At 30.1% G+C, this 61,204-nt stretch overlaps 4 protein-coding genes across 4 annotated transcripts in view; 2 read left to right on the top strand and 2 right to left on the bottom strand.

Annotated features, from left to right (window-relative positions):
* Positions 1 to 6,502: 6,502 nt before the first annotated feature.
* On the top strand, positions 6,503 to 19,325 carry LOC108557384 (mast/stem cell growth factor receptor-related protein Kit-like). Its single transcript, XM_017913878.1, has 13 exons — positions 6,503 to 6,615; positions 10,110 to 10,274; positions 13,817 to 13,952; positions 14,138 to 14,211; positions 14,263 to 14,380; positions 15,062 to 15,197; positions 15,248 to 15,568; positions 15,625 to 15,679; positions 15,732 to 15,876; positions 16,742 to 16,964; positions 17,031 to 17,110; positions 17,168 to 17,321; positions 18,778 to 19,325. The coding sequence occupies exons 2-13, from the start codon at positions 10,224 to 10,226 to the stop codon at positions 19,238 to 19,240; spliced, it is 1,956 nt and encodes a 651-aa protein (XP_017769367.1). The 5' UTR covers positions 6,503 to 6,615; positions 10,110 to 10,223; the 3' UTR covers positions 19,241 to 19,325.
* Positions 19,326 to 19,381: 56 nt separating this feature from the next.
* On the bottom strand, positions 19,382 to 20,315 carry LOC108557385 (tRNA (guanine-N(7)-)-methyltransferase). The gene is made up of 3 exons (XM_017913879.1): positions 20,179 to 20,315; positions 19,613 to 20,117; positions 19,382 to 19,550 (listed from the first exon to the last, which is right to left on the bottom strand). Exons 1-3 carry the CDS (start codon positions 20,280 to 20,282, stop codon positions 19,431 to 19,433), a joined length of 729 nt encoding a protein of 242 aa, XP_017769368.1. The 5' UTR covers positions 20,283 to 20,315; the 3' UTR covers positions 19,382 to 19,430.
* Positions 20,316 to 20,541: 226 nt separating this feature from the next.
* LOC108557372 (protoheme IX farnesyltransferase, mitochondrial) lies at positions 20,542 to 22,231 on the top strand. The gene is made up of 6 exons (XM_017913860.1): positions 20,542 to 20,819; positions 20,875 to 21,043; positions 21,102 to 21,297; positions 21,435 to 21,610; positions 21,664 to 21,978; positions 22,029 to 22,231. The coding sequence occupies exons 1-6, from the start codon at positions 20,745 to 20,747 to the stop codon at positions 22,229 to 22,231; spliced, it is 1,134 nt and encodes a 377-aa protein (XP_017769349.1). The 5' UTR covers positions 20,542 to 20,744.
* Positions 22,232 to 58,342: 36,111 nt separating this feature from the next.
* Positions 58,343 to 61,204, bottom strand: part of LOC108557381 (homeobox protein goosecoid) — a 16,655-nt gene continuing 13,793 nt past the window's right edge. The window contains exon 3 of the mRNA XM_017913874.1: positions 58,343 to 58,570. Coding sequence (XP_017769363.1) covers positions 58,388 to 58,570 — 183 coding nt within the window. The 3' untranslated portion in view covers positions 58,343 to 58,387. The remainder of the gene's footprint in view (positions 58,571 to 61,204) is intronic.

Genomic DNA, 61,204 nt, shown 5'->3' on the forward strand with positions numbered 1-61,204 from the left:
TTTTGGTGTTTTTTCTGTCTCTGGCCGCGTCAGCGTACGAAAAGTCAGGTTTTATCCTTGGGTATTCCTTCGGTTGGGGCTGCTGAGGTTGAGACGGCGCACTGGTCGGTGGTAATTTCTTCTCCGTCAGTCTCGGTAATTTCTTACTCTGCATCTCTTTGTATACTGTGCAGCCCTTGTAGTTGGCAGGGTGTTTGCCGCTGCACAGTACACATGTTGCTTCACTTGATTTGTCTTTCCTACAATCCGCGGTGAGGTGGTTCTGGCCGCACTTCACGCAGCGCGGTCTCAGAGTGCAGTAGCCCTTAGTGTGTCCGTACCTCTGGCATCTCGAACACTGTGGGATGTCGTATCTGCGGTGCGGCGTCTCGATCACCACTTTCATGCTTTGCATGGTACATGATATTATGGACGTCCTTGTTATTTGCGTTTGGCGCTAAGTCGACGAAGAACAGCGGCAACGGTTCCTTAGTATGACGGCTTCTTACATTAATAATACTTTTTACCTCGTTTATCTCCTTTTTCAGCGATTCCACGTCCACTTTCAGGTGAATATTTTTGATGACCACCCTGTAGGATCGTTGCTGCTTAGGCTGGTAAGTATGAAACTCAGTGCCCTGGCTCTCTAATAATTTCATGATGGCCGTGTAGTTCTCGGAGGTACTCGGGAGGATTTTAACGGAGTCCCTACCGACCATCTCGAGGACGTGACCATTGGCTGCTTTCGCGTTAACTGCAGCTCTCAGCTCATTTATATTAGTTATCTCCAGCAAGATAAACGGCGGCGGCTTTGATACAAAAACTTAACATTTGAATATATTCAAATAAAAATAAATATACCAATATTAAAATATTTTTTTTTTGGTTTATTTTTGTGTTAGTTCAACTTTATATTTATATTTCTTCTGTGACTATAAAACATATTTTATCCTAAATCAAATTTATTCTAGTTTTGCGTTAGTGCTCAATGTGATTTAGTCCATCAACATTTTTCAAGTTAATAACTTGCTGTTATACTAAACATTCATATATTAAAGCAAATTGAATAATCAGCTAAATAATAACAAATATTATGGCCAAAATGAATGTTGAAAAATATTAAGAATTTATGGTCACGTCTTTAGAAAATATAAACAAAACAGAAAGTTAAGAAAGTTAAGTTACGAATGACATAGATAGTAATTAGAGAGAAACTCTAATTAAGTATACGAACATTACATAAATTTTATTTGACGGCTTAATTCCATCAGATACTTGATTATTTACGTCTTAAAATAAAGAAACTTACAACAGTGTCGATTTTTGCATGGGGGATTATTACTTGTTGTTAAGTTTACAAATATAATTATAATGTAATAGAACTATTTGTTAGAAGAAAGAGACTTGACATCACTCTTTCATAAAAATATAATTCCTGTGCATCTTGTCCATATTAAGAACACAAAAATTAGAAAGTGAATCATAGATTACTTAAAATTTTATTTAACGACTGGATTCCATCATATACTTGATTATTTACATCTAAATGTAAAACAACTTACAAAAATATCGACACTTTGTTGAAAGATTAATATTTATTTAATCAAATCCACATATTACTGTGTATTATTGAATACGAAAATTGCAAATAGGAAGTAATATATAGAATATATATATTTTTTAGAATCATTTCTTTCTTGTACTAAAAAATTCTTGTTCTTGAGAAAATATTGAATTTTTGTCTCAAATTATAAATTGAAACTGAACTGAACATTAACATTGTCAAAATAATCGTTATTTGTCAAATTGTTAACATGACATTTAAGAAAAAAACTATTACATTCGTTTCAAGTTTTATTTTTATTAGCACCTTGGAGCGTTGTTTACTGTGTTGTCAATATACAACGTGATGTTCTTGCCCAATTTTTGTCATCTTTGCGTAAAAGGAGGGTTACTTTTCTCTGGTTGTTTCTGATTTCTTGTAGCTTTCCACAAGGAATAATCTGTTGCTTTGGTGGGCGTCTTCAATTTAGATGCTGCTCTGTTTAACTTTGTTTTATCTTCTGGCAGTTTGTTATTTTGCTATAGCATTGGCATCGTTTCCATTGTAAGTTCCCCCAGGTGTTTCTGAATGCCTCTATCTTGACAATTTGGTAATGCAGCCTTCTGATATTATATATTTATATGTTGTTATGTTTTCACGCTAAATCTACAAATAATATCAACAATGGTTCTTTCTCTTGATTCACGACATTTTTAATATCAACGGTATGTCCTAAGCTTTCTATAATATCGTCCGAGTTATGTATGAGATTTTGTGTGGTTGTATTTTTGTTCCCGCATGGGAGCAAAATTTAGTATTGTAAAGAATTCTTTCGCATTTTCCACGTGGTTCATGAAAATTGGAGGGGTTTTTCCTGCATTTTAGGTACTTTGTTTATATTTAGTTGGTCGTGTCTTTTAGCAGCTGGTGAATATTTTATCGGTGTGTTTTTGTGTCAATTCAAACAAATTCAGCTTTTCACATTTAGTCCAGAGAAAACACTGAGTGGTACATATGTGTACCTGGAGTTTTGTCTAAAGACAAAATAAAGTCCTTAGGAGTTTTCAAAACTTATCGAATGTTCAGATTTTTGTAATATTTTATTGTTTATTTCTTCTGGGAGTCTGTTATTTTGCCATAGCATTGGCATCGTTGCCATTGTAAGTTCCCCCAGGTGTTTCTGAGTGCTTCTATCTTGATAATGCAGCCTTCTGATATTATTTATTTACATGTTGTTATGTTTACGCGCTAAATCTACAAAGAATATCAACAATTGTTCTTTCTCTCGATTCACAACATTTTTAATAACAATAATATCAATAACGGTATGTCCCCAGCTTTCTATAATATCGTCCGAATTATGTTTGAGATTTTTAATTATTTTCTTCTTTAAGTCCTTTCTATCCACGACTTTTATCGATAAACGCTTAATCTTCAAAATGTAAGTGTCAAAACAAATACAAACTTTGCTGGTATTTGTATACAGTATTTAAAATTCAAACAAATTCAACTTTTCACATTTAGTCCAAACTTCCAGTTTCCTCAGAGCAGCAAACTTCTTCCCCGACGTTTGGCCTTGGCTCCTCTAGAGCACCAACACAGTCCTTTTGGAGCACATAACTATAATCTGCTCTACTGGAGACCTGAACCGTCTTCCTTTGCGATTCGATCTCTCTCAATTCTGGAGTCCTCCTAGCGTTCAGGAGCGTAGTTAACTGTGTTGTCAAACTTACAACGTTACAATAATGTCGCGAGATATTGCGACGGCTCTCGAAAGGAAAAATAGTCGCACGATTCTGAATTTGAATTTATAAAAAGTGGCTGAAAGTAACATTTTTCAATTTGAATGTATTAAATTTGAAATTTAAAGGCTTTCACAGACAAGTCATCAATCCTATTGCCAAATACGACAGTACGCAGTTTCCTTTAACGGAGGAAGAAAATGTTGACTTAATTCTTTCTCAAAATCAATTGCATCCTTCTCTCTAATAAAATTATTATCTGTATTCTATGTTAGATAAAATAAAGAATTTGAAGAATTTATTTATTTTTATTGATATATATTTAATTTTGTTGTAATTTTTATTTTGGTGTGCCGCGAAATAAATTCTCCTTGTCTAGTGTGCCGTGAGGGAAAAAAGTTTGACAGACACTGCTTTAGATTAAGAAGTTTTGAAGTTAAGAAGACTATAAATTTTGGTTAAGTTTTTAAAAATTACCAAAAAATAATGTTTAGTTTATTGTTAATATCATTTATTATTCAATAACATTTTTTTTGTTTTTTATTATTTACAACAAGTAATCTATTACAATACAAAGAAAAATAATAAGCTTTAATTCTTGCTAAGGATAATGGAAATAAACAATATTGCAGATTGGTCCAATGACCAAACTACACTGAGAAAATATAAACAAATAATAAACAAAGTACATCACATTACATCAGATACGAGGAAGAAGATCGTGCGGTTGGAATCGTTTCAGTCTACGTAGATTGCCATCTGTGTTGTTCAGCTCTACAGCAAGTTGATTCGAATGATCCTCCAGCCGAAGACGATATCTGGTGCTGGCTTTTGAAATCTCTTCTTTAAAGAACGCGATATCAGTGGACTGGTGGATAGGGTCATTGGTAGTGAACCAGGGAGAACAGGTCAACTACCTCAACGTCTTTGACAAAAATCTCTTGATTCTGTCTATGCTAGAGTTGCATGCAGATCCCCATAGTTGAATACCGTAGGTCCAAATCGGTTTTATGACTGTCTTGTACACGGAGAGTTTGCGCGGACACGGTCTATCCACCCTTCATGATGAAAGACCAGGCCGTCCCCTGATTCACATCCGTAGGAGACTCCCGGTCATCCACATTGAACATTAGAACATAAACATGATACCCCGAAAAGCAGATGCGTGTTTCAACATTAAATTTGTCTATAAATCGTCTTTTCAAGCGCTGCAGCAACTCTGCGTGATTCTCTGCATTCTTTGGCGAGTTTATTCATGTTTAATATGTGGTCATATATTATTATTGCCCTGTGAATTCTTTTGTCCTGAACGTAGATATTTCTATTATCATTGATTTTAATCGGATTAGGTCAAGCAGAAATTGATACAAATGATCTGCTTGTTTTTATAAAATGTTTACTTCCTTCCTAAATTTATTTTTTTGTCAATTCACGTCTTCTTTCTATGTCGATTTCACTTTTCGAACTCTTACAATAGTCGTGATTTATAAATCATAGAAATATTTTTTTTTGTATCTTCACAACCTGCATTTGGCAATGAGTAAAATATTTGTTGGTCATAGATAGAAAAAAAAAGAAAACAAAAACAGAAAAACAAAATAACAAGCGTGGGGCGGAACGATTTCCCATCGGAAATCTATATAAATTTAACTAAAAACATAATTCTATGACAATAAAAACCCAACTAAAAATTGATTTTGACGACACTATGAAACTTAAATAAAAATATTCACTCTAATGGGCAATAAAACTAACTTTTAGTTTCTAAAGGGGAGGTCGAGAGTGTTGTGTCTCTTTAGTCTGTGGGGGGTGTCACTATTGTCTAGGAGGGATAACGAGAGACTGTTGGGGTGGTTTTCCAGTCTGTTCTGGTAACGGGCACTGAACTTGAGGATTTCACTCTTAACAGTGTTCATGTGGTGGTCGTTGTAATTGGCAGGGTGTTTGCTGCTGCACATTAACACATGTCGCTTCCGTTATCTTTAAATATTCCACGTCCACCAACGGGGTGAGAACCGAGTATTTTCTGTGTAAACAATTTATTACATTTTATTCCCTTTGGCAAATTACTTTTTGTACAGATTTATCTGCGATAAATCAACTTCATTCAGATATAAATAAAATCTAAATCAAGTCAATACGTAATAACATGTCTTTATTCAGATCATATACTTGATTTCAATTCGCTAAAGTATAAATAATTAAACCTCTTCAGTCTTCGACGATGATCTGCAGTATGTATCAGCTCCGTATCCAGTTGGTTTGGGTGATTCTCTAGCCAATGATGGTATCTTGTGCTGGCCTTTGCTATTTCTTCCTTGATAAAACTGATGTTAGCTTGCTTGTGGATGTCATCGTTTGTGAAGAACCATTGAGCACTGGTAATGTTCCTCAGCGTTTTGGACTGGAATCTCTGTATTATATCAATACTCTTGTTACAGGCAGATCCCCAAAGCTGAATGCCGTAGGTCCATATCGGTTCTATAATAGCTTTATACAGGAGCACTTTGTTTTCTGTTGATATGCAACAATCTCTTCCTAATAGCCAGTCCAGCTTCCTAGCCCTCAGATTGAGACATTTTCTCTTGGTTGCTATATGCGTTTTTTAAGTAAGACGTCGATCTAGATTCTAGATGTATGCCAAGGTACTTGGCCTCATTTGCCTGGATCCGTTTAAAAGGACTGGAGGACAGGTCTGTCGACGCATAGTAAACTTAGCGTCGTTGTCTATAATTCTTCACTTTTTTAGCCAATTTTCAATGTTAATAAGGCTGGCTTGAATATTTGTTCGTGAAGAGAATTATTTATAAGCAGATGTTCGAGAACCGAGTTATTTAATATTAAAAGAAAACTCCTATAATAAACTTTTACTAAAATATATTTCGAATAATGATTATTATTCCTTTCTTCTTTTTTTTCATGGAAACTAATTTAATTAAATGGAGCAATCACGAAGCTACGTCCATTAGTGGATTTGAGTAATTCTGTGGTGTTGGTATCAGGACTTCGCTAATTATTCATCCTTCTGTTTGTTTCTCTCCTCCTATTTTTTTTTACTTCTCCTCCCATTTTCTTCGATCTTTCCATTATTTTTTTTCTGTCATTTCTGCATACCTTCGAATCCTCTCTGCGCGCAAGTTCTTATCCATAATCACCGATAGATAACGATAAGGGGCACCGGCGTATTCCGATTTTGAGTCCAGTTTCTCCGCGCCGAACGCGTAAACTATCACCGCCAAAAAAGAAAAGAAAAAAACGTTTCTATTTTTACACAAATTTTCGGAACGCGAAAATTTCTCCAAATGTTTCCAACATTTCCATCGATTCTCGTGCTTGTGATCAAATAATTATGTAAGAGACAACGCTGCTGTGCGTTATATATCTACCTTTTATCTCGTAAGTAATATTGTGTGCAATTGTAATATTGTAATATATATTATATACAATTTATTTAAAGTTTATTATGTATGTTATGTAGTTATTTGGATTCTTGTAGAGAGATTAGATTAGAATCATTGTATTCTATTGATACTGGACATCTGACATATGCCAAATTTATCAACACTAAAACTATTATATGTAGAAAATTATTTGATACAATGGCACATTTTTACACTTTAGCTCATGAGCATGAGCTCATTTTGATATAAAATATAGTCATATTTAAAAATAATAAATTAACAATTATTTTGCTTACATAAATATAATCAATTAATAACAAATATCTTTATTAACTAACATAAACAAAGTTAATAACACTATCACATCCTTTTTCGTTTATTATTTTTTGTTTCATTAAATTCTAATATATTGTATATTGGAATATTTAAATGTTCTTAAATTTCTTTATGTTAAATTTCAAGAATATTTAGTTTGTGAACCGATTTGTTTGAGAACCGAGGTTCAATAGTATATTAAAAGGAAACATGTCTTATGAAAATTCATTTTACATATTTATATTATACATTTCCTAACAAATATCTTCTATTCTGTGCGTAGATATGCACATAAATTGACTTATTATTTAATAACAAATATCTTTATTAACTAACAACAATAAGTATTTTATAAACATTAACGAAACTAAACTAACTTATATCATTTTAAATATTTAATTGCAAAATTAATTAAAAAAAAATATTACAAACTTCTCGATTTAAAGAATCCAACTAACGGTTATTGCAACATTGCTTAGTTAGAATAGTAGTTAAGCAGTAATTTATGTGACATTATTAGTTAAGTACATTTTTTTACATTTAAAATAACTTTATTTATAAAAAAATAATACAGAGGGAGAATGTTGTTATTTGGTGGCGTATATGAGGGCATATCGCTCATTTAGCGAGAACAAAAATATGTTCATGTATAATCAAGAAAACAAAAAAAAGCTTAGATACTAGAGGGGATTACACTTATATACTAAAAGAATGAGAAAATCAGCAATGGAAAAAAATGAATACAAAATGATAAACAATGAGAAGCACTCAACTAGTTGGCAAGGTTTGGTTGGGGGATCCACATCTCTTCTTTGAAACCTAAACGATTTCTTCCATTCACCCGCGCAACGAAGGATCAATCGTCCAAAACAGTTATAGGTGGATTCCTGAAATCGAGTCAAAATTATGTTTTGATATATTGATTAAAATTATTGCATTTCGGCAACAAATCATATTTGTCATATGACAAATAATTGAAGTGTACTATCTTCAAATAAGTTTTGAAGTATTTAGAATCTATTTATTAAAGGATCTTCAATTTTTATAAAAAAAAAAATAAAATAAATTGTACAGTTTCATTATCTATTATTTGTATTTAAGTTATTTAGAGTCTTGTAGAGAGATTAGATTAGAATAGTTGCGTTTTGATGAAATTGCGTATTTAATGTATACGGAATAGAAAATGATGATTGATTATTTTCTATTAATATAACATTCCTGTTTTAAAAATTGAATATTCTTTATTATGAAAATTTTAAGAATTGTATATGGATATTATCTTACATATTAATTCATTAATAGTTAATGTATCAAATAAATAATATCTTTTTACAGTAAAGTCTCATAAAATCTTATAATCAACAATTCTTTCCTTTTCTTTTTTTTAGGTTCACAGTTTGTTTAAAAAAAATGACAGCTGTCAATTTTTTTGACATTATTGTCAACTTGTGTATTCTTGCTGAGTATTTAACGTTTGTAAATAATTATTATTTATATTCTTGTAATCGAGTCAACCATTAATATAAAATGTGGTAAAATGCAAGTGATCAATATTTGTGTATATGCACTAATCATTCATTGTTTTGACAACTCGATGAAACATTAGATTAGTTCAGATAAACAATTTCTAAAAAATATGACAACTCTCAAATTTAGTACTCTGCATTTTTGACATTATTGTCCACTTGTGGTGTAATCTTGCTTAGTATTTAACGTTTAGAAATTGTCGTTACTTAGATTTTTGTAGCGACATACACATAACACATATTTACATATATCCTCTGATCATCCATTGTTTTGGCAACTCGATTCTGTTCAGGTTAACATATTTTTTTATATAATGACAGCTGTCAAACTAAGTATGCTGCCACTTTTTTATAGTATTGTCAACTTGACATGTATACACTTATATCCTCAATTTTAACATTTCCTAAGTTTATAATTTCCTCCATTATTAACATATTACATACCAATCATTAAAATTATAAGATGTGATTGAATGAGTATATATTGGGGAATTCATAATTGATCTCCGAAAATATATTTTTAAACAGCAAAATCAATAGAATAACTAATAAACAACTGTTGGACAATATTCGACTTTATTCAATCACTTCTTCATTGGAGCCAAATTTCTGTCCCGTAAGCATTCTTATATTGAATGATCTCTGAAAGCATACTTTTGTATAGTAGAATTACCTGCTTATTATGCATTGTGTAGAAGATCTTCTAATTGTTAACTTTATCAAACAATTACAAGGATTTTTATAAATATGTACTGAATATAAATATTATATGTTTTGTGAAACAAAAAATCAAATTTATATTTTTTTCACTTTCACCGTTTTAACTATCATCGGAATCCATGAAAAACAACATATTACCAATTGTCACACAGTGCGTAATCACTTGAAGTTGGTACACCTGATTCAAATACTTGCATAGTTTTTCAAATGCAATTACTCTCACTTGTCATCCGAATTTATGTCATATTTATAATTATATGATAAAACTACAATAGTATTATTTTAGGAATATTATCTGATGCGATAATAAATTAAATTCATATCTACATATTATTATTTTTTTTATATTTATTATCATTGCATAATTACGATGAATGATTCATAGATGCGAATTGATTAACTATTATCACTATATTTAGTTTTAAAAAAATCGAAAATATTCGGTTTTCATACGATCTATACTTTTAGTCATCCGAACAAAACCGTTTATAAGCTGAAACATGCGTGCATAAATACGTGTACAAGACAGTAACCAAAATACCTTAGTTTAAATTTGGTTGCAGCAAATAAAACACGTATAACATACGTGAAATTTCTATTTATAAAATGTAAAATTGTATTGTTTTCAAAAAATATTTTATACGTATAACATACGTGAAATTTCTATTTATAAAAAAAGTAAAATTGTATTGTTTTCAAAAAATATTTTTTCTTTTTAATCTACTTTGTAAGTTATAGTTTAAAATTTAGTGTAATAGATTAAGTTGTATATTTATAAATATTTTTTTGCCTAAACTAAACACGTAACGTAATCGTGCGTTTTATCGATGAATTATTGATTTTAAATCAATCATAAATAAATGTGTTTTTTTCTTTATCGCAGGTTTGCTCACCTTTGGAATTGCGTACAACTTTGGATTATCTATCTATGAACGAGGACAAAATTCAAAAATTAAAAACAAAACTGGACAAGAAGTGACTCAAAGACACATGCAAAATGACTTGGAAATTGGCAATTATTTTTCAACTCTTCATTTCATTCTCACAGGTAAATAATTTAATATATTTTATTATATACATCAGTGTTTCTCAAAGTAAGCCTTGTTTATTGCTATCATTAAAAATGTAAATGTAATATAAGTGCAATGATTTTAGTCCTTTTGCATGATTAAGTCCTTAATCATCCTTTTAAAGATGACCATGACTGTCGATGATCAATTTGAAGTATGTACTTGACAACTTGTAAAAGTGCATGTATAACTTCGATATGCACAATCATATTCCAGTACTTTATCGTATTACTTGTGTAATTACAAATCATTTCTACGTGCTTACTTGACATATGTATACGGCTTTGACTATTGAAACTTGTCATCAAGTACTTTTGAATTGCATAATTGCAAGTACTTTACCGATTTATTATCAGATGTATTTTTTCCTAATTCATAAACATATAAGATGAATTACAAGTAGTTTCCCAAGTTGTGCATCTACTAATTAGTCAAAGATACAATTCAATAAATGATTTAGTTGACAAGTTGTCAATAATACTTGACAACTTGTACAAGTAATGATAGTTCATATAGCAACACCCGTGACACTTGTGCATCTACAAGTAATTTTACAAGCTTTATATATTCTGCATTATCTTTCCTAATACTTGACATTTACTTTCGACTAACAACTAACCAATATGTGAACATTCACAAAACTTGTAATTGCAATTGACAACTTGCACAAGTATTCATATAGTTTTTAACAATTAAATAATATTTATCTTCTATTACATTTTTTAATCTACAAATAATTTTCCAAGTTTTACACATACTTTTACTAACTTTTTTGATGGATCGCGAAATGGCAGCTGTCACCTTGAGTCAAAGCAAGGGACTTTTGAAATTGGATCGCAGCACAATCACAAACAAATGTGTTGTGCAACAATTTTAACATTTCTGCAAGTAAATTTTACTGCATACTTCAAAATTGAACAAAAAAATGAATGTTTTGTAAAATATAAACTGAATTATCGAAAATTATTTGTAGTTATTTTCTTAACACTTTTAATTATAGTAAAATTATCAAAACTCCATACGTTTACATCTAAACTAATATTGAATTTTGTAGTACAACTCTATTTATACAACTTATCAGTTTCATCAAAATAAATATATATATATGTAGTTTGCTTGAGCAGCTTTACAAACATTTTCTCGATTCACGGCTGTAATAGTAATATCTATATTTATTAGGGTATTCCCACAAAAAAAATTATATGCAAATATACGCAGATTGTGTGAAAATATGCGACATTTAAACTTTTTATTATATCAAATCATTTTCATGTTTTACTCTCTTAAAATAACAAATATAATGTTTCAGTTAAAATATAAATGTTCAGGTGAAAAGACTGCGGTCAATAGTCCTTTGTATGAATTTGAACAATAAAATATGTTGTGATGAAAGTCACTTTAAATTTCAGTGAAAATTTGAGACATTGAAACTTATTACTATCATATCATTTTCATACTGCTATAGTTAATTTTATTTTTCGAGATTTTACATGTTTTGTCTCCAATCAATTAGAAAACTCTTACATTCATAAACTAAGAAAAATATTGCGTATTCTCCAAACTTATAGTAAAATCTTACTCTCATAAACAAATATGATTCAATTGAAAATATCAATAAAAAAATACATTTATATCTTCAATTGTTGATGCAAATTGCAATAAATTTTCTGTCTTTTAAACTGAAATAATAAAAACTATTTGTCTGTCTCCATTTCCTTATATTCGGTTATTATTTAATTTGTTATTCGAAATATATTAGTTATTATTTATTATTTTTCTATAAAATGATCATGTATACAAATATTTTCATAAATCTTTATAGATTTTAAAATATTTTAATTAATTACATGCTGTCTCGAAGAATATGTAGATAAAAATTAAAAAAATGTTAAAGTCTAACGATATTTTATGTCAAATTTCAAGAAGATCGGTAATAAAAGTTAGGAGAAAAAAATAATAGGTCTTCCACGGTATGGAGCGCAGAAGCTGAAAATCCGCCCAGTTAAAGCAATACAGCAAAAATCAGCAACAAAAGTGATGATGTCGATTTATTTTACCAGGACAAAGGTGGTAGCTGCTATCTCACTAGAAACTTGTCAGAGGGTAACTACTAAGTAATAGACAGAAACTTGCTTACCACAACTTTTCAAATTTTGTTGTGTTACATCACAATCATGTGCCCACTCACACTACTGAAATAACCAACAACTTTCTTACGCTCTCTGGCCGACGTAGCGCCTTGTGAATTCTGGCTGTTTCCAAAAATAAAAAATAAAAATGAAGTAAAAAGTTTTCAGTTTCAATCATTAAAAGTTGAAAAGCTCCAAAAAGCCGATTTTGAGGAATGTATCTTTCAAAACACTGAGTAAAGAAATGTATTGAATTAAATGGAAATTTTGTAGAGAAATTACAAAAGGATGAAAATTAAATATATTAAAATAAAATTGTTATTATTTTTTTTTGTTTTTCCAGCCAACTTAGCGAATTTTTATTAGACCCCACGTTTATGTACCTCCACAAAAGACTACTGGTACATATATGTACCATGTACCCCCATTTCGCACTTACATGCAATAAATTATTTTTTAATAAATTAAGCATTTCAAGAAGGTATTCAGTGGATGGTACAAAAAATGCCTAATTACCATGCACTGAATGCCGTCTCGAAATGGGTAAAGTCCGTGTTTTTTTTTTTGTTCATTTCGACTTATTCTCTCTCATTATTATTACAATCTCAAGTCTACCGATAAAAAAAATCGTGTACATTTTATCAGTGAGAGCGTAATATAACAAAAGGACAAGTGATAATAAATACACAATGAATACAGGACCGTGCTTAGGAATTAATCAGCAGCAATAACTGTTTTTTTTTATATTATGGTCTTATTCTATAAAACCTCGAATAATGCGGCTTCGATCAATCCGGATTCATTATAGTACGGTTTGAAAATTTCAAAAGAGCAAAAGAGCAAAATACAGATACAGAAATGTATATTTTTAAACATTCTTTTATTCAAACAAGTCTCCTTTTTAAGTCCGGAATATTGGTTAAAACATTTATCCACACTATGCGAGGTAATACTGTATGTATTAGAATAAAAGAAATTATTGTAAAGAATCAAATTGAAGACTTCTATTCTAGAAGAACAATAGGATAACAAATTTAGAAAGGAAATTTCCTATCAAATTTTCCTGAAGTCTGTCCTGACCGCTTACGTCACAATTGATGGACAAACAAAATCGAATTTCACGGATCCGGAAAAGTCAAGTGCCATCGTCTTTCTCTGCAAATTAGTTCCCCCCTCTCCTATCCTCTACTTGCTCTCTCACTCTTGACGTATGTTTGTTCATTCTCAAATTGCTCATTCATTATTATTTTAATGCTTTATCACCTTTATTATAATAACAACATTTGCATTGCGCTATCAAATCTACATCTAATTCTGATTTAGTATGCCATTCATATGATTGATTCGTATTAATTCGAATACAATTCATACAATTATCTTCCTGTTTTTAGCAAGATAGCTCGACCACTTCCGGAGATGACATCAGTTCTCTATACAATGGAACAACGAATATTTGCAACCTATCTGCACTTCCGTTCCTCAGAAATGATGTAATCCATCTGAACATTAGCTGGGATTTGTATCAAGGTTTTTTATCTATATATGATAGATTTCTATATTTCTCGCTCAACAATTTCAGACAAAACCCGGAATTATTACTATTATTAGGTAGTAATATCCAAATCTTTAATTGAGTTGGTAGAACTACACTTGTTACTTCAATTTTTAAAATTATTTTTCTTTTGATGGTAAAGCTATGTCCTTAATTATAGATGAAACAAAGGCATGTCGCATCGATGTCTTTTATGGAGGACTACCGGAACCTTTCCACATCGAAGTCAATATGGTAAGTATTGAAATCATGGAGGATTCTCTCGTTACATAGAGTTTTTGGTAGCATGAAGAAAATTATGTAATACTTCCGGATACCAACACCATTTTCAAATTCAAACCGGGTCGAAGGTACCACATAGAATTTGGCTGCACCGACTGTGAACTGGATTACGTAATACCAGGTAATGTTAACAAGCAGAATGTAATACAACTTAACTTAAACGTAATACATTGTATCGACATCTTTTCAAAATCAATGTTTTATACAAATTCTAGCATGCTCATGTCACAATATGAATTCATTATTAAAATTTTATAAGCTGACAATAAATGTCAACTTTGACACCGTGCTCAATGGTACAAATTATTAGTATTATGGTAGAACCTTATATAAGCTGACAGATAGTGTAACATTTTGATTGACACTTTGATTGATAGTAGTATTTTTATCAGCATCATACTTCAACTCTTAGCATGAACTTCCCAGCAACGTGATCTTTCACATGACACTTTCTTTTCTATAATTATTACTATTATCATGCCTTAATTAATCTTCCCATAAATTTATAACCAACTTTATGTTAATTTGACACTTTGATAGTCAATGTATAATTGGTATTGTTAGGTTATAACTGATATGGTAACTTTGGCATAAGTTGTCAACTTTGACAAGTACTGACAACAAACGTCATCATTATTTTGACACCTTGAATGAATATTGAAGATATTCTAATAATCTATGTCATCTATACTTTGACAAATTCTCCATAGTTCATAGGTCTAGTATACAATATTATTTCCTATAAGTTTACAAGATACTACTAGTCTAAAATTCGTTACTGACATAGATCTAACAATTTCAGATTGCGTCGGAAAAGTATGCAATTGTCAAAAGATGAAGAGTGAAGCCAAGCTCGATATGAAGCAGACTTCGAGCGGACAGTTCCAGTTGAACTGGCTGCACTTCGGCCCTTACAAGCTGAGCAACGTAACATTTAGGTACAATAAAATCTGCTTCTGAAGGTTTAGTGGTAGACAGATCGTTTCAGGCACATCCACAACGACACGAGCACCACGCCGATCTCAATACCATACAATCCAGATCCACCAGAGAACGGCTCTTATGTGGTGGACGTCAAGTACGAGCCGGGTAATGAGATCGAAATAGAAGGCATATTCATAAACGATAAGTTCTGTCCAACATTCGCACTATCAAAGATAGTACCGGAAACGAAGACATGGATGGGGTACACACAGATGGCAATTCTTTGCGCGATAGTCTTCGCAGCAATCGCAGTAGCAATTTGCTATATCTCTGTGAGCCGCAGTACGAAATCTAACATTTTATTCAACAAAGTCCCAAAGCAAACGTAAGTTTAGGATAATTAAGATTGTAGATTTAGTTGTTTAATTGTTTTTCTTACAGCGGACGAAGGGCGGAAACTAGGAACGTCCTTTACGTTTCGCAAATCGAGATTCAGGTAAATATCCTTTTAAAATAAAAATAATTAATAACAAATCTATATATTGTAGCACGATGTGTACGAATATTCTTATGATAAATTGGATTTTATCAAGGAGATAAATTCAGGAGCTTTTGGTGTAGTTTACTTAGCGAAAGCCATCGATCTATACAGCATCAAGGGATGGACCTATGTTGCAGCTAAGATGCAGAAAGGTAATGATTGTAAATGTTTAATTAAGTCTAAACATAATTTGTTTGTGATGTGTTACAACATTCCAATACGATTTTTGTTTACTTAAAGTTCAATTTTGTAAATCATTTTTGTAGCTTTTCCGTTCATTACAATTATTGAACTAACAGATATTTCAAGTGAAGTTTTTAAGAATATGTCATGAAACAATACTTTCTTACTTTTATATATCAATTAAAGTAAGATTGACATAACCTCAATAGTTCATGTAAGGTGCCATAACAACAGAGTAACGATTATTTTGTGAGCTAGTGTTCACTTTTAAGACGAGTAGTGCGGAACCTAAAAGATTTGCATTTGTTTGTTAATTGTTTATACATTTCTTTTAACTGTAAATATTTTATGAAAAAAATGCGAATTTTGATCAATAGATGTCGCATTTTTGAGCTCGTTTGTAAATTTATATTTATACCTACGCCTTTCCTGGTCAAATTTTTGAATTTTTAGTTAAGATCGTACTTCACAGGATCATTTCTGTAGTATATCTTCACAACACATATCACAAATGTGACATGTATACAAACCACGATGACGAGTCGTAGTTCTGCTATCTGAGCGTGAGGCAGAAGTCTTTGGATTCTTCTGGATCCGAAGCTTCATCGATGACCGTTCGCTTTATTTCTTTGAAATTTAGTGAAGGATGGTAGAACATTCCGAGTGGCTTTTTTGTTAAATCTAAAAATATATAGTTTGTAATTCTTCAAAACAATTCTTATGTTAATTACACGTGTTACAGTTATAGAAATTAAAGGTTTTGCAATTAAAGCTCTTGAGGTTTAACAAAAACATTGTAATAACAATAAATTGTTATAAATATTTTGTTCGTAGATTGCTCGAATCATGAGGAACGCGAAGATTTTCTTAACGAAATCAACACTATGAAGAAAGTTGGTTACCATCCGAACGTAGTAAGATTACTTGGTTACTGCAGCAATGAACCTCGTGTAGTTATAATGGAGTATATACCGTGCGGAGATTTGAAGCACTATTTGCTGGATTTGAGAGAATCTTGGGATAATCTTCAAAATAATGTTGATCCTGTCGTCGCTCAGTAAGTGATGAAATTGAATCAATCATAATTAATCATGTATTATTACCAATACTTTTTTTTATATAGAAACAGTGATTATTCGTACATTAATTTTGAGAATAGTCCGGATTCTGGTTGTAACAGTTTGATGAGGCCATCTACTAGTTGTAAGATCTAAGTAAAATGTATTTAACAATATTTGATTTTATGATTATTTTTATTAGCCCAATCGGAAACCATGAGCGAAGAGCGATCTCCTCTTGTCAACAACTTCCAACACTCATTGGAGAAAATCTTGGATCATACTGAGCTCCAAAACTTTGCGCTTCAGATTGCTAAAGGGATGGCACATTTGGAAAAGATTCCCATAACTCACAGGTATAATATTCTCAAATTTTAAAATAATGTCTTTATTAGCTATTTACTAAATTTATACTATTAAAAAATACTTATACATTCATTTTGGCTAAAAGAAATGTGAATGAACTTTGTTTTCTGTCATAAAAACTATTAACACTATTCAGAAAATATTTCAATGATTCAAATTAAAATTCAATGTAATATTTTTTCAATACTAGCTATAATCCGTTCATCTTTGATTTGCAAATTCATCTTTGGAAATTATTAATAAAAACATTAGAATTAACAAAATTTTGGTTTACCAATTCAAAATCTGGAACAGTTCGGATTATATAGATGTTTATACCGCTTTTACCGATTTCCTTTTATCTGTAATAACATGAATGAAACATGACATTTACAACCATTGTTTTCCATTATATCAATGCATTTAGCAGAAATAAACCAGATAAATTTGTGTTTTATCTATTTGATAAATAATTTAATATACTAATAATAATATACGTGTAAAATACGAAACATTCACTTATATTATTTGTTTATGTATGAATTCAGGAAATTTAACAGAATAATATTCATAATTATGACCAATAAAAATTTGTATTTTTTTAAAATTTTAATTAAAAAATACTATAAAACCTTTGCAACGAAATAGATAAATAGATAAATTGTAATGTTGATTTTACTATTAACTATGAAATGTTGATATGAAAATGCGATTTTGGTAAGTATTTACAATGTATTCAAAGACTATCAAACTATTGGTGAAAGTAGCAGTAATAATACAGTCGTACCTCGATGCATTCCACATTACTTCGTTTAGCTTTACTTCGTTTTCCAAAGTAAAAAGATTATAGCTATTTCGAACAAATAAAAATTTTATAAAATAAACATCAACTATATATAAGTTGAATTGACATTTTAAAATAGACTTTTTGTCCATCTTAACTTTCATTTAACAATTTCCTTCAGACATAACACTTCTTTTTAAATCAGAAATATTTTCATTTAAAAAAAATCAATGTGTTTAAAGTTCATTGGGTTCTTTCTGTGAAAACCCAATGAACTCAACGTCTGCATTAATAAGATTTTTTCGAAACGTCTAATCTGGATAACTTTATTTCTAAATTTTGGTAGTTACTCTCTGCATTTGGTACAACTTCTAGCTTGAAATTGCGGACTTCATTTCATCAAAGCTTTGTTATCAGACCTAACGTTAACCGAGATTTGACTATACATCAGTTGTATAGAAAAACTTAATTCTAATAAAAGATTAATTCTGTTTTTTTTAAAATGATTTGTAGTTAATTGTTAAATAATTCTTGTTGATTGTTTACCAATAAACTGTATTATTGACTTTTTGAATAAATTTTGGCACCAACTTACAAAGTTCATTATCAATTAACTATGCACATTTATGCGTAAATTCTTTATTTATTTAGCAAATAATATCATTTAAATATGTTTTTTTCAGAGATCTTGCAGCTCGAAACGTATTAATCAACGAATTCAAAGTATTGAAGATCACAGATTTCGGGATGTCTCGAAGTGGAACGTACATCAACCAAAAGTCGAGGCGAGTGCCTTTCAGGTGGATGGCCATAGAATCCATCGAGGATAGCTTCTATGACAACAAAAGTGATGTGTGGTCTTTCGGCGTTGTTCTCTGGGAAATAGGAACTTTAGGCGCATTTCCTTACAAAGAAATCCCAGACCAAACGTTGGTCCATAATCTTTTGAAAGGACACCGATTACAACGACCAGAGGTCTGCACTGATTATCTCTACCAATTAATGATGAACTGCTGGGAACACAACCCCAAGAACAGGCCGACTTTCCAAGAACTCGTCCAATTCCTGGACGTGAAAAAGAACAGGGTTTACGTCGATTTTGCACAGATCAATCCGTGCTACATATTCCCCCCAAGTACACAATAACGTCGTCTCAGAAATACTTTGATGTACATCAAAATGCTAGTCAATACTTTATCTTAAATTTAAGTAAGCAACAATAAATTAGTTAACAAACATTCAAATCTTTATTTAGATAAAAAATATATATATGTAAATATCCATGTACATAAATCCAATTAGATTAATCCATTGAATATTTAGTTGAAATAATAAATTAAACGCTTGGATCTCGAATACGCCTGAATACAGCCAAAAACTTGTCCCCGTTATTTCTCGTCACTTTCTGCCCTTCCTCTGAACTACTAAACAACTTGTCAACAACTGGATCAGATTTCTACAAGGAAAAAACACAAAATTAAGACAAATTTTCAATAAACAAAGCAAATTAAACCTTACCAATTCTTCATCTGTAATTCTGACGAATAAAGGATGTTCCTCAAAATGTAGAACCATCCATTCATGTAAATCTTTAACATCAGTCACAGTATAAACAATACCGTCCTCTCTCAGAACATATGCGTATTCGGCTAATAGCGTTTTATTGATGATGCGCCACTTGTGCTTTGCTTTCTTGAAATGTGGGTCTGGGTACAAAAAGAACATCTTTTTCAGTTGGCCTTTCTTGAAGTAATTTGGCAAATATTTCATGGCGTTCGTCCTGAGACAAGCGACGTTTTTGTAAACATCAGGGTTTTGAATTCTCAGAGCTGCAATGCGATCCATCACATAATCAGAAACTTTCACTCTAATTTCCATGCCAATCATCAGGCTTTCAGGAAACATTGGGGCTAGGGTTATGAGTAACCCACCATAACCGCAACCAATGTCTGCGAATTCCACGCTCTTTTCCCCTTTGTTTGGGTAATACTTATCCCAATCCATATCATCAGGAGTCTGTGGACTAAAACAAGACAAATATATGAATAAAATGACAAAAAAAATTACTATTTTCATATACTTACTAATCAATGCAGTGATCCGCTATGGGATTCGAGTGAGCCCTTTGTCGGTAATACCGTTTTTGGGGTAGATTAACCAAATCACCAACCTCATCTTCCTTCCCCATGTTTACTAATACTAAAAATTAACCTGAAATATTTAGCATGCTCTGAATTTTTGACAGTAAAGTAGTTCTAATAAATTTAGCTTCAATAACTAAATTAATGTTTATCCAATATTATGTAATATAATGATCGATTGTTTATAATAAAAAGTTGTTAATATAATCAATAATAATCATTAACATAAGTAGTTCAATCTGATTAGCATCAATCAATTTTATTCAAAGTAGTTGGCAGTAGTAGTTCTAATAAACTTAACATTTAAATATAACTTTATTCTGTTAGGAATCAATAATTAATCTAACTTATAAATTACGAAATTTCTCACATCATATCATAATTATTACTATCGCGATTATATATTCACTCGGTCCCTGTGATTATTTTCAAGTGGTTAACCTAAAATAAAAGTGTTTTTAACCTTAAAAATGATGTAAATATTATGCAAATACTGAGAAACCCTAAGTATGACTGCAATATTTAAAGCGAACTTACGATTATGCGGCAATATTAACAGGTATCACTGTAATTTGATCCTAAAGGTACACTTTAATATAAAAATTACCTCTCAAGACATTCCTAATGTTCTCTTCTTAGAAATATGTTAACCTGACAGCACCAGTGTACAGCTCTGTGAATGCTGAAGATTTAGCTAAAACTTTACCCGACAAGCCAAGTATAGTTCCACAATGGAGACCCACACCATCAACGGACCGTACAAACTTAATCAATCATTATCTGAAGCTGTCCAAGATCAGACTTACAAGTAAGTGTTAAGTTTAGTTTATGAATTGGTGAAATAAGTTTTGAATGTTTTTTTTTAGCTTTGGTGGTTGTCACTTCAATGGCTGGTTATGCTGTCGCACCAGCTCCATTCGAGTGGGGACCTTTCATGCTTTGCATTGCAGGCACAGGTCTGATGTCAGGTGCTGCAAATGCTATAAATCAGTTCCATGAAGTTCCTTTCGATGCTCAAATGTCCAGGACTAAGTCCAGAGTATTAGTTTGTGGAAGATTAACGTAAGTTATTCATGATTTATAACAGAATAATATTGTAAAACATGTTTTGCTTTCATGAATGTATTAATTCATAAATTTGCTGTATTCATTGTTACAATTGAGCTAAAGTTTAATTTAAGTTAATAATTTTGTTGCAGTCCTTTGCATTCAATGCTCTTTGCCGCAGCAGCTAGCGCCTCAGGAATCGGTATTTTATATTACGGAGTGAACGGATTAACTGCGTCTCTTGGTTTAGCTAATTTGATCCTTTATACTGCGATTTACACGCCGATGAAGAGAATGAGTATTTTGAACACCTGGGTTGGTTCTATTGGTGAGTTCACATTCCAATCGAATTGGAAATTCTTCTATAACATTGAATTCTAGTTGGTGCTATTCCTCCGTTGATGGGTTGGGCCGCTTGCGCCGACAGTTTAGGACCCGGCGCTTGGTTGATGGCAGCTTTGTTATACAGTTGGCAATTTCCCCATTTCAACGCGCTTTCTTGGAACTTGAGACCCGATTATTCGAGAGCTGGGTACCGTATGATGGCTGTAACGGATCCAGCGCTCTGTCGAAGAGTTGCTCTTAGGCATACAGTCGCGATTTTAGGTTTATCTGCGATTGCTCCGATGCTGGATGTTACGAATTGGTGGTTCTTATTGGAGACGGCGCCCCTAAACTCATATTTTATTTATTTAGGTACGAAAGGTTTTAAGTCATTGAATTTTGCTTGATTATATTTGTTTTAGCTTATAAATTCTACAAGGATTCATCGAGCGCTTCGAGTAGGAAACTGTTTAGGTATTCGCTAATTCATTTGCCGCTGTTGATGATTCTGTTTCTGGTCAATAAAAAGAAGTGGTTTGCGTTTGATAAGAGTGAAGAGGAGAGTAGCGAAGCTGTAGATGAGCATCAGATTGAGCAGAATGCTGCAGAGCAGAGTATAAGATAATTGTTTTAATTTATTTTTAATTGTAAATAAATAAACTTATAAAATATTTATTTTTTTTATCAATGCATAAAATAGATTGATTATATACGTAACCAATAGATAGTAGCAATTAAATTACCTAATCTTATTCTTTCTTATACTTACAAATTACTATTTCTGTAAGCAACAAAAGTATTATTTAGATCTACTATTATTATAATATTATTCTAATGATTCTTATAATAATAATTATTATTTAATAGTCTTTGACGGGCCATAAATTCCTAATTTTTTAGACAACTGAATCAACATTGGATGGTATGGCCTTTCAAGATTCATCTCTTGACATATCAACCAAATTAAATGGTAATTCCTCTTTCCTGTACATTCTAGAAAATTATAATAATGCTTCACTAGGCATGTTCAAAAGGTGGGACAATGTATGTCCCATCATCCCTCAGAGTTAAATTACATAATCACAAATATGTACATTAAGTTGCATATATTGACAATATATATAGGGTGGTTCTACTACGAAAATGTACAATTTTTAAATATCCTTAAGTTTAGCAGTATAAATATTTAAATGTTACATTAATTAATTAAACCACAAGCCGCGGGCTGCGTCCGGCACTCTTCTAGTAAAACATTGTATAATAAATAATAGAAGTATGAAGTAACAACTTCTTTTGAATCATTTAATATTCATTTTATTCCTTCTTCGTGCTTTTTCCCTCTTGGAAGAGTCTCTACCATTTAGTTATGTCCTGTCGACTCATTACGCCAGTCGCAATCTGTATAATATATTTTTAAGGATAAGTGGAATTCGAATCGGGGTCCCTGAAATTCTGCGGAGATATTTGGGGAGACCTCGAAGTGGATGTTCTTAATTATTTGTTGTTATGTATTATTATAGGGAAGTATGCGTGGCGAAAAGAAAGTTGGCTAAGACTTTAAATATGTCTGGATGATTTTGCGGCAGAAGATCGTCTATGGAAGTTGGCAACTGAATGTTCATAGTAGAGATGGTGGACAGTAGAATTCTTGTAGCAACTGCATTGTTTGGACATCCAAACAGGACTTGGTTGACGGTTCTATGAAAGTGGTTTGTAGCGAGGTTGTGTTCAGAACGGAGCCTTGCTTAGAGAACACACTTGAAACTTCTTGAAGATGCTCTCACCCACGAACCAAGGTTTCACCCCGAACACTTTGCTCAACTAATAATAGTATTTCTCTATTATTGCACTATCACTGTCACTGAAAAAGAAGTCTTTATGAGGGATTGATTTTCAGAGGGTCGTCGATGGATTGGCCTTCATTTGCGGTGACTCGGAACTAATATTCATTTATTATATTTAATAATTTATCCCGGCCTTTGAGACATAGCTAGGAAAGTTTGCCTATACCTTTTGTATATTCTGAAAGTATTTGAAATATACTGAAACTTTTATTACTAATCATCTATTTAATATTTTATTAATCGATTGTAATATAAATAATAAGACATAAATAAAACTTCAATTGAAGTAATAAATTACTTTTATAATCAAAACTAATAAAAAAAACATATTCCAATCAAGATGTATGTTTATAGTGTGAATATGCACATACACCGTTTTTCATATAATCATTTTTTTTTAAGTTTCAATTACAAAAAATAACAAAGATATAAAAAAAGTACAGGACAGAAGGTCTTCAAGCCAGTTTGTATAATCATTTGTTACATTTTGAGAAATAAACTATATATTCGTTAATATATTCTCTTTACATAGTTATTAAATAAAGTTAATTATAGATTTCGTTTTTAATATAGTAAGGATGAAAAGTGATTTTTTTTCTGTAATTATTTATATTATTTTATGATTGGGTACATGCATCACATTGAATAATATCATAATATGACAGATGTCAAATCCACTTTATTAATTCTAGGTACAATCCATCAACTGACATTGTACTGATAATTGTATGTTAATCGGATATTAAATAATCATGTACGTATTGTCGAACAAACGTTAAAAGTGATAATACACATTTTCGAATTTGATTTAGAAAATAAAAAATATTCAATAATACTCTATAATTACAGTCTTTCAAAGTTATAAATATAGTCGATTCCGCTTAACCGGGACACATAGGGACTAGTACATTTTGTCCAGATTATGCGACTGGCCCAATTATCGGAAGTTCAATTTTCATTTGTTTTGTTTCCGTTCTTACAATCCATCAATTGACATTGTACATTCGTACCTATAATAGTTTGATCCTAAATAATCATGTACGTATTATCGAACAAAAGTTAAAATAATATACCTTAAGTGATTCAAATTTGATTTACAAAATAAAAAATATTCAATAATACTTTAAAATTACAGTTGATTCCGCTTAATCGGGACACATCGGGACTAGTACATTTTAAGACTAGCCCAATTATCCAAAGTTCCATTTTCATTTGTTTTGTTTCCGTTCTCTAGGATTTGTCCCTAATAAGCGGTTATCCCGAATAAGTGGAATCGAATGTATATCGTAGTAAATATTTGAAATTGATAAATATAGTCAATGCTCAGTTAAAATACACAAATTACTGTATGTTATGTGAATATAAGTCAATCAGACTTAACAAGAATCATATTTAACAATTTATAATTACAGAATTTATGAAAGTTATAAATATATGAAAGTAAATAGTTTTAATTTGTAAATATAGTCAACACTCAGTTAACGTACATATTGTACTATAAGCAAAGCGAATGTACCTCAATCAGACTATGAATTACCATATAAATGCATTCGCAAGAACGGACTTAACATTCTTAGAAGCGTACAGTAATGTACTTATTTTAATTTGGCCGTATTTTTTCACTTGTTTTAGATAAAAACAAATAACTTCATAATATGACAGATGTCAAATACACTTTGTTAATGCTTCGTACAATACATCAACTGACATTGTACGTTCGTACCTGAGTTTGACTCTAAATAATCATGTACGTATTATCGAATAAACATTTAAATAATATACGTTAAGTGATTCGAAATTGGTTTACAAAATAAAAAAATATTCAATAATAATTTATAATTATAGTCTTTCAAAGTTATAAGTACAGTCGATTCCGCTTAATCGGGACATTGTACGTTCATACCTGTAGTAGTTTTACCCTAAATAATCATGTACGTATTATCGAACAAACGTTGAAACAATATAAAGATCGAAAATATACATGTTAATACAATTAAAATAAAATATTTTCCAATTTGATTTACAAAATAAAAAATATTTTATCTAACACGCTAAGAATTTAATAATAAGAAGAAATAATAATGAATTAAAATATATAAACGGTTTTCATAATATTTGCAATATCTAAGTAATGTGATTAATTTTTACTTTCAATAAAGATATTTAGTAATTAATTTTAGTTTATTGCATAAAATCCTGTTGAGTTAATTAATTGGACTTAGTATTTAACATTTATATTAATTTTCAAATAAATACATTGATTTGTATACCGATATTTTCTTTAACATGTATGTAATCTCTATTTTAAGGAATTGTAAGAAATATAGTAAGATGAATGTCTTATATGTATAAGAAAACAACTTAACTTTAGCATAGAATTTAAACCGTTTCCTGCGCTGAATGAAAAGCATAAGTAGAGTGAGATTATTGGTTTTCTGGGAACGCTTAGGAATATTCATATTTCTGCTCAGCAATATTTGCACATCTGGTCTGGTGGAAATTGGATTACGGGAGAGAAAGGCGAAGAAAAAAATAAGTAAATTTTCCGGGCGATCAGTTAAATCAAGCGGCCCCCGGTACTCGTCCTTTGTTTGCCCTACACCGGAGCAGAAAGGGAGCCGCCCTACGAGCGTGAAATCACGGGCCCATCCTCATCCCAGAGACGGATAGAGACGTTTGCTGCAGATTCAGAAAGTTAAGTTGCCTATTACTAATATGTAAATGTAAATAAGGCGTTCAATGGGCACCGATTCTTTTTCTTCTCTTTGGCCCTTCTTCTAAAGAGTCCCTTTTCATTTAGTTTGCTGTGGAAGAATGATGGAGAGGGATGAGGTCGGAGGGGGGTAGGTGATCGATCGAAGATGCGTGGAGGAGTGTTGTGTTTGTGGCGAGAGTTTCCAGAACAAGGACATGCCGAAAGACGGGGATTATCCGGGTTGGGCTCAGGACGCATCGCCGACTCGCATTATACAAACGCGCGCAACGTACGAGGAACAAATAAAAATGGGAATAACAACATCTTCAGATAATGCTTGTAATAAAATGAATGATGATCGTGATAATAGGGTGTGGGTTACCGAATTTGGACCACCTAAACAGTTTTTTTCTTTGAAGAAAATACGTACATTTTTCAATTACTTTACTATTTATGAAACTACTAAAGTATTATTTATAACGAAAATTGAAACAAAAAGTATGAATTTGCTTTTTTGTTACATTTCTTTTAAAGAAATTTCAAGTGATTACTAAATTATTTTTTATTTAATAACTTATGATATTCTTACATTTCTTACAATATACATACACGATTTTCCGTAAAAATAATTTTGAATTTGAACTTTTAAATTTGATTTTTTTATATTTAAAATATTACTATAAAAATTACATTTTCTTTCAAATAACGCTATTTAGAATGTTGAAATAAATAAAAAATGAAATGTATTTTATCGGTCCAATCAAAGCAACTGGTTTCCCAGGATGGACTAACTTAATTTCAATTATTTTTTTCGAAGAACAATTTAAGCAATAAGTACTTTTTGGTTTTTGCATTTAGTTAAATTACAAAACTTCTCTAATGTTTGTATTTGTCCCATAAGTTTTTTCTTGTTGAAAATTTCATGACTATTTATTTATAGAAACAACTGAATTATAATTTGTAAGTTGTAACTAAATTGTAAAAAAAATGTAGTTTAGTTATTTTTTATATATATTTTGCTTTTATTAAAATCAGCTTTTATTAATTTCATAGTAAAATCATTCATTTCTTACTAATGTAAGGCAATAACTTCTGCCTATTATTAAATACATCTGTCACCTTAATATTTGGGTAACGTATGTTGGTTGGATTTTGTTATATAGGTCAAGTTATAATAGTGGTCCAATGTAAGCGACGGTCCAATTTTGGCAACTTTTCCCTAATTGGATTATCAGAACGACTAAGTTGCCTAGGTTTCCGAAGTTAATTAATATTAATTAGTATTAAGGTTGGACGCGGCGTCGCACGTGTCGCGCGCATATGCATACATGCAAGATTAAATAGATTAGGATGGATGGTGATGATGATGATGCGATTACACTCCGCCTACGGACCAATAAAAAAGGGAGGCGCTAGACCTGCCCCCAAAGACCCGGGGGAAGTCCCTGTCTCTCGGAAGCGCACAGTAATAAACCCTCGATGGCCATGTGAAAATAATGATGATGAGGTGATAAAAAGCAATGTCTCTTTCCCTTCAACACATAGAATATCAATCTCTCTCTCTGTCTCCCTCATACATAATACACCCCCGAAGTTCGTGTCAATTAGACAACGATACTGGGGGGAAAATCCCTCTCCCACCCATCCGAATCCCTCTCCCACCCATCCGAATCCCTCTGCCGCCGTCGCGCGCGCGCCACCCCCTTGTGTCACTTCGCATCACTTTGATATGCTTTTGATGATTACCAACCGGTCGGATGATCGCGCGCGCGAAACTCAAATTATCTCACACGTCCGTGATTTCGCCTTTTTCGATGATTCGCTAAATAAACGCTTCATTACTCTTCATCGCTCTTTCCTCTCGTTTCACAACTCATACCTCTGCTCCGACGTCCTTTCGCCTTTATTTTTGTTTTCTGCTCTCCCCGTACTCCTTTTTTTTATCAATCTGCATCCTTCCATTCTCCAATTAATTGAGTGTACCCTTTATGTCAAGCAATCCCTAAACAGTTAAATCTCTTTTTTGTTTTGTTTCCCAAACAGCCTTCTTAATTGACATACTTAATTATACGTTAATTTATACACATCACATTTTAATTATTAACAATATACGTTATTTAACTAATACTCATTTTCTATTGAAGAAAAGTTAATCTATGGAATGTCTTTTGTTAGAACCTCGAAAAAAAAACATCTTTTTTAAGAAAATTAATTCATCCTCAAAAAATAAATTTGAATTATTTGAAATCTACAAGAGTAGAATCAATAAACTAATTTCGTATACTTTTTGCAAGTACAGATAGCCGTCGTTTTCCGCCGCAGTTCCGTTCCTACAAAAGCCGTCGCGAATCGAATCGGCGTAAAATGAACCATTATTTACAGTGAGGTTACTATAGGGTTTAGTTCTATATAAGTGTAAAATCGGCAATCAATAAGCGTTATTTCGTAGCGGCGTTATTCTGTATCGGCGTAAATCGAACTGGCGCAAAACGACGTTTACCTGCATTAGTACAATTGATTATACACTTTAAACCTCAATGCCCCAATAATTAATATTATTTTTCTTATTGTTATAACAATATGTTGCACTGATTTTTTGAAGTCTTTTAGGGGATTTGATAAAAAATCCTTAAAGTTTTTCGTTTTCTGTATGATTTTTTAGAATTTAATTTTTTGTTCAATTAATATTTAGTTTGTTTTGAAACTTTGAAACTAGACTATAGTCAATCGTGAATGATCCAAGTCGGACTATGCGAGGTATTGCTGTAATTGTAATCATTCATGACTATTATAACCTTTCAAAATAATCCAACTGAAAATACGTAAACTCTATTTTGTAAATTGAAACATAATCTTCAATTTTACATAATTCTTAAAAATGTATACTAGCAGCACCTCGTATAGTGCGGGTAATCGGTTCTACCATTACGCATAAAAGAAACAGCATCAGCAGTCCCTTGATTATAGGGACAAAACAAACGAAACGATCATTTATATACAGGTAAACGTCGTTTTGCGCCGGTTTGATTTACGCCGATTCATAATTATGCGAAATAACGCTTATTAATTGCTGATTTTACACTTATATTAATCCCATTTTCTAGAAATTAATTTATAAAATCCCAAAAGTGTTTAATCGGCAGATTTTCTCTCTCTAAATATAGAATTAAATAATTGCTGAAATTGAAATAATGTGAAAAGTATTATCAAAACCATTTCCAAATATCAGTAAAAACACTTTATATAAGTAACCGATATTTTTTTTTACTTTTAAATATCACCTGCACATTTGCCAATACATCAAACTGTCCTTTTCGACTTGAAAAATAAGAGAGCAATCTATGCTCATCTCTTCAATTTTTTTCTCGGTCCTCCGCCTTCGTCCTTAATTCCTTTTTTTATAGACGTAAGTATAGTATTTGTATTGTCGGAGAGAGTTTTCCTTAAAAAAAGGACGTCTCTTTTGTTGCCATTTTCTGGAGGCTAAATACGACCGAATGCGAAAAGAAGAAAGAACTTTGTATAATAACAACTGGTGTAAATCCTCAGAAAAAAAAGGAATAGAAAATAGGGATTTAATCGAAATCGAATTGAAGAGACGACGTTGGACACACACGAACATGAGAAAGATAACATCAATAGGAGTAGTAGGTATTGTGCGAGTTATAAACGTATGAAACTTATATTGAGCATACATACAACAACACGATTGTAGGAATTGTTGTTTATGTAAAAACATAATATGTATATGATAAATGTGTGACAAATTCCAAGTTTAGATTTAGTTGAATTTTTTTATATGTAAAAATGTTAACATTTTCTTTAAAAAATGAATAATTTAGAAGAACATGTAGTATCAGTCTATTAAATATATAATTTTGTAAATTTATAAGAAATATTTTGTAGATTAATAGTTTATATTTTTTTTCAGATTTATTTTTTGTAAATGTTGTTTTTCTAGTAAAAAATAATAAATAAAATTGAATTACATTACTTAATAGAATCATCATATTATTGCTTATTTATTATTATACAATTTGTCAATTCAAATAAAATAAATAATATAATATGAATGTTTCGTTGTAATTGAAATATGTAAATATTATTTATAAAATAACTTTGTTTTTAGTATTTCATTTTTATTAGATTTTCATTGTTGTAATTTGAACAATTGACTAATTAATAATCTCATAGTTTAATTTATTTCAAATATTTTTATTAATTGTCTCCATTTATGTATCAAATATAAAACATACAAAATATTGTTGTTTTAAAGATAAAAATTTAGTTTGTTGTATACAGTAAAACGATTTTTTGTGCGGATAAAAAAAATATTCAAAATTTTCATAAATTCTTACATATAACAAATAACTTTGTATAATAAATTTCAGAAACTTTTTTTCTGCACTTGGAAAATACGTGAAAGATGTACGAAATATATGAGAAAGTGGATCTAAACAAAATAATTAAATTACACATGGAAACATTTTAAAAACATTTAATTTCTCATTGTACATATGGAGAAATGTTCAAAATGCACATACGCGCATCTTCTTGTAATGAATGGATCAAAGTCGACTACCAGAATCGTTTGAGCAAGCTTGAGTACATATGCACACAGATAGAAAATATTGCAATGGTGCCAACGTCGTTGGAATTGGTTGGATTCATACACCGCATAAAAACAGGTTCTAATGTATTTATTTCTATAATTCTTTTGAATTATTTAAAACATTTCTGATATGAAACTTTATGATATGATTTCAGTTTATTTCTTAGTTTTACATAGCAAAAATAAAACTCATGTAAAAATGTTATGATTTAAGAATATTCAAATATTTAGACAATAAATTAATCTAATTTTGATAACGTTTTTAAATTGTCATACTTCATATTTAAAAAATCTAATACAAAAAATATTGTTACTCTTTTTTTTTGTAATTACATATTTATACATTATCTATGTTTTAGTTGATAAGATAGATATAATTGAATTATATTTGTCTGAATTTTTTACTTATTTAAAACTTTCTAAAAACGGATTGCAGATAAATGAAATACCATAATATTTCTTTAGGTAACTTCACTTTAATTGTAAATGAACACTTTGTTATTGATGACCGGCAACGAGTTAACTCGTGTTTGAACTTAGTGTCCATATCTTTTCTGGATATTTATGATTTTATTACAACTTTAGTAATCGAAAACTTTCGGTGAGCGATAGTTGTTCAGAAGATAGTTACGAATCAAATGGCAAAAAAGAAATGTAAAAGAATCTCATAGTAATTTTGAAAATGATATTAAACGATCTTAGTGATGCACCGAGTATGAGTGAAGTAACGAATTTACTTTATGACAATGATATTTATGATTTAGTTGTTTCTCAAGCCAATGTAAACCACTGTCAAATAAAACAGTTTCATAAAAAAATCTGTTAATACTTTATCGTGGACTGAAGTTACTACTGTGATGTGTAGAAGTTTCTCGGATTATTGATATTGATCAGACAAAGTAGAAAGCATCTGCCGCAGAAATTATGTATAGTGAAGAAACTGAAGAAATTGAAATTAATTATAAGACAGTTTCTGGTGCAACTTTTAAAAATTATATTAAAAATTGTTTTAATGTAAAGCAAACAAAGAATTTAACAAATTTGCAGATAATAGAATTTCGCTTAAAGAATGAACATGGCCAAGAAAATACGAGGATATAAAATATCAAATGTTTAATCCGATACAAAATTTCCGGATTTTTACTCGTATTGTAAAACATATTCAAAAATACATATAATATGTGTACACAAGTTTTAAAACGATGTAACACGCACGCAAAATGGGACTTCTCTTCTCATCGTCACTCGTTAACGAGTCATTTTTCTTACAATTAATTTTGCTCGTTAAGCGAAATACTCGTTATGCGAGTTTCTCATTAAGCGAGGTTCCACTGTATATAAATTAGAAAAATGCAAATAGGAAAGAACATGGATATTAATAATAAATATAAAAGTTGTCTATATTTTAATTTATGTTGTCTTTATGTTAATTTGACGAGAAATTTTATTTTCATTTTCACGTTTCCCCGAAATAAAAAAAATCTGAGAAAAGTTACCCTTCAGTTGTATTAAAAAAACAATTATTGATGACTTAATGGAATATTATAAAAGATTGGACAAGATTATATTAAGCTCCGAAATTATGAAATGGTTCCTATATAAGGATTATGTCAATAATTGCTTTCACATGTATACATACATATTTTTTTATACTCGATTGCTTGATCCCTATTATTACATACATTTTTTTGTAATAAAATCATTACATTTGTACAATAAACAAATAAAAAAAGACAGAAAGGTTTGTAACGAACTTCCCCAATTCATTTTCAAAGTGACTTAACTCTATTTTTGGTAAGAAAACAGATATTATTCACTTAATAATAGTTATTATTTTAATAGAAATTGTAAATTTAACTCTCTTACATACACTTAAGCAGACACATTGGTATCAAGTACGTATATTTTTAATTTTATTAAAATACAAATTCTTAAGAATCTCAATTAAAATATAAATGGAATTAGGTGACTTTCATATATTTTTTTATTTTTTAGTTGTTTAAAACGTTGTTTTGCGCCGGTTCGATTTACGCCGCTGTGAAATAACCTCACTGTAAATATGGTTTCATTTTACGCCGGTTCGATTTGCGACGGCTTTTGTAGGAACTTTTACCTGTACTTTGATTCTCATAATTTTTCGAGTTTTTTTTGGATGATGGACAAATTTGTTAATCTATTTTTTTTAATTATTACCATAAATTGAACATAAATAATATACAAGAAATCGATTTATATTTTATTAATTTCTTTCTGATTCTTACAGATTATATTACAAAACTCTAATTCAATAACTTTCAATACATATGAATTATATGAGTATAAATGTTTATTTCTTATATAATTACAAAGTATATAATAAAAAATAAATACAAATTATTTATTATTATTTTTAATTGATTGATTAATTAAGTACATGGAATATATTTAATTTGTCTTTACAAAATATAAGAAACATTTATAAATTTATGTTGAAATGTTCTCGCCCGGGAATATTTTATAAGAAATTTGTATTTGTAATAAAAATATTAAAACTTTCTCGCGAAAAACGCTCTTTGATAAATCGGAATTCAACATCCGTTAAATATTTATATTTTTTACTGTTAACGACAATATTTTATTAACTTTTCCAATTGCAAAATTTTAACCAAAAAGAAAATCAATTTATCAAATCCATTTTCAATATTGTAAATTTATTAATTATTATTTTATTATAATCTTATGATTCCCGGGAAATTCTATTTTAATTTTTGCAAGGCGAAAATTAAATACAGTAGAATCTCGATTAACGAGTTTAATCCGTTTCAAAATTTTAGGATTTTTACTCGTATAGTGAAACATATTCAAAAATACACATAATATGTGTAAACAAGTTGTAAAAATGATGTAGCAGGCGCGCAATCCGATATTTCTCTTCAGCTCGTTATGCAAATCGTCGCTCGTTAAGCGAGACATTTTTATTACAATTAATTTTGTTTGTTAAACGAAATGCTCGTTAAGCGAGGTTCCATTGTATTGCGAAAAGTTATCTTCTAGTTTTTCCGCGGCGCCCCAAACCAAAATATTGGTATATCTCAGGGCGAACTTTATGTTAATAGTAATTTTTCTTCAATATTCGCGGCGCACAATTTGGAGGAGTTCTAGTTGTAATAAGAAAAAACCCAATTCATAATTATTGATGACTTAATGGAATGTTATAAAAAGATTGTCGCAAAGCTTTGACATGATTACATTAAGCTCCAAAACGATCCGAAATTATGAACGTCTGTTATGTACTGTATAAGGATTATGTTAATAATTGCTTTCCCATTTTACTTCACATGTATACATATATATTTTTTGATATTCGATTGCTTGATCCCTATTATTACATATACATTTTTTTTGTAATAAAATCATTACATTTGTACAATACACAAATAAAAAAAGGAAGGAAGGGAGGTCTGAAACGAACCTCCTCTATGCATCGGAACACCGAGAAGAGCCCAATTTCCGAATGACAAGGATCATAAAAATCGGTTATACACGTGTTGGATGGAGATGGATGATGATGCTCGCTTTATTACATGGATGGATGTTTAGCAGCCATTCGTCGCTAAACGGCTGTGTAGACCAACAATGGCGGATTGACCGCATTAGGGTCATGTACATGGCACATAAACATATTTGGGAATGGTGAACGCATTTCTCTTTTTTTTGGGGTGGGGGCCCCGACTGCGGATAAAACGTGCGGATATAGAAATAAAATACACAAATCCGTCCTGGCATGGTCGGATGGACGCCCGAATCCATGGGATTAATCCGCATCCATCAGCTGTCGTCTCTACGCCGTCTTAAATACTCTCTCACTCACTCTCTCTTTGGCTGCTGCATTGCAAACAGTCAGTAAGTATATGGGCACAGTTTAATCCCGACCCTACGCGCATTTAAATATTATTCATCCCCTAATCCATCAGCAACGAGCACAAAAAGAAATTTTATAATAATAATAACAACAACAACAAAAACGCGATTAAACAATGGAGACATTATAATACTGGTTAATCCAAGTATTTAAAAAACTGAACCGTATTAGTAAAACGTAAATTTATTAGATTATTTAATCAACAAATATATTATATAATAAAAAATAAGTTGCATTGTCTATAAAAAAAAGTTGAGTCTTAACAGTTGTACCTCTCTTAACGTTACTTCTGATAATGATGCTACATCGAATTGACAAAGTCCGCAATTATCCAAAAACATTGATAATTTTTAGATAGAAGAAATGTTTAAATGGAGAAATATGGTCAGTTTGCTCAACGAATAGGTTTTAAAAATTGTTGATGAAGATGGGAATTTATTGATTATAGAAGATGGCAGTTTTTCAATGGACAATTAAGAAACTATGTTTAGAAGACATACAAAATGAAGCCAAAATTACAGAAGTTTCTTCCGCAAAAAATGTTTACAACTAAAGTTTTAATAACAAATGATATTTTTTTATTAATAAAAATGATTTTAGGTAGAAGTATTATAGTCATACGATCAGGGTTAAATGTATAAACAATTGTTAAAAGATAGAGAAAAAGAGATAAATTCATATTATTTAATATGATTTCATTTCATATGTAAGTTGACTGTTTATTTCATAAAACTTTTCTTTGCTCAAATGAAAGTCTTTCAACTTTGAAATCTAAGTATCTCTTAATTATTTTTGGGACAAATAGAAACGTTAATCGAGATGGAAAACTAAAATTATTGACATATTGTTTGACATGTAACATAATTTGTGTAACAATATCAGACATATTTTTGGTAACCATGACTATATCATATACATAGATAAAATAAATCCTTTTATAACGCAGTGTTATATGAAAACCGCCTACCGTGTTATATGAAATCGCGTTATAAAAAAATTAGTTTTCTTTAGTTTATTCTGGTCATACTACTTAACTTCTGAAATCTAAGTTTCTCTTAATGAAGTATTTTTGGGACAAATAGAAACGTTAATCGAGATGGAAAACTAAAATTATTGACATATTTTTTGACATGTGACATAATTTGTGTAACATCAGACAGATTTTTGATAACCATGGATATATCGCACATGCATAGACAAAATAAATCTTTCGATAACGCAATTAATTGGTACCATGTTATATGAAATCGCGTTATAAGAAACTTAGTTTTTTTTTTATAAATTTGTACCGCGTATATAATGGAAATATCAATATGTAAAACAAATAAGTAAGTACACATAAATCAAGTTGATTAGTTCTGTATTATATTAAATGTGTTTTTTAAAGTATTCCATATGATATGTTTATATTTTAACATATGTTAACAATTTTTAATTAATTTTTATTGAAAATAAAAATAAACACACATCTTAATATAAAGCTTTTATAAAAAAGTTATATACATAATTTCGTTGATAGAATATTATAATATCAAAGAGTTAATTCATGATAGGATCGACAATGACTGATAATTATCGGATTTACACCCCTAAAAAGAGCTGTTAATGGTCGTCCGGTTTCACAGCTTTATGTCCCCTATATAAACGCCTTTAGGATATTTATATACGTCTTTAAAAATATGGTCAACCAATTACATACAATATCACAATGCTCAATATATATACAATACAAAAAATGTTTGAAAATATTTAAATTTTTCGAATTCATTTAAAATTTTCTAAATGGCCGCCACTAGCGCGAACCATGGCTCTGAGTTGGTCTACAAGCAAAACGGATGCTGCACGAAAGTGAACCTGCAGAATCTTCCTTCATTCACGAAGAAGGGCTTTATTCACTACTCTGGTATATCTTAGTTCTGACATTAGTCTCTAAAATGCCTCATTCCAAGAAGTCGAGAAGATTTGCATCTGGTCACCGTGGAGGCCACTGTGCGGTCGAAATGAAGTGTGGAGCGTTTTCTCCTAGTTATTGTTGGTTTTCGCCGTGCTTTGTGTGATGGTGCAAAATATTTTTGAAACGTCCACTCTTTCTAACTGAAATGTTTGGTTACCCATGGTTTCAGAGCACCTTCCAAAACTTTTTTGTGATAGACATTCGCATTAATTTGACGCCACGGTTCAAAAACATCAACGGAGAGAGAGATCAACCGTCACAGCCTCCCAAACTACCACAAACGGTGGTGCTTGACTTCTTGTGGCCATTCGAATATCTAAATTTTCGTTTGACATTTCGTCTAAGTAAATTCGATCATTTTGTTTGTTTATGAATTTCTCAATTGGGAAATTTTTCTCATCAGACAATTGGCCGCGATCGTGTAATCGTAACAGCACCTTCGCTTTATCGAGCCAAGTTTTCTTTGGAACTTTGGTGAGATCTTGTCCTTTTTGAAACTTGCAAGGCTTCATTTTGAGTTCATTTTCAATATGTTCATGGTTATTTTCAATATGTTCAGATGAGTAGCCATTTGTATTCCACTGCGTCGCGGATTTCATTCAATTGGAGCCTTAAGTTTCCGAACCACTTTTACCACAGATATAGTTTTTTTCCGACCACCAAAATAGCATTTTTTAACACTACTATCTTTGCTATAATGTGTTATGGTTTGAGGCACGAAATATTTATTCACATTAAGGTGTTTGAGGGCTCTAACAATAGCCACTTTTGGTTTTCCTCTCAAATATTAGGCTATCACACTATTACGATTGAATTCCATAACTAATAACTGTTTTCCCAAAAACTGAGATGTAAATGTTTTCGCAGGCATGTAAAAAATAAAATCAGCTATCATTATTACATAATGATAAGTAATTAAAGAAATTAATTTATTTTAATTACTAAGGAAAATATTGTATTGTTTTCGTTTTTGTAATGTTGGTTTTCACAAATAGATACCGTTGTTCGTTTTCAAGGACTTCTGTCAATGTTATGATTTATTCCTTTCATCATTTGATGTCACTTTTAGCTTTCTTTAAACGCCAATTGCGTATAATTTTGTAAAGTTTATGATGTTGATTGTGCACGTATCAGAATTGGTTATGAAGACCAAATCAATGTCATAAGTGAATAGTCTTATATCTGTGCAAGAGATTATAGAGAGGTTAAATGTATAATATACAATAACTGAAAATTACTGAAATACCTTAGACTCGTTAACTATCTCGATATTCGATATGAATTAAAAATGATTCACTTAACACAACTAATCAATATTTGCAATATCTATCTTAAACTCAATGAAATTGTCACTTTTTTTAAACAAATCATGTTTCATCAAAACAATGCAGAAAATTATTGGAGCTCGTTTGGAAAGTGATGTCCCTTATGACATAAGATGTAAAGGATGTCCCAAAATTAACGCAAGATTTGAATTTGCTGCCATTTGTGCAGTAAAGTGTTGATAACCCCAAAAAACAATTTGACACTTTACTGCACTAATCGCATCAAATTCAAATGTTGCGTTAATTTTGGGATTTCTTTCGAAGTTTGCAAAACTCTTTGAAAGGTAAAGCGTTTACTAATTATGTTGACGTACTTGTTTCAGTTTTTTGTGTGTTTTAAGGACCAGCAGTTCTATGAGCGCGGAATCATGAAGAAAGACGGCAGAAAGGTCATCGAACAAAATAGAAAATACATAATTGATTAAAGTTCATTATTTCTATACAAAAAAAGAATTTTATTTCACACTAAAATCCGAATGTATTTCCTTGTCCACGAAATAGATAAACTTTTATAAATTATTTAATTTAAATATAATAAAATTTAATGTTTTCTATCGTTATATTTCAGAGATTCAAAAACATATATGAAATAAATTAAATAATTAACATTAAAAGTGACATAAATACATGTGAATTTTTATCTCCTTGCTCTAATTGAAGCAGATGTGGTGTTAAATTTCCTCTCTTATTTCGTTCGCCTCTCGGTTTTGATTTTGGGTTTTTTTCGAGTCTTGAGTAAACACAGGAAGAACGTTATTTGTAATGAGTTATCCCAGGAAAATTGTGGATAATTATTTTATTAGTGCACGAGGGGCCCAACCCCCCGAACAAACACAATATACATGGAAGAGGAGAACGGGGTGCGATAGAAACAAAGAGAGAAAGAATGAAATGAAAGAGAACCGAACCCTCAGAGCCAAACATTATACACACACGTATATCACAAATATGATATGAAATTACTAACACACATATTTCACTATAAATATATTAAGTTTCAACGTCCGGTCGACGGCTAATGGATTTACATACACGCACTTTGACCAAACGATAGAAGAAGGATGAAGAAGAAGAAATAAAAGAAGAAAATGTGAAGGTAAAATAAACGCAAAGAAAGTTTGAAAGTAATGGAAACAAAAGGTAATAAATTTTGCGGATGGATAAAAGAAGTTGAAGGAAATGTGAGAGGAGAATTGCGGGTGGCGGAGAGCCAATAAAAGCTCGGAACTTTTCCAAATGCGAAATTGAAAATGTTAATTCAATAGAGCGCTTACGGACGGATCGTGGGCTTCACTTGAGTGTAATTAAAATTTTAGGGCTTCGAAATGCTCCCTCTCTCTCCTCCCCTTAAAGCACCGATAAAAATGATACAAGACTGAAAGTTCAAAACCTCAAGTCTCGAACTCTCCGTCTCTCCATCTTCCTCCTTTTACATTGGGACGAAAATCATTAAAATTATTCGCTCGATTTGCCAGCTGATTTCGTTCCACGAATCACGATATTATTTCACAATCAAATATTTATTTTATTTACATTATTATAATTTATTCTTTCAAGCGAATATTCTTCAGGCGAATAAGCCTTGTATATTTAATTATTATAATTAATTTATTTCTTTCATTTATCTCAAAACTATTAACTTTTAATAGTTCAACAAAAACTAAATTGTATTTATTATTTATATTTCTTTTGATTATTTTAAGCTAAAACAAATTTCGTATGAATTGTAATCATTTTGCAGGTACTTTATTTTTATTGTTTTCTTCCTGTAACAATAATTAACAATATGTAAATGACAATGTTATCTCGGTACACGAACATTAAACAAAATCTCGGTTTCCGAACAAGATTTCAGTTTTTCAACTGACAAGTGATAAGTTAGTAAAATAACTTGGCAAACTTATAGTTTTTTTTATAACAAAATTTTGATTCCTCAACTAGAAAACGAAAAAAAATATATAAATAGTAGAATAACTTTAGTTTACAAATTAAACAAAAACTTCTTTATTTACGAACTAAATTTAGATTCCTGAATAGACAAAACTTGTACTTTTTTATTAAAAAACATTAAACAAAAACTCGGTTTTTGAACAAAATTTCTCAACTGGCAAACGGGAAATATACTTTGATTCGCAAATATTAAACAAAATCTTCTATGGTTTTCGAACAACATTTTTGATTCCACAACTAGAAAACAGGAAATGTATATAAATAGTAAACTAAGTTAAGCGACGTTCCACTGTACTTTACTTTACAGTACTTTCGGTTCACTAATTATAAACAAAAATTCTTCTATGTGCAAACAACATTTCAGTTCTTTAACAGGAAATATATAAAATAGCTTCAGTGTGCGAATAATAAACAAAATCTCAATTTACGTTACTATATACAGTGAGACCTCGCCTAACGGAGGGTTACGTTCCAATTAGATCCAGAACTAAACGAAACAGCGCTAAACAAATATAGTAAATAGGAAATTTTAGAGCACTTTTAAGTCTTAGTGTAGTCCGCGTTATATCGAATCAGCGTTATTCGAGCAAGCGCTAAACAAGATATTACTTTAGTATATGTTAGCGAAATTTCGGTTACAGATATTAAACATAAACTCCTTGGTTTCCAAATAAAATTTTGCTTTCTCCATATGTAAACAAAAAATATATATTTATATTAATAAGAAAGTAATTTCGGTACACAAATATTAATGAAAAAATTGTCGGTTTCCGAACAAGATTTTGGGGTTTCAATAGACAAACAGAACAAAATGAAACTAATATCATGAATAGAATCTTACTGGTGTAATACAACAACATTCTGGAGGTAATAATGATAGTAAATCATAATTACAAAGTCACATTTCATAAAACAAAAAAAAAAAACAAGCTCACTCACAATACCGGTTCTAGGGAACTTGCCGAAAGAACAAGTAATGTATAACAAAAATGTACAAAACTATTTTATAAATTGTATATATAAATAAATAAATAATAAATAAAAACAGGAAGTATATATAATAAAATAACTTTGCTTCGCGAATATTTAACAAAAATCGTCGGTTTCCGTAATTTTGGTTTACGAATGTTAAACAAAATTACGTCGGTTTACGAACAAACTGTTAAACCGAAAATATATATAGGTTAATAAAAAATATCTTAGTTTACAAACAAAATTTTGGATCTTCAACTGAGAAACTACAAATATATATTTAAATTGTGAAGGCATTTTGTTTCAGAAACATTGAACAAAAACTCCTTGGTTTCAGAATAAAATTTTTGTTCCTCAACAGAATATAAAATATATTTAAATACTAAAGTAATTTCGGTTCACGAATATTCAGTTTTTGAACAAGATTTCGGTGCTTCAGCTGACAAACTGGAAATTTATATAAATAATAAAGTACTTTCCATTCACAAAAATTAAAACATTTCGAAAAATGAAATCTGATTTTCAACAAAAATAACGGTTTACAAATAAAAAATCAGAATAATACGTATATTTTTTTCAATACAAATTTTGTCTAAATGTCAAATTTTGATAATAAAAGTAATTATTTGAATTTATTTCACCAAAAGATAATGATTTATAATCTAGTTGTTGTGAATTAGAGAAATTTACATTTTTACTTTTAAAATATTTGTTCACTTAATTATAGAATTAATAATATTTATACACAAATAATAGCATTATTAAGATTATAAAATAAATCTTAATGCATTATTTTTATAAATTAGAAGCGAATAATAACGTAAGAGTTAGTCCTAGCTGTATTCAAATATTCCAAAGAATTAATTGGATTTCTTTTTTTAAATCGACAAACGTTTTCCACATCTCATGAATGACAGCAATGGAGAGAACGAATGAATGCGTTCCATAGGAAGTCCAAAATACAATTTCAATCCTTTCACGGACTTCCGAGGCGGCTGCGAAAAGTGTTCCATACTGTTGTGTTGGCAAAATATTATTATTGGCCGCATTTCGGTACGGCCATTGTATTACGAAAAATGTATCAATTTCAATGCGAAAAAGGCAAAAAAATTTAAATTGGAAAGAGTGAAAAGAATGAAATGAACACGCATGGAATGCATGGAAAATGGGAATTGAGTGGCGGCATTGAATAAATACATAAATGGTATGTATTTATGCCGGTAACACAACAAGAGAAGTAAAAAATAGAAACATCCCCGAAGAATGTCACCAGAAAATTGGAATTCGTACGAAAAACAGTGCATATAGGGCTTTGGGTATGAGTTGAGCTGGAATAGGACAGAGGGGGATCGATTACAAACAGTTTAAAGCCCTGACAATTGACTAATCCCGTGTTTGTTGACAGCCAATTCTGCCAACCCTATTTTACCTGACCGTTACAACCTTATTTATTGGCCGGTACACACGGACCTCCCATGTCATTCATGAAACTGATTATTTATTTTTACTATATTCCCTTAAGTCAATCGTATTCATCGGTTGCATTTAGTAGTTTTGTCAATGATGATGAGTATAGCAATACCTCGCATAGTGCGGCTACAATATACAGCAATACATCTGTGTAGTGCGGATTCACGCGGCAAAATCCCGACTACCATAATCCCTACCATTTTTTCTAATATTTATATATATATATTTTATATGCATTTGTAAATGCTAAATGTAGCTAAATTTGGAGCTTTCTAGACTTTGATTAGACCGCATTATATCAAATCAACGTTATTTGAGAGAACGATAAACGAGTTTTTGCTGTATCTCAAAATGACTCAGCGCATTTGAATGCGTTTCTAAATGTAGGTAAATTTCGAAATTCTTAGGCTTTGATTAGACCACATAATTTCAAATCAATGTTAGGAAAATTTAGAAATTCTTTAGACTTCGATTAGACCACATAATTTCAAATCAATATTATTCGAAGAAACGTTAAACGAACATTTACACCTTTTTTTACATCAAATCAACGTTATTCTAGGAAACGTTAAACGAGGTCTTACTGTATTTCATAAATACACAACGCATTGGATGCGTTTCTAAACGTTAAATGTAGGTAAATTTCTTCTTCTTTACACTTCGATCAGACCACATTATATCAAATCAACGTTATTCGAGGAAACTTTAAACGAGGTCTTGATGTATCTCAAAATTACATAGTTTTTATATTGATTAGAATAGAAATTCCTTATATTATTAGTAAATACACTAATAAAATCAACTAACTTATTTTTTTAGAACATTTAAATTATAAGAAAAAAAAATGAAAACTTCAACATTATTAACAAATTTCTTATAAGAGCATCAAATTGAAATTTTAAAAAATAATCTTATAACTATATGGAAAATTGTTGATAACATACATAATCATACATATTCCTAAAAAAAATGTATCATTTGTTTAATATAAATGAACATTTAAAGATCAATTTTTTCAATTAAATATAACAATTATTTAAGTTAAAATTTGTCTTCAGATACATTTTATTGCCAAAATTAATAATAATATTGAAATGCAAAATTTTTGATAATTTTTATTTTTTTTAACGCTTATTTTTTTTTTTAATTTCGAGATATATTTTATATGGAATAATGAATCACCCGGTATATGTTTTCATTAACCAGAAAAATACTATAAAACATTTTGTGTATATTTACAATACAAAAATTATATTTTATGAAAACAGAAATATACAGAATCCATTTATCATATCAATTTAAATACATCAGTCGGATTCTCTACTATTATTCTATTCTATTATTTTATATACATGTTATTGGATTTATAAAATTTGTTGATGTTACAAACAAAATAATAATAATACCGAAGCATATCTTATAAATGGATTATTTAATAATTAAAAACAGAATGTTGAAACATAAAAAATTCTTTCAAATAAAATAACTAATAGAAGTTATTTTTTCCTTCATTTAATAAAATATTAAAGAACTTTCATTAGTTGAATAATTTTCATGACAAATAATGAAAATAATTACATATTATAATTTGTTTGAAAACTACTTTAATTTTTAATTTATTTTGTGACAATTTTGACAGTTTTAATGCAATCTGACATTAATACTTTTTGACATTTGAATGAAATAACAAAGTATAAAGATTAGTAGTATTATTGAAAATAAGGGTTTACATTAATTCATGTAATTATAATTATGAGCTTATTCAACTTAACTTCAATTTATAAAATTTAAAAATATTTAAAAGAGTATAGGTTTCAATAAAGTATTAATTCTTATATTATTAATGTTTTATTAATTTTGACAGTTTCAATGCAATATGATATTAAAGTTTTTTTGACATTTGAAAGAAATAACAAAAAACAAAGATTAGTATTTTTATTAATAACAATGGTTTGCATTCATTTACGTAATTATAATTAAGCGTTTATTCAATTTAACTCTAATTTACAAAAATAATATATTTATAATATTATGGGTTAATTTTCTTATATTATTAATATTTTGTGAATTTTTACAGTTTTAATGCAATCTGATAAAAAAAAAGTTTTTGACATTTAACAGAAATAACAAAAATCATGGCACATTTAATTTAAGATTAATGAAAGAACTGCTTTTGATATATTTTTTTTATCATTCCCAATTTGATTTAATTACTTTTATAATATAATTATTACCATATAAATAATAAAAAACATAAATAATTCTTTTAAATTATGAAGTCTTTGAGCTTTTTTTTTAAATTTAGCAATTATGTGTATGTATATTGTTTAGTAAATTCTTAAATAAAGATTTTTTATAAATCAATTTGTAAATGTAAAACTGATACTTTTTATTGGAAATTTGCGTGCGTTTGTGGTGCTGCTTTATAGAATCGTCGATGTTAGGGGGAATCCCGATTCCGACCCCTGCCGTTCCCTTCCCTGCCCTATATATACACTTATCCGACTTATGCAAACAAATCAGTTTAATTATGTTTCCCTCCGTTTTCCTCCGTCTCCGGGTTCACCCACTACAAAAATAAACTTTCATCCGGCATTGTTCAAGACGCGCGCTGACGGCTCGCGGAAAATCAAAATATTTTCTTTTTAAATTTCCAGATAGAGAAATCTACACAATCCCCACACCCGAAGCGTATTAAACTTATACAAAAAAAAATACGAACGCGTTTTATGCATTAAGAGCGCTTTGATATTGTCATAACTAATTACATTAAATTATGTTCTTTCAATTAATTTTATTAATTATTTTTTACATAAACGTTTACACTCAAATTATTATTATTAAGATTTGAAAAAACTATATTTAAATTTTTGTAATTCACTCAATTTGAGCCAAACAAATCTATAGTTTTAGAAAGAAATTGAATGCAAATCATTTAAATATTTCATCTTTATTTCAACAATTAAATTCCTATTTTTTTAAGCAACTTTAACATTCTTTTACATTGTTCATATATTTGATTTATGTGTCCATTCTTTTATCATATTAAGATATCAATTATTAATAATAATATTTATTATAAAAACTTCCTAATAATACAAACGTGTAGCTTAAATAAAACAATTTAATCATTGCAACTAGCTTTTTTAACTATATTCATTGTTCTTAATTATTTATTTTATCCTTCTTATTACAATGTAATTACGAAGATTTTAAAATTCATAGTAAAACGTAGTAAATATAACAATAATTATTTATACTACGCTACTTTATAGTATATATTCACCTAAATCGTTTGATTCAAGTTAAAAGAAGATATGTATTTTCACTTTAGATTTCCGTACATGTTGAATCTTATCAAAATAAAGAATGAAATGAAAGCTGAAAATAATTGTAATCTTCCTAAAAGATTTAAACAAAAAATATAGTAGTACAAATAACAAAAATCAAACATAATACATTTAATATATGTTTTTGATTGAAAATTTGGTACCTCACAAATTGAAAGACGTATTTTTACATTGTTAATTAGTTATACTAAAGTGAGTAACATTTTGAAAAAAAAAATCAATATGCAGTAAAACCTCGCTTAACCAGCAAAATAAACTATAAGAAAAATGACTCGGTTAATGCGCAATTTTTCGCTTAACGAGTGACAAGGAGAAGATAAGTCCTGGATTGTTGTCTTGCTATATCATTTTCAAAACTTGTGTACACATATAAACAAATATTTAAAGTATAATGAGACCCCGGACTGTTATAAGTAATATAAACAAATGGAGTCAAGTGTAAACTCCTTTCAACTTATGTAAATTGGCAAACATTTCCTTAGTAGTCATTCCAGTTGCATCTTAGTCTAGTTTGTAATCACATATATTTCCGAACTTGTGTTAGGACGTTATTTTTTTGTGAAAAATTTAATAATACTTGCATGTCTCCGAATAATAAGCCAAAGAATAAAAATAACCATACATAAGAAAAGCAAAGTCATTAAAAAGCGAGACCAAGTTATACTTTTTTCTTCTGGCATGGAATGGATTATCTTATTTTACATTAGGTTATATAGGAAAAATAGTTTCACTAATCGAGTAAAAATCCGGAAATTTTGGAACGCATTATGATCGTTAGGCGAGATTTCACTGTACATATTATGTGCGGTTTTTATAATCATGTTAAAAAACATAGACAATTGCATTGTTGAATATAATACATTTTGTTTTTCTTTATATATTTGTTTATAGAATTATTAGGTGCGTAAGTTATTTGAGGATAGATTTATGCTCACCAAAAAAATGAACAAATGCTACAAAAGAAATTAACTTTATTTTCTAAAAAATAAGAATTAAAGACATTATATTTCTTTGAAAAATCATTCAATAAAACCACCTTCAACAACAATAATTGCCTCAATATAAGATCTAAATGCTAGGAGTTCTTTTGCAAGTGATTTTCTGGTATCATGATCAATTGTTTGTTGAACTCGTTGAAAAAAAGCTGGAGTTCTCATTCTGTCATAGCTTTTGGAATGTTTTTACGCTTGGACACTTCTGTTTGTTCTTCAACTTTATAAACGAATGATTCCATATATTTCCAAAACTCATGAAAAGCTTTTAAAGCAACAATTACAACTGAGACATTTCTTGAGTCATCTGGGATTCTGCCATTTTTTATAAATTTATAATCTGAAAAGTATAATTTATTAGAATACAGTACAACTAAGAAAAAAAATTCCTCAAATATCTAACGCTCCCTGTATACTTCTGTTTATTCAAATATCTGTTAATTTATATGCTTTTTTTATCACTTTTATCATTTAATTAGGAGTACAGTGGAACCTCGCTTAACGAGTTTAATACGTTCCAAAATTTCCGGATTTTTACTCGTATAGTGAAACATGTTTCCTCATATAAAACTGCTTTACAATTTATTTTGCTCGTTAAGCGAAACATTCGTTATGCGAGGTTCCTGTATAAGATCATAAACTAGTGAATATTTTTTTTAATAGAAATTTATAAATTATATTATATCACAATTAGTAAATACGAATAATAAATTCTCAATTAGCAAATTGAGTATTCTGGATCTTCGTTGTTTGTGCCGGAGGGCAAAGACACAAATCCCGATTTAAATAGTTTTTATTGAGAGGGGTGCATCCGTAAATGCGCTCTTAATAATGCGAATGTCGAAAGCCCGGGAGGCAAATTTCATTTTAATTAAAAAAACATACGGGGGGAGAGTCGAAAACCTACGTACGGCCCAGGAAACTTGGTTATTTTCATTGGAATTAAAGCGAGTGCAAGTTCAAGTGGCTGAAAGGAACGAAATGTTGTGACAAAGGGAAGACACGGCTTGTTGTGTCTATTATATGTGTGAGTTCGAATGTCTGTGTGTATATATATGTGAATGTGTGTGGAGTAGAAGATGAGGGTTGGTTGTGGATGAGAGATATGTGCGCTTGAAGAGTGTTGTAACATTTAATAGAGGAGTGTCGGATAACTGCTAATGGGGGACGTGCAGCACTTAAACACTACAGAACTACCCCCCTGAAGGGCATTCCCTGACGACAAAAATTTTGATGCAGTTTCCTCTGGGATTTTTCTTTCTTTTTCTTCTGTTGTGGTGGAAGAAGCTGCGCAAATACCGCACCGATTTGTCGACCAGTAATTGCTTGTATCAATATGGCACTAAGAGAAGAAGAAGAAAAAGAAGAAAAAAAGAAGTAGGCAATGGAGGATTTTGGGAATTTGTTGACAGATCGAAAGACGTGCGCCTACTTCGTTGGGGGTCTCGAAGAGACAGCTGCGATTGGTCTCGGCTGTTTGCACAAATGTCCCCAGCAATTTGTCACGCCGTGACATTTTCGGGGGTTTTTGCGTGTGCAAATATTGGCCGCGCGACGGCGCTTCTGGGCTTTTTCCGACCCTCGTCACCGCTCATCGAAATGGACAAATTTCTCAAATTTCACTGCAAATACGCACAATTCGATTTCCATCCGGGCCCAATTTAAACACAAAAGTCATAGAGTATTTTGTTTGGGTGCTTCGGTAGCAACGGTAAAATCTATTCACCTTTTTTTTTCATGGTTACTTCAATGGACAATGATCCTAACTACATAACTACTCAATTTATAAATACACACTACAACGGCGTCTTGCATAGTGCGGCTTCGATCAGTCCGGATTCACTATAGTACAGTTTAAACATTTAAAAAGAAACTAAAATTGAGCAAAATAAATACTAAAAAAATAGTACACAAAATTATTATTTATACATAACATACATTATCATTTTATACAGGCTCTTTTTAAATAATTTTAAAGATCTCGATTACTCTGATTTCAAACAGTGCTGAAACAATTATCCGTACTATGCGAGGTATTGCTGTATTTGTACATAATATTATTCCTCTATCCACGTAGTATTTGCTCCACGCATTCATTACTTGAAAGTAATTATGGAAAAAACTACTATAATACTAAACATCAGTTTTAAAGTCTTCGATTACTCCGATTTCAAATAGTGCGGAACCGATTATTCGCACTATGCGAGGTATCACTTTATTTTCAAATTACAACCTATAGCGAAAATTACTCAAGAATATCCTCTATCAAAGTATTATTTGCTACACGCGTTTATTAATTGAGAATAATTATTTTTATGGTAAAAATTACTATTATACTAAAATGCAGTTTTAAAGTTTTCGATTACTCTGGTTTCATACAGTGCGGAACCGATTATTTGTCACGCCGTGACTATACGCACTATACGAGGTATCGCTGTATTTGCAAATTACCAGAAATACAAAAGAATATTATTCCTCTATCCGCGTTCATTACTTGATAATAATTATATTTATGGTAAAAAAAATAATACTAAAATGCAGTTTTAAAATCTTCGACTACTCCGGTTTCAAACAGTGCTGTATCTATTATCCGCATTATGCGAGGTATTGCTGTATTTTCAAATTACAACTTATAGCGAGAATTACTAAAGAATATAATTCCTCTATCCAAGTAGTATTTGCTATACTCGTTCATTACTTCAGAGTACTTATTTTTATGGTAAAAAACTAATATAATACTCAGGAATAAAGTCCTGGATTACTCCAGTTTCAAACAGTGCGGTATCCATTATCCGCAGTATACAAGTCATTGCTGTATTTTCAAATTACAACCTATAACCAAAATTACAAAATTCCTCTAAGTAGTATTTGCTACACGCGTTCATTACTTGAGAGTAATTATTGTTGCATTTGCAAATTACTACCTAAAAACCAGAATTACAATGCAATATTATTCCTCTGCAAGTAGTATTTGCTACCCTCGTTCATTACTTTAGAGTACTTATTTTTATAGTAAAAAACTCATATAATACTCAGTTTTAAAGTCCTCGATTACATCAGTTTTAAAAAGTGCGGTATCGATTATCCGCACTATACGAGTCATTGCTGTATTTTCAAATTACAACCTATAACCAAAATTACAAAATTCGTCTAAGTAGTATTTGCTACACGCGTTAATTACTTGAGAGCAATTATTTTTATTGTAAAGAAAACTACTATAATACTAACAAACAGATCTATGCAATAACAAAGTCCTTGATTACTCCTCTTTCAAAGAGTGCCAAATCGATTACCCGCACTATGCGAGGTATTGCTGCATTTACAAATTACTACCTATAACTAGAATTACAAAAAAATATTATTCCTCTGTAGTATTTGCTTACGTAATTATTTTTGTGTTAAAAAACTATAATAATACTAAAAATATCACAAATTTCTTTATACACACACCTATCTCCAGTGTTTCTCTCTAAGAAAAACGTGTAATTCGAAATTTGTAACTTTTTCAATGTAAAACCGTGTAAATCTAAAAGTATCCTGAAAACGCATACATTCGTTATGACTTTTTTGATTTTTTTTTAACGTACAAAAATTAAACAAAACTATTGAAGGGCAAAAAAAATATACCGTGTAAAAGCGAAAACGTGTAAAACGAGTGATTTGTATACTTAATAAGTTACTTGCCAAGTATTGTATACAAGTATAGAGAATATCTAGCTTTAAGTGATTTTGTACATAGCATGAGGTGCAACGTCATGAAACGTCAAAAAAAAATTGAAACAATATTCATCGAGTGTATTCGAACGTATTTATTTATAACAAAATCAGTGGTCCGAAGATAAACATTAAAATTGTTCCGCATGTTATTTTACGCGCGACGTCTGGCACATGGTATGCATCGCGCCCCGTATTGACGTTAGCCAGTTTTCATTTGTTATTATTATTATTGTTATTATTATTTTCGCTATTGGCACATTCGAGTCAGTTGCAGTTGTTGTACATGAGAGCGAACGGCTCGGAAAATAGAAAGAATAGAAAAAAAATGATATTCAGAGGTAGAGAGAAAATGTATGCATTTGGATGCACGAATGTTCGGTAATTGTTGGAAATCGATTCGGAATTGCAGCCGGGCTTATTACGAAATTACATATGTAAAATGGAAAATTGGGATTCGGTTTAAAAGGGAGGGATGACGGTCGAGGGTTTGGTTGGGATGCGAGGGGTGTGGAATGGTGGTGGTGGAGGCGGCGGCGCTGCGTTTCGGCGTTTCGAATACATAAGGGCATGGCTCAATGGATTCGCGAAACGATTAATTAATTTCCATTATTAATAAACGCGCGCGCCAATTTCGCATCGCTGCACACGCACAAAATATATCACTCAATATTTAGACATTAGTTTGATTACAATTTTCATTCGCATTGCAAATAAATAAATGAAAAAAAAAAACAAACAAAACAAAAAAAAATTGAAGTATTAACAAAAAAAAACAAAATACTCCTATACCCCCGAATTACAAAGAAGATAAGAAACCGTGTAAATCGAAAAGTTTTGAAAAAAAAGCATAGGATATAGTTTATTTACTAAATTTATTTTTTATTTTTTTTAAACCGTGTAAATGTGAAAACGTGTAAATGTGAAAATACCGTGTAAAAAGTGGGATAGGTGTTATAAAATTTTAGCTTAATTGAAACATTATTAAGATGCAAATTTATAAGTTGAAAATACCGAAACTCAATCCGATTGAAACAATACAATTTATACAAAATCGTACACAAAAAACAATGAAAATAATTATTTATTCAGTGTAAAGACTGCAGCCAATAGTTTTTTTTTTACAATAGTTATTGAGTAACAAACTGGATATTTCCAACTAGTGATGAGTAAACAGCTTCACATTAAATTATCGAAGAGATTTTATGTATTAAGTTGCATAACAAATTACATACTAAACATTGTTTATTTACTTCCTAAATTATATAATTTGCGCAAATATTTTTGTCTTAAGAAGCAATTTAAAATTACTTACTTTAGGAAGAATAATGTAAAAACCAATAAGGGAAAAACTAACGTCGCTGCAGCATTTGTAAATATATTTTAATTAACATTAAAATTTTAAATTATTTATATGTAGAACCTGTTTTTGTGCGGTTCATTTTTATGCGATTTGTTTTGTGCGATTGCGGTATATGAAATCCAACGGCGTTGGTTGGCATCATTGTAATGTTTTCTGTCAGTGTACAGGTTTTACTAGATTTTTGTTTCAATAAACGTAATTATGTTATTATAAACAATAATAATATTTATTTCAATAATTATATAATAAAATAAATGCATAATACAATATGTGAAATAAAAAACACATTTATTTTGACAGAATCAGTTTTTAAATCTTTTGGACAAAACTGACTTTAGCCTGTTTTTTTATTTTTTACAAAATAGACTATTCAATGTATTTATTATTTATTAGTAAAATTTTACAAATACAAGAAAATAAAATAGACCAACATTTACATACAAGAAAACTTAAAATCTGTTAGAATACAACTATAAAAAATAAACAAAATAAAATGTATTCGATTGAAAACCATATGGACTTTTAGACTTGATAAGACTTTTATTGAGTTTAAATACATATTAGAGTAGTAGTAGTTATAAGGGGGTGGAGTACATTCGAGCTTGAGCTCATTTAGCCAGAAACATTTTAAATATATACAAGGTAACAGTTTTTTTTAAAAAAGAAAAAAAGTTTGGTGGTTATAGGGTTAACTTAATGCTAGCTGGAAAATAAAAAAAAATGGTTGGGTTAGTTGTCAAACCCTGACAACTAACCCAACCATTGTTTTATTTCTTATTTTCTACCATGTCTTTGTTTTGCATAACAAAATTGCGACAATAAGATAAAAACTATCTCATTTGGTACAGAGTATTTAATTATAATTCCGTTTTATGCCAGAGACGATTTTGTATCAAAATGTTGATGTTTTTAATCTAACTATGAGATTAAAAAAAAATAATTAAAAACAATTGTTTGGTCAATAAAAACAACCTTTAATAAACAATACTTATAAAAAAAAACTGAAAAATTTAATTTGATTTTATTTTCATTATATTTTATATGATAATTTTCCTATGATCATATGATAAATATTTCAAAATTTAATTTATATATTTCTCTGTACTTTTAAAATTCAGATTCATATAAAAATTATATATTATTACTTTTTAATGCAATAATTTAACATAATTAAATAAGGATCTAGATCGGATTTTAGAAATACGTATTCATTTTTTTAAATTTATCTAACTGTTCCAATTATTTGATATTATTATTGATATAAATAAAATAAATGTTAACCCTACATTTGTGAATGTTATTAAATTCAAATTTAAAAAGAGTCTTTCTAGCTCATTTTTTGACAGATGTCAACTTGAGCAAATGCATTATGAATTTAATGTCATATTGTAATTAAAGTAAATTTGGTGAATAATATGAAGTTGTAAGCATATCTCATGTACGTTATTTGACACGTTTCTTCATAAACTGGTGTTTACGCACCTTTACAACATTTTAATTATGCTTTATGGTGCATATCACTTATTTCATATACCAAGGGTCGGCGATCTGTTTGAAGCAAAGAGCCACTTTCCTGTTAAAATAAGTCTAGGGAGCCGCACGTAGCATTTAACGCTTTATTACTAGTGAAATGAATGTTCCAATATTGCTACTATTTGCCATTCCCTGTATTATAAGTTATTTGATAAATTTCTTGATCAAATGGTGTGTATGCTTCTTTATAACATTTAATTATATGTAAATACTGGATTACTGAGTAGCATGAGATTAGATGAGTTTAATCTGTACATTAGACAGAATGTTTTATGTTGATTCGTATTATTGTTTTTAATATTCTAAAATCGGGTGGGCGGCTTTGTGAGAAGTGAAAAACAGAGACAGTTGACATCTGGGAGGGTGGCTGGCGTTAGGTGCAGATTTAATGTACGGCGTTAAATGAAAAGCGGCAAAGTTTGTCTGTCTGGGCTTAGCGCGTTTAATACGCGCACCTTTCTCGTCTAATACCTCTGATGTTTAAGCCGCCCCCGGGGGCCCGCCGCAGCCGCCTCCGACGCCACACTCATCCATCCCTTCGCACCCTCCCTTCTTCCTCTCATCACTCTTTCTATCTCTCACCTATCTCGAGGATACATTTGCAAATTGCCCTTCGGACACAAAAACCACCCCTACACCGCACCGACCCTATGTAAATCATAAATATATACTCCATACAAACACATACGTTTATCGCGAAGACGACGAATCCGAGACTTACGAAGAGCAGCTCAAATTATTTTAATTAATTTGAGTGCAAATGCACGAGCTTGAAGTTTGCTTAATGCCGTGTGCATTCACCCTTCCGAAATGTCTTCGAAACTCAAACGCAACACAAGAAATGTAATCATTTATATAAAAAAAACGGTTAAAGCGTCTAAAATATTGCTCAAACAAATTTAGTTTGTTTCATTATAATCAAGTGAATATTTCAAAGATTTTCGAAGTTACTTGTTTCTTAGTGTAGATACATTTCGAACTATAAAATGTACTTCTCTATAAATATATGAAATACAGTCGATTCCGCTTAACCGGGACACATTAAGACAAGATTTCCATTTGTTATTTGCTCGGTTTTGTTTCTGTTTTTTAAGATTTCTCTCTAATAAGCGGCTGTCCTGATTAACCGGTGTCCCAATTAAGCGGATTCGACTATAGCTAAAAATGTGACATATGACGTAAATAAATGTATCAAAATTATGACACTTATAATCAAACAAACTAAACAAAATGATACATGACGTAAATAAATCTATAAAAAAAAATATGACACATGACATACATAAATCAAAAAATATGACATTTTACGTAATGTAACCTAATAGAAATAACTGAAGGTCATACCTTGACAAAAATAAATACATTTAAATATAACGGCATAACAATACATCGGTATATTGGTTACTATAATACTATACTATCAGAATTTCAAAAACTGTACTTTGAAAAAACTTTTGTAATTGCAGAAGAATGAAGAGTAAATTGTAAAAAGATTACATACTGTTGAATGAGAGTCAATTGCGGTATATTTCACGTTTAGAAATCGGTTTAACATAAAGGATTTTCATCTGTACCGCTAATTTCCGGATATTTTTTTGATTTTGTCAAAATTGGCTTACAAGCAGCAAATCCAATTGCGCCTAATGTTTCTCTAAAGATGCGTAAAATCTTCCTATTATTCACATTGAATGTGGAACTTGTTTTGTCCTTTCTTTAGGTGCGATGTGGTCCTTTCTGTGTCGGCCTGAGCCATAAAGCAATTAACTCTGCGGCCGCCTTAAACGATTGCAGATTACGAAGGACTTGGGAGGACCATTGGGGGTTCATTTTTGCACCTTCTTCGCTCAACACAAAAAAGTTAAGAATCCCTACAAGCCGCAAACCCGCATTCGAAAGAATTGTAGTCAACAATGAGGATGGGAGAGGAGTTAAGTAATTTATCCCTTTTTTCTCTCGCAGTCTCAATTACAAAGTTCCTACGTTTACATTTAAAGAGAAGAAATGAGCAATCGCTTTAAGAGATCACTTTTGTGTTGCGTCTATTTGAATTTCAGTTCATTGTTTGATTCAATATTTTTCGATGCTAAAAATTTCATATTTTCGAAATGAAAACTTTGAAGAAACAATAAAAAAAATATCTAAGAAAATGAGATCGAAAGTAAATTTATGAATCAATAATCTAAAACAATAGCTGTTTATTAATGCGATAATGCACTGTTGATATTATGAATATTTTGTGTTTAACGCAAATGAACAAACATATTTTACGCATATAGAATACATTATTTAAAAATCTGCTTATAAATACTCTAAGTAATAAATATAGTAACAAATATTAGAAATGTATTCATTATTATTGAAATAATTCGCTTTTCCAATAATGCAAAATAAATATTTAATTATCATTTAATTTATAATTTGTATTTTTGGATTAATATGAAATCTCGTTTCTCAACTTCCTCGATTACGGAACAAAAAAAAATCAATATAATAAAGAGTTGATTTTCGAATAGAATTTTGGTTCTTTCGTAAGCATTTTCCATTTACTGAATAAACTTTCTTCCATTCAGTTGAAGTGAATATAAAGCCATGTAATAACTATGGTAATTGTTGTAATAAAAATTCGAAAATTATTAATTATTATTGATATAGTTCGCTTTTGAACTAACGCAAAATAAATATTGAATACCAATAAAATTATCATTTCAGTTGAAATTTGTATTTTCGTATTACTATTAAATCTCGTTCTTCAACCGCTTCGATTATCGAACAAAATACAAAACGACTCGGTTTTCGAATTGAACAGAATTTCGTTTCACCAACAGACTAACTTTACCGTTTTCCATTTACTCAATAAATTTTCTCCCATTCAGTTAAAGTAAATATAAAGCAATTAATTATTATTGAAATAATCAAGTGATGTTCTTTTTAATAATTGCCGATACTATTTTTGTCACATTTTAAGTTTTGATGGACAAATGCATTTTTTTTTTAAATTTTAGGTTGAATGAATTTGAATTTGAAATATAATAATTTTTCTATAATATTTGTTACAATATTGTTTAAGATTTGAATTATTTCCATTGTTTTTATATAAGATTGCAAATATGAATAGAGTACTAACGCAGCTACCACTTAACTGCCATCAGATGCCATATTATTGACATTTTGATCTTCTCAATAATATATTGTAGTTAATTGGTACAATTGACAGAAGTTGTCAAATAAAATGAATATGAAGAGTCAACTATTTATTATATTCGCCTGTATCACAAAAAGCCGATACGAAAGGTTGGCAGTTCGAAACTCACCAACAAAATTTGTGGGGGCCGTTAAAATGAAAAAGGGTAGAAAAATAGATTTAAATCAATAATAATTGATATAAATTTATTATTTTGATCTTTCCAGAAATATCTTCTAGTTTATTGTTGGTACAATTGTCAGAAATTGTCAAATAAAAAATATGAAGTGTCAACCATTTACTATTTATAGTTTTTTTTATTTGAATATATAAGTATCAATAATATTTAGTCTTCTTGTTACTAATATATTGCGGGTTATAGTTCTTACAATTGACAGAAGTTGTCCATTAAAAAAATAAGTGTCAACTATTAATTGCTTACATTTTTTTATCTGAATATATAATCGTGTCAATAATATATTATAGGTTAGTTGACAGATATTATCAAATAATAAAATATATTGTCAACTATTTATTGCTTATTTATTGCTTATACAAACTACGTGTCGTCCACATCCATATCTTGTAATTTAGGTAATAAAAAACTGGATTATCTAATTGATCCACTCTCACTGATGTTTTTTTAAATTAATCTTTGTTCCGACCATATTTTGTACGATAAATTCGAACTGTAGCTGCCAAACCTTCATTATAAATAAAACAATTACAATTTGCAATTAAAAACCTGTGTAATCTATCAAAATTACTTCTTGCGTGAATTTTGGGACACCCTATAATTAACAGAAGTTGTCAAATATAAAAATAAATGTCAACTTAGTTTTTTCATCTGCATATAAAAGTATTAACAATATTTATTGACACTTTGATCTTGTCAATAATATATGGTTAGTACAATTGACAGAAGTGTCAACTGTTTATTACTTAGTTTTTAATCTGATTTCTTAACTGATTGCTATAATATTACTGATGTATAAAATTGAATTCTCATAAAAGTTAAGCAGCGGATTTGAAATATAGACTATTACTAAAATAACAAGAGGATATGAGACTTGTGGCAAATATAGAAAAAATAAATTATAAAGTAACGTTTATCAACAAATTGTTTTATATTGGTGATTTTTAGTACAAATATCAACAAATTTGTTGATTAAACGAAATCTTCCAACTAATGTAGATAACATCTGATTTACAGCTGTAAAATTACTGATGTATAAATCAAATTCACTTAAAAGTTAAGCAGCGAAATAAATTTGGATGGGTTATTCGAAATATAAAGGCTTATGGCAAATATAAAAGAAAGAAATATGTACTTACTTTTATCTTTCTAAAATAAATTATATAATAATTAATAAGATTAAAAAAAAAAAGAAATTAAAAACTTTGATTTATAATATTTATTCATATTTTATGTTTTCATCTTAGTAATTTTTTTTTGTTCTTTACATCCAGTAATAATAATATTATTAACATACCGTCTCCTCGATAACGTCTTACACTTAATAACTAAATATCATAAGCTACTATTTACAAACGTCATTAATTTTCATAATTTATTTTTTCTCATTCATTTTATTATCAACATGTATTAACTATCAAAAAGAAAACTGTTAAATGCGAAGTTTTCTTTACATATAAATATATTTATATAAAAAATAATAATAAAATAAAAACTAAAACATAATATTTACAATTTACAACTAACGACTGAATCGATTCTATTCCAAATAGGGAAATCAATGAAACAAAACACTCTTATTTATTTACACGAAAAAAAAAATAATAAATTATTAATATACTGTTTTTTTTTTGTTGTTGTTTTAGTTTGTTTTGTTTTTACTGACTAGATAGTACGTATATCTTTAGAAATATTGAAATGGTAAAAGATGGATAGATAGACTATGGGTTCAGGCGACTTCCAGATCTGAAGAGTCGTCGTCGCTGAAGTTGGCTGCACTGGAGGAGGTGTTGAGCAACCTGGGTTGTTCCGATGTAACTCTGCACAGATCTTCCTCCTGCAGTTTCCTCACCCTTTCTTGCTCCTCCCTCTTCTGTTTTCGCCATTTCGCCCTTCGGTTCTTAAACCAAACCTGTAACGAAAAACAAAACGAAAACTGAAGTAAATGTAACGAAATAAAACATACAAAAAAAATAATATAATATATAAGAATAGAATAAATATGTGCATGTTGTAGAAGGTTTGGAGAGACAAGGAGATTTTTGATTAATGTTTGTTTTCCGTTAACTAAGTTTACTTTAAGGGAGTCGGCGAATTTTGTATGTTATTGTATTTCTTCCGGGCGGACTTAAATAATAAATTCGATGCGAGGACAGTTGAAAAGGAAAAACAACGAAATCCAATAATATATTTGGCAAAATATTTAAATGTTTACATAAACTCATCATTTTGATCTTTTGTTTTTTTTACCTTAATATTTACCTTTAATATTTAATTGATTTTTTGTTGGCTTTACGTCAATGTTTTTCTAACTTATGGATAGTTAAGCAAGATTTATCAATATATTGTTTGGTATTGGTGATTTTTAATACAGTAACAAATATTAACACATTTTTTGATTAAATTTTCAATTTCTTCATTATCTAAATCATTTTGTTTTTTTTTACCTTTAATATTTAATTGATTTTGTGTTTTGATCAATGTTATTGAAACTTGTAGAAAGTTAAGCAATGTTTATTCAAAAATTGTTTTATATTGGTGATTTTTATTTTTTTGATTAAACGAAATCATCTAACTAATGCAGTTAACACTACTTCCATTTAATATTCTATGTAATAAATTCATTCAATTTTCACTACGTTTATTACTTTCAGTTTTGTCAAAATCATCATTAAAAGCTAAATAATAGTAATGTTAATGAACAGTTTTTAATTATAATTCATTTATAATGAATGTTTCATGAAAATAGTTCTAATTATTACAAAGTGTATTTGATCTACTAGACTACCAATTTCATTTGTCTTCATCCGTGTACCATCCGTGTACATTGTTTAACTTTTGTAATTATAAAGTTAAAATCAAATATTATATTTGCTTCTGATTTTCTTTTTGTAAATATTCAAAACAAAATTATTTATGTAGACAGAATTAAATTTTCTTATAATTTCAACTAAATTAATTCTAAATAAGTATACTCAACAAATGGTTTATTTTTTTTAGTAAATAGTTTGTGACAAATTAATAAAATTTTCATAATGAATTATTTCTTATTTTTAGCTGTTAAAATAAAATTATTTACATATAATAAAAAAATATAAATTTTTCAAAAAATGGTTTATTTTTTACTTAAAATTTCGTGACAAATTTTCATAGTGAATTATTTCTTGTCTTTAGCTAAAATTTTTGAGAAATGTTAAAAATAAAATTATTTAAATATAAATTATGAAGATTTTTTATGCTTTATTTAATTGTTTTTATTTAGTAAATAGTTTTTGGTACTGCAAACATATGTAGAAATGTTTATAGTAAATGTTCATCAAAATTTTCAAGTTATTTTATTCAAATAAATTTAAATTTTCGGTTTGAATGTAAATGAAATATTTAAATTATTTAGGGAGTTTACAAACTATTTTTTGAATCAAATCTCTACGAAAAGTATAGTATTAAAAAAAATGAATAGTACCAATGTTTTAAACTTTTGAATGAAATTGAAACATTTGGAATTCCATTAAACACTTTGAACCTTAAAACCTTATGTTCTGTAATTTCCATCAATTCTGATGAACTAAAAATAAACATCTTAATAGATAAAGCTGATATCAATTTGGAATTGGAAATGTACGTTTTCGGTAAATCTACCGTCGCAGGGATTTCGGATGGACGAAATAATGGAAATCGGAGCGTCCGAAAGGAGGATTTTCCTTTCTTTGTTTTGGGGATTTAAAAGCGAAGTGGATTTGATGCGCTCGGGGAATTCGTGAGTGGACGCATAAATTCGTAAAGAAGAAAGACAAACTGCGACGGAAATCCGCAAGAGAAACGACCGGAAATCGATGCAGAAAAAAGAAGGGCCGAAAAAAAAAATAATCTTGTTGTTTTTTTTTCGTTGTTCATTTTTTGTTGGAAACAATGCAAAAGGGGTTTGTTCTCCGTCAACCCTTCCAGGGTTTAGTTTTGATTTCGGGGTTTCAGGATGGGTCCGTGCAGCACAAAGCAAGCAAAAGGGCTTTAATAGTACGCATATATACATACAAACACAGAGAGAGAGAGAGTTATTGTTTAATATATATTACTGCTCGCCGTCCCCCAGTTTTGCGGCTGGCTCACAGCCACCCCTTTTAGTAATTTGCCGCCTCCGTCGGATAGTCCAGAAAAGGGAGTCTGAGAGAGAGAGAGAGAGGAGGTTGCGCTTTTGTTCGTGAGAGAAACGGGGTTTGGGAGGCGGTTAAATCGCGGCTTCCGCTACTGCGAGAAGAGAGAGATCGAGTGAAATAGAGTTAGTGAATGAGTAAGAGGGAGAGAGAGAGTGGGTGAAAGAGAGGAGAGCGAGCGCCAGATTATTCTATTACCGCGTATCAACATTGGGGAGGGCTAATTTTGTTTAGTCTCAAAACATTTCATTGTTTCAAGTGGATCAAAAATTCAACGGAAGGTTAATTAGAGTTGCATTGATCGGGAGTCCCGTGGGATAGGGAGCCGCAAAACCCACACGCGAACGACCGCCGCCGCCACAACCGCCCCTCTTCTGCCGCCCCGCGACCCACTT

The sequence above is a fragment of the Nicrophorus vespilloides genome, unplaced genomic scaffold (genome assembly GCF_001412225.1).
Source record: "Nicrophorus vespilloides isolate i.1.1-1 unplaced genomic scaffold, Nicve_v1.0, whole genome shotgun sequence".
NCBI lineage: Eukaryota > Metazoa > Arthropoda > Insecta > Coleoptera > Silphidae > Nicrophorus > Nicrophorus vespilloides.

What these genes read in the sequence shown, in the direction of transcription:
- LOC108557384 (XM_017913878.1), top strand. Translation starts at nt 10,224, where the DNA reads ATGACTTGGAAATTGGCAATTATTTTTCAACTCTTCATTTCATTCTCA. An exon ending in ACTGGATTACGTAATACCAG is followed by an intron (nt 14,381 to 15,061) that starts GTAATGTTAACA and finishes TAACAATTTCAG; the next exon opens with ATTGCGTCGGAAAAGTATGC. An exon ending in TGCAGCTAAGATGCAGAAAG is followed by an intron (nt 15,877 to 16,741) that starts GTAATGATTGTA and finishes TTTTGTTCGTAG; the next exon opens with ATTGCTCGAATCATGAGGAA.
- LOC108557385 (XM_017913879.1), bottom strand. Translation starts at nt 20,282, where the DNA reads ATGGGGAAGGAAGATGAGGTTGGTGATTTGGTTAATCTACCCCAAAAA. An exon ending in GCGGATCACTGCATTGATTA is followed by an intron (nt 20,118 to 20,178) that starts GTAAGTATATGA and finishes GTCTTGTTTTAG; the next exon opens with TCCACAGACTCCTGATGATA. An exon ending in GAATTACAGATGAAGAATTG is followed by an intron (nt 19,551 to 19,612) that starts GTAAGGTTTAAT and finishes TTTTCCTTGTAG; the next exon opens with AAATCTGATCCAGTTGTTGA.
- LOC108557372 (XM_017913860.1), top strand. Translation starts at nt 20,745, where the DNA reads ATGACTGCAATATTTAAAGCGAACTTACGATTATGCGGCAATATTAAC. An exon ending in ACTGTAATTTGATCCTAAAG is followed by an intron (nt 20,820 to 20,874) that starts GTACACTTTAAT and finishes TTCTCTTCTTAG; the next exon opens with AAATATGTTAACCTGACAGC. An exon ending in GTCCAAGATCAGACTTACAA is followed by an intron (nt 21,044 to 21,101) that starts GTAAGTGTTAAG and finishes GTTTTTTTTTAG; the next exon opens with CTTTGGTGGTTGTCACTTCA.